This window comes from Vicia villosa, linkage group LG1 (genome assembly GCF_029867415.1).
Source record: "Vicia villosa cultivar HV-30 ecotype Madison, WI linkage group LG1, Vvil1.0, whole genome shotgun sequence".
NCBI classification, from domain to species: domain Eukaryota; kingdom Viridiplantae; phylum Streptophyta; class Magnoliopsida; order Fabales; family Fabaceae; genus Vicia; species Vicia villosa.
The window spans coordinates 172,334,580-172,406,668 of record NC_081180.1 but is presented as its reverse complement, the minus strand read 5'-3'; the positions used below and the strand labels follow the sequence as shown (position 1 = coordinate 172,406,668).

The 72,089-nt window shown below is 35.0% G+C and overlaps 2 protein-coding genes and 2 long non-coding RNA genes across 6 annotated transcripts; 3 read left to right on the top strand and 1 right to left on the bottom strand.

Annotated features, from left to right (window-relative positions):
- The first annotated feature begins 9,904 nt into the window (after positions 1-9,904).
- LOC131659575 (uncharacterized) lies at positions 9,905-11,830 on the top strand. The gene is made up of 2 exons (XM_058928750.1): positions 9,905-11,388; positions 11,782-11,830. Exons 1-2 carry the CDS (start codon positions 9,905-9,907, stop codon positions 11,828-11,830), a joined length of 1,533 nt encoding a protein of 510 aa, XP_058784733.1.
- Positions 11,831-32,457: 20,627 nt separating this feature from the next.
- LOC131620384 (uncharacterized) lies at positions 32,458-34,407 on the bottom strand. Of its 3 annotated transcripts, XR_009289101.1 has the most exons (6): positions 34,108-34,407; positions 33,838-34,003; positions 33,437-33,554; positions 33,306-33,335; positions 32,921-33,172; positions 32,458-32,779 (listed from the first exon to the last, which is right to left on the bottom strand). It is a non-coding gene; the product is annotated as an uncharacterized LOC131620384 (long non-coding RNA). The 3 variants fall into 3 exon arrangements; XR_009289100.1 differs by having other exon boundaries at positions 32,921-33,335; XR_009289099.1 differs by lacking the exons at positions 33,437-33,554; positions 33,838-34,003; positions 34,108-34,407 and having other exon boundaries at positions 32,921-33,430.
- A 17,441-nt stretch (positions 34,408-51,848) lies between these two features.
- Positions 51,849-53,716, top strand: LOC131620377 (purine-uracil permease NCS1-like). Its single transcript, XM_058891436.1, has one exon. It carries the CDS (start codon positions 51,948-51,950, stop codon positions 53,616-53,618), a length of 1,671 nt encoding a protein of 556 aa, XP_058747419.1. The 5' UTR covers positions 51,849-51,947; the 3' UTR covers positions 53,619-53,716.
- A 1,774-nt stretch (positions 53,717-55,490) lies between these two features.
- LOC131644653 (uncharacterized) lies at positions 55,491-58,374 on the top strand. The gene is made up of 2 exons (XR_009296581.1): positions 55,491-56,914; positions 57,682-58,374. It is a non-coding gene; the product is annotated as an uncharacterized LOC131644653 (long non-coding RNA).
- The last annotated feature ends 13,715 nt before the right edge of the window (positions 58,375-72,089 follow it).

The following is a 72,089-nucleotide window of genomic DNA, read 5'->3' as shown; positions in this document are numbered from 1 at the left end:
ACAAGTATGCAAATCCGCATCCACATACGGGGAATCCAGAAGTGTAAATAACCCCGGCTAGGATTATGGAATAAATGCATCCTCGATGAGTAACCTCCTGCCTATTTGTCAAGGGACTTGTACAAGCACACTGCAGGATGGTTAAACGAGTCCACACAAGCCTAAATGGCCGTGCGATGACCTGGCCTAATTGGCGTCATCATCCCGTTAACCTCCTTCACGCTAGTGAGTTACGCCGAGTACAAACCGCCACCTTGACGCCTGAGCCCATCGGGCGAAAGCCTAGTATTAGTCTACGTGACTTTACTAGAGGTGAGTTATCACATTATGCATTAGCCTACATAGCCGCATAACCCCACCATACCGAGCACGCACGTGTGTTAATGCTAGGTGAGTAAAACCCCGTACGGAAACTCACGAGGACACTGCAACGGTAGCTCAGATGCACACCATATCGAACAATACACATGAACGGGTTATTCCATTGGACTACACAGTCCGGGAGGGCTCATAGACTACACGGTCAGAGCAACGTCCCAATCTAGCCTGCCGGCCACTTCGATTCAAGCATACAAAAATATGACATAAAGTCAAGGTCACAAACAAGACAAGCAATCCGATCGTTCAACCAAAACGACGGAGTTTTCATACTTCCAGCATAGCATACAATAATATAGCATAGTATTTGAAGAGAAAAAAATTCATTATAACAAAATATTATCCAAATATTATTCATGTCGCTCTTTACTAAAGGTACGTCTGATATGCCAAAAAATAATATTCAAACACCGAGGCTAATTTTCCTAGATAGTATATTTAATTAGCTTTCTAACGGTATATGGTACGCGTCGATCGGACGCACGAAACGGGAGATATGAATTTCCCAATCTGCTGAATTTTTCATTCTGCGCCCAGTGTAACTGGTTACACCAGGAACCGTAACCGGTTACGGTCACGCAAAATGCCCAGATTCTCAGTTTTTCAACAGCGTAACCGGTTACACTCAAACCCGTAACCGGTTACACTGAACCATAATCATTTTTTCTGCGTTTTTAAGGATTCTAAGACAGTCCAAAAGTGCTTCTAAAATCATCCCCTGCATTACTAACCAGATTCCCACGAATTTAAAACATACATATATACAGAATCACCAACATGCAACATGTACTCATTAATTAAACAAATTGATCACATGCAATTATGGATTATCACTCAAACCCCAATTCCCAACATAAACCCTTGCATACAAATTCCCCAAGGTATCTAACTAAGGACTCACCTTAGAGATGAAGAAGATGATGATGAAGCTGAGAGCAAGATGAAGATTATGGTAGGATCAAAGCTTGGACAGATTCTGTTGCATGCAAGTGTGGAGCTTGGACCAAATTGGGACTCTTATCTTCTCTTCCTCTTCTTTCACGTTTATTCCTCTCTTCTATTCTCCTTCACAAAATTCTGGTTTGAATAAGGAAAGAATGAGGGATCCAAACAAGTCCCAATTCTATATTAAGGGTGAAAGTACTATAATGCCCCCATAGTTACTAATTGGCCTAATTGTTACATTAAGCCTACTAATAAAAGGTGTATTATATTTGTCTCACTAATCATATCACATTATATTAATGATAATAATTCGGACAATATAATACCGGGTATTACATTCTCCCCCCCTTAAATTGAATTCGTCCTCGAATTCTTTCTGATCACCACGGAAACAACGTGTCCAAAAATATACCAACCAGGGAATGAAATGTTCCTTACATTTCTCTTCAGATAATCTCACTAATCTGTCTGAGGGTCATTCCATACGAAGAAACATAATCCGCCAAAACACTTGTGTCCCACTATGCATGGTTAGGACCTTGACTCTCAAGCAACACGTCTATCCAGATACTTCGCCTTGACATATCTGGGGAAAGATCCTTCCAGGGTCCTTGACCTTCACTGCTCTACACTGAATCTCCAAAACTTCAAAAGCACTAATAATCCACTCAGCTCCTTGAATTACTTCCCGTTGAGGATTATTGCCACAACGTCACTTATGCGATAACACTTCAAATTATTCTCCACTCGAGTCCATACATTGTCATTAGGTGATCTCTAAATTCCTCGGTCTTAACCTCTGGTTCCCAAAGTCTTAGGACGATTGTCCCAATTTACCTTTACTTTAACCCTTACTCCAGTTTAGACATAACAACTGTCACTGTAAACTGCGAAGGTGTAATCATCTTGCAACCATAGCCTTGACATTCGACAACTTCGAACAAGATTCTCCTGATAAGATGCGAAATTCAATAACTGACCTGTAACCATTGTACCAGTCTTCCTGTACAATCATAGTACACAAGGCATAACTACAAAGAACTTGCGCCAACTGAATATCCTCTCTAGTCTTCAGCATTTCGACGGTCTGATACTCAGTCCAACTCTTGTGACTTGCAAGCTAAACTGATGACCTACGAACATCGGACCGCATGCCATCCATAAAAATGTATTCCCAAGCTGGTCCATTGTCAACACCTCTCGAGTTATGGTGATCCTTGAGAAACTAGAACGAACAAAACGCTGCTTCGACAATTTCCCTTAGGAAGATACTTTCATCCCAACGTAAAATCCCAAAAATAGTCCGTTCGTTCCTACCTCGGACTTATTTGATTCTTCCTTGATCCGTTGCGCTACTCTGATCCCAACAAGTCATACACCTTGAAATCCTCTGAGTCACATTATATCCGTAATTCACTTAGCTCCCATTAATACACAATAATTCCTTATCTACAGTCGTCCAATTACAACACGTTCCACAACTCTATATACATCCATCATCGACTACTACTCTTTGAAGTTCCGTACCCTCCAGAATCAAGCTTCTACTTACTCTGCCATTCCACATAGTTCATCTACCACAACTTAGGTACACGTTTCATCCTCAGGACATTGAAACCCAACCACTCACTGACTTAGAGGTTCGTCCTTGTCACTGATTTCCACAGTGCACATCTGCTATGTTTTTCATTCCAACAAATCTTTGTTGCTCAACCGGTATGTCGAACCCTTCACGACGTACTGCAGCTCATGATAACTCTAGCAGTTTTACACAACTTCTACCCAACCATACACCTTCATTCTCTTAGCGTAGTATCACCTCTGATAACTCGTGTGACTTACTGATATAACAATCCTCCCATAGCCACACTTTATTCACACAGTCATCTAATGTTTGTTCTACCTCTGACCTAAACTGAACTGACTTCCTCGGCACCTGCATCCTTCATTGTAGTGCTTCCAACGGTCTGAGTGTAGCCACAATGAAAGAAATTGCACCTTGTACTTCGAACGTCTCCTTTATAGGCTCCTCAAAAGTTCTCAAACCAAAAAGCCTATGCTTTACCAAGACTGACATTTCTTTACTCAGAGTATCTACAGACACTCTACCAGACACATCACACATCGAGCTGATCCAAGATACCATTCACATATTCCATCACCGGTCGCCAATGGTACATGATAGCCACTCACCATGCTGACCAGGATATCATGACCGCACATGAGTCCCACCCTAGACACTCATGCAAAATTGCCAACTTAACACTTCACGAAACGAGAACATCCCCAAGGTACAATCTGATACTAACTCACGCGATCACGATCACTCAGAGTCTCCATGAGTATAGTATTGGATCTTGATCCATTTCACCATCGGCTGCCTAGTTATTTCTCTAATATCGAGTGCGACGTCTGGATCCTCATCCCACATACCTTATAAGAGTCTGGATCTGTGTCTCACGAGTGCCAAATCAGAATTCTACCTTGAGCTTCCGATCACCTTTATCCCACACATGTCGGAAAAAGGATTACTCACGCATCTTGTGCACGATAGCGATACTGTGGCATTATACCCGTCTGGTAGTACCAACACGGTGGTCCAACTCCGAGGCCATGTATCTAGGTAACCTACCTCAGTGGCGTATAATGATCTCCACGCGTATCCTAAAGTCACAACCAACAAGTGTCTGAACAGGCCTCCAATAGGTTCATCGTTCCTCAAATCCTTCGAATCACACTACTCAGGATGCTAAAACCTGAGAGTGCTACACTTCAATGTTTACTTACTTGAAAAGCCAAAACGCCAAGCACGAAGATTTGAAGTTCAACTTCGGATTTCCATGCAGTGCGCGTACCCACTCGTCCCACGCATGCATGAGATTCTAAGGATAATTCAGTCCAGATAGGAATACTATGGTTCCTAACAACCAACTCAACTGCGATCATCCTACTGACGTTCCAGATAGATCTTAGTTCTTACTCGCCTGAACGCCCAACGCCAAGCGTAGTTCTATGGCTTCACTCGGGGTCAGACGAACAACAACTAACAAGAACTTAGGTTACTGCATTTCACGCTTCTACATCATTTTATATTCCATCTAGCGTAGTTCTAGAACTTAAATATAAAATGATAAGAACAGAATTACATATCCTCTTCTATCGACCGAATATTCAAACCTTGCCCAATCGTAAGTTACCACACTCACACACTCTACTAACCTTCACTAGGAAACTACTCTCGCTTATGGTACTTCAAGTTGGACCAGGATCTAATACTTCATCCATCCAATTATTGTCCGTACCAGCTGTCATACCCCAAATTTGTCCTACCCCTTTACTGCTAACTGGCTTAAGCTTTGCATTCATATACATACATCACTTAGGTCATAACTCACACTCATGCATTCATATCATTGGCGCTATTCAAAGGCTAGCAAGAAAAGCTCTGTTGCAAAGAATTTTGATCAGAGAATAAGGAGACTGAGGTATAATCACGTGGTTCTATGTTCAGGGAAGTCCTCCTGGATTGGGGTTTCTCTTTGTCTCAAGTCAAGGCATTGATTGAAGGATACGGGCTTGCAAATCATCCGGTTCTTTAAATCAGGGTTTCTTTGACCAAAGTCAACCAGTTGACTTTCTGGTCAACATTTAATCAGGAATGGTTTCTATGTGTGAAAAGCTTCTCACACTGACTAGGTGGATGTGTTTGTTTGACTGGATTTGGCTGGAAGAGATTTAATCGGGAATTTCACCAGTAATCGGAGAAAAATCAGAACAGTTGACTTTTGGGTCGAAATCGGGAAAATTAGTCAAATATTGACTTTTGGTGGAAAATCGGTCAAGAAAAGTCGAGGAACGAATAAAATCAAGAGTGTGACAAAAATTGCCAAAAATAGAAAAAAATCAAAAGTGGAAAGTTCCATACTTAGAAAATTTTTTGGCCCTTAAAAGTTTGATGAACAGCCCACTTCACCATCAGTTTACACGTGGCAAATGACATATTTTGAAGAAATTTCCAACATCAAAGTTGTTCCTCTCATGGAGGAGAGCAACTTTGTAGTTGGACACTTTTTAATTTGAAGCTTGGTTGAAGAGCTATTAAGTTTTGAAGTTGAGGTTTTTCATTCGAATCAAGTCATAAGGCTGGGCAGATTTCTGGGCATACGTGAAGCATTTCACCAAACACGTGATGTGCCACATTTGAAGCCAATCCTAGGGCAATACAGGAACCTCAAAAATACAAGCTTGGTGTCATTCTTTTCTCCTCCATGCCCTCTACACAATGAAGGAAAAATTGAATCAATTGAGCAAATATTGAGTCAGTTACGAGCCTCCAAAGTCACTGCCTCACAAAGCCAATAGTATGCATCTGGCCCAGTCATGACTTGCTGCATGCGCAAGGCATTTGCACAAACACATGGTGTGCCAACTTCAAGTGCATTTTTCTCCCTCCATAGGTCTCTACTTTGGACAAGCTTGATCCTAAAACATTCATTGCCATGATCTATATCCAACAAGATCAAGATCATAAATTTTGGACAAGTATGGGATGAGAAAGAGGACTTTGAAGTCATGCCCTGATCAAGATCACTTCCATGCCATGCACGTAGGACCAAGCCATGCCATGCGCGCGTGGGTTATGCACCAGCCATGCCACCAGGTTCCATGATATTTTGTGAAAGTTCCAAGCCTTATCTCAAGAAGCCTCTAACACAAACATTATTCCATTACATGCCCTCTTTACAATGAGCCCGAAAATGAATCAAATAGTGAACCATAGCTTGAGATATAGATGAGCAAAGTAAGGGACATGGACATTCATGAGACAAAGCTTTGGTCCGAAGCTCTAATGCAAGGATAAGGCTGCAACATGCACTAAAGTGTATTGCCATCATCACTTGCCATTAATGCCCATGCATTCACTGATTTCACAAAGGTGATACAAAGCTTACTACAAATATACAAACTTGCTCACTAAGTTTGAAAAGGTTACACTACATTCATGCCTATCAAAGTACCACATTAAAGAAAACCAAAAGAACTCATGCTGCAAGCTACACTCTAAAGCCCCACACTCAAAAAAACCTCTCTATTCTCCATACACTTGCCCTATATAAACAACCTCCTCTCACTCAAGACTCACGATTGACTCTCCCCACTTTCTTCCTCATCCCATACTCTCTTCTCTCTTCCTCTCTTTTGCATTTTGTTCTCTCCATATTCCCTCCACCACTCAGTTCACTCTCCCCTCCATCAGAGTTAGTTACGAGCTGTAACAAACTCCGGCCACCGCAACTGCCACCTCTAACCAATTCCCTCTACCATCCTCATCTCCAACTTTCTCTATCATCTCCATCTCTCGTCTGCACTCATCATCACTGCCATCAGAAGAAGATGCCTGGTAGTGGAGCATTGTGAAGTGAATCTGTTGAGTCTACCAAGCTTGCATCAGGGAAGCCAAAGATCGAGGAGTGGTTTGCAAGAAGAAGAGCGTCTTCATCATTCTGCTAAAGGTCTCACCAAGTAAGCATCTGAAACTCTTTGAACATTGCATCCAAATGCTTCAAAACCATATGCATCTGTTCATAATCTTGTAATCCATGCTAGATCTTGATTCTGATGATGTGATGCGTTTTATGTTCTATGCCTGTTGTTTGGATGATTGATTCGTATATTTAAGTTCAATGTAGCGTAAGATTCATTTTGATGCCATTAGCATACGTTTTGGTGAAGATGTTAGATGCTAGGGTTTATAAATCTCGCTCGGTTCATGGTTTAGAGAGAATATTAGAAAGAAATAACGGCAGATCCGTGTTCTACGTGCAATTCCGAGTGGAACAGTACTAATTTTGTTAATTTCTGCAAACTACCACTCGTCGCCGCCGCTGGACTCATCGGAGAAGACGACTGGAAAATACTTCCGGCGTCTGTTATCCTCTTTCCCTCTTTTCGTTCCGCCGCTTACGTGGCTATCCTCCACTGGTTCACTTTCCCATCCTCTTGCATTTTGTTTTGTGTTCAATCATTAGGTGATGTGTTGGCGTGTTATTACTGGCTCAGGCATTCTTTTGTCATTTTGTGATTTAAAATTTCAGTTGGCCAATTGACATGATGTTGATGCATACATGCGTTACATGATAATAAAAAAACCATGCAATAAATAATGCTGAGTAAAGATAAAATAAAATGAAAGTAGGAGCGTTGGTTAGGGATTGGGCCTTGCGCTGTGGGCCTTGTCTGTTTTCTGGATTGCACCCTTATTTCGCTAGCACACCACCATGCAATAGGACTGGGCCCTAGCGCCCTTGCTCTTGCCACCCCCTATTTTGAGTCCAGTTCTGCATTCAGCACAATAGTAGTTCATAAAATGCTTCTGCACCCCATGTTGATAATGAAAATAAATAATAAAATTTGGTTTTTCTTTTTGCTTTTAAAGTTTTTGCAACTAATATTTCCTTGTTCTTAAATAAAAGTGACAAAAAATATTTTTCTAACCAATTAGATCTCTAGAAATTTTATTTCCTTTGAGTTGATTTTTTTAATTGTTGTTTCTTTGATTTTTGATTGGTTGGTAAACCATGATAATAAAAATAATAGTTTTCTTTGATAATTCAAAAATAGTTCTAAGCATGAATAAAATACAATTTGCTTGTGGATATTTTCCTTCTTTAGTTTAGATTTTATTTTCTTATATTTTGTGAACTTTTTTTATATTTTGTGAGATGCCTATATTGCCCCTGGTGCTTCAATGATTGTTTCCCTCCCTTAGTATATCTTCTTTAGATTTAGTTTAGATTTTAAGCAAGAATTAGAATAACATTAGATTAGAGAATAGGTTAGTGCCCCTCTTTCATTCTTTTTCTTTTCAACTTTTAAAATACTTAATAAAAATCGATGAAGATCATACTGTTGCTTTATTTCAGGGTAGGAAAGAAATGATTGAGGCGTAGGCCTCGATGTACGTTCTTTCCTACTTAACGGAGAAGAAATGATTGAGGTGTGAAGCCTCGGTGTATTTCTTAACCGTTATTTAGAGAAACGATTGTGGCGTAGGCCTCGATGTGCGTTCTCTAAATATGCAAAACAAAACTCTTTTTGGTATGATCTAAGTCACAAATTAAACCCCCTTAAAAAACACCAACCAAAAACACTTCAAAAAACCTAATAAATGTTCAGACTTAAAACAAAAGTGAGGAAGTGATGCGAGACCTTGTAGTGGGTTCTCGTCATCATGGAATTACCCTAAAAGATACAAACCCATCTCTTTTTTCTTTTCTTAAGGGCAAGTTATCTCCGCTCCATTGCATCCTAGGCTGTCCCCTTGTGCAAGAGCGTGAGCGTTAACGCCGCCCAACTAAAAAACACAAAAACAAACAGAAAATCGTGAGCCGAGCTACGGTAACTCTGATTCCTGAAAAGGATACGTAGGCAGCGGGGTAGGGCCCGTGCGAGTACAATTCTTTATTTTCCCTACCTTTTGCATTCATTTCGCATATAGGCTTAGACATAGATACACACCCTTTAGATAGAAACAAACATAGGTGGATACCATCGAGTACGATGGGCGCGAGGGGTGCTAATACCTTCCCCTTGCGTAACCGACTCCCGTACCTTGATTCTCTAGTCGCGAGACCCTGTTCCTTCCTTTGTTAGGTTTTCTGATATTCCTTTCCCTTATGGGATAAATATATTGGTGGCGACTCTGTTCATTTTTTCGCGAGCGTGCGACAGCTGGCGACTCTGCTGGGGATGTTGCTAGACCTGTTGCTGGTCCATCCATAGCGAGTCGATCCTAGCCTGCGTTTGTTTGTTTATTTACTGGGTGTTTATTTGTTTTCATGTCTATACCTTGTATATATGTTTGCATGTTTATTTTTTCTGCTTGCATATCATGTTTATTTCTGTTTGCACATCATGCATATGGATTATATTCTGTGTTCCTTGGGGTCTTCTGTTCTGTTTTGCAGGTTGGGTGGGATGTTCTATGAGGTAAAAGGCCCAATACCCAGGCCAGAGTGACACATAGGATACCTAGGATAGAGTGGATAGTCATGACGCCGATGAGATGTCAGGTCTTGTCTAGTGCGATCATGAGACCCACGCCCAGTCGAGGTCCAAATGGGGTATCATTGTTGGCATGTAGATGCAACAACATTGGTGCCTCAGGAGGACTGATAACGCTGGTTGCCATTTTGACCTACCCTGACCTAGACTACACCCGTGAGTGGGGAGGGATATACATGACAGGTACCGTTGGTGACTATTTGGTTCTGTTGGTGACTAGTTGGTTCTGGTTGTTGACTATTTGGTTCCGTTGATGATTATGGTTCTTCTGGTTCTCTGATCTATGCCGGACCTTTGATCCTATGATATCTTCTTGCTCAGAACTATTGCCTTGGTCCCTCTATGTCGTGGGGACCCAATCTGCATCATTTTCATCATAGCATGTTTACATTTCAAAAAAAAAAAAGAAAAAAAAAAGAAAAGAAAGAAAAGAAAGAAAAGAAAGAAAAGAAAAACGTTAATTCTCATTTGCATGTCATTTTTCAGGGTATCCAGAAAATATCAATCTCTGTCAAGAATGGATAACAACGTGACCGTCAATCAAGGGGCTACAAGGCGCACACACACCTATACTTTCCATCGCGAGGGTATGGTTCAATTGGGACAATTGGGTGAATTGGTCACTGGTCATAATGAAACAGTGTTCAGTGACAATTATGGCAACATATTATCTCTTCTGTATTCGCGTGTCGACGAATGGGCCTTATCTACTCTTCTTCAGTTCTACGACCCAGATATCCGTTGTTTCACATTTTCGGATTATCAGCTAGCTCCCACTCTTGAAGAGTACTCTTACCTCCTCAACATCAAGATTCAACACAGAGTGCCTTTTGTTTGTGTCCCAGAGAAACCTAGGTTGGATTACATTGCCAACGCTCTTTATTTGAGCTTGGGGGATGTTCATGATAACTGGAAGAAGAATGGTGATACTCATGGCTTCTACATGAGTTTCCTGGTTGAAAAAGCTCAAGAATTTGCTGACAAAGGAATATGGGAGGCTTTCAATGCTATTTTGGCCGCTCTGATCTATGGAATTGTGATGTTTCCCAACATTCACAAGTTCGTTGATTTGGCTGCTATATGTCTTTTTATGGACAAGAATCCAATACCCACCCTATTGGCTGACACATATTATTCCATTCACTCTCGGCATGGTAAAAGAGGGGCTATTCGAGGTTGCTTGCCGCTGTTATATAAATGGTTCAAATCTCACTTACCTGCTAGTGGTCCGTTTGTTACCTCTACTCAGAAATGGTCTCAGAGAATCATGGGACTTACTGCAAACGACATCGTATGGTATCAATTCCGAACAGGCATATCTGAAGTCATTATCAGGTGCGGAAACTTTGGTAACGTCCCGCTCATTGGGACAAGAGGATGTATTAACTACAACCCAGTTCTAGCTCTTCGTCAGTTGGGCTATACCATGAAGAGTGGGCCTTCGGATAGGGAGATTTACCAATCCGTATACTTTGAGAAGAGAGCTGACGCTATAGCGCTTGAGGAAATCAGGAAGGCCTGGAATAACATTCATATAGGTGAGAGATCCACTCTGGGAGCCAAGAATGCCATTGCTATGGAGCCCTATACCGATTGGGTTAAGAAGAGAGTCAAGACACTTTTGTTACCATTCCCGGAAGTTCCTCTCTTGTATGCACAACCTCCGAAGATATCAGAAACTATGGTGTCAAGAGAACGTTTTGACCAGGTCCGCGTCGCCAATTTGAGACTGAAAGAGAAAGATAGGGATATGGATTTGAAGCGCTATTTCCTTAAACAGACAAAGAATGAACTGGCCCGTGAACTTAAAACTCTCAAAGGAGAGTCTTCTCAAGCCAGGAAGAGAGTTAGAACTGAAAAGGACGGGAAAGCTGTTGTTGCTTCTACTGAAGACCCTCAAAAGGTTATAGAAAAGGCTATAAAGGAAGAAAAAGAGAAGCTCAGACGAGAGTATCAAGAAGACCTGAAAGCCCACAAGCTCCGACTGGAGAAAGAAACCAAGTATGAGTTGAGGACCATGAAGAAGAAACTGGAAGAAGAGACCACTCAGAGAATAGCACTTGAGACCCAACTGAAAGGAAGTCACCTCCGCACCGCCCGACTAGCTGAAGAGAATGTCAAGCTCAGAGACCAAATGATGAGTGAAGCAAATGCACTTGAGAAGACCTATATCCCAGAATGCAAAGGGTGTGACGAACTTAGGGATTGCTGCAAGAATCTAGACACACAGTTATTCCGAAAGGATGAAGTGATCCAAAGCCTTGTCAAAGGAAGAGATCGGGAGGCTACTAAGAAGCTATTTGACGAAACAAAGAAGTGGAGTGATGCCCATTTCAGACAAGGATGGCCTTTGTTCTACATTGAGATGAATTGATAATTGAATTTCGTTTGTAGATCACCACCAGATTTGTTGGATGGGGTCTCTATTGCTCTTTGTATTTGAACATTGTTATTTGTGTTTGAACCCACTCGCCTTAGGGGGCTATTATGAATGAAATGAATTGCTGTCAGTTTTCACTAAATATCTCTCTCGTCACGTTGTTATTTGTTCTTGATTATCAATCTTACTTTGGATACCCTGGAAATGACACAACACATCATATGCACACATGCACTCATACATTCACATTATCACATTGCATTTTTCAGGTTATGGCACAAGAAACTAATTGGGGTCCTTTTCAGCAACAGATTTCTTTCCCGACGACGAAGCTGACTTTCTTACATCCTTACCGCACCAGGAGCAACGAGAGAATCATGGAACAATTTGAACAGAATCAAGCTGCCCTCCGTAGGGATATGGATGTTATGGGGGAAAGAATGGCCCAACTTATGGAGACTCTCCATGCCGTTGTTCAAGGACAGGATGAACTCAGAAAGAGTGTCGCTAGTTTGGTCAAAGATACTCCTACCAATTCTGCTGACGGAGGGGTGAAAACTAAAGAAACTCCTGTTAATGAGACACTGAAAGTAGTGGACGACCACCATGAGGTTATTGATCTTGAACATGATCTTACTGCTGAGTTGACTGAGACTGCTAAGATGTACCAAGCTCTCGAAGAACGCCTTAAGGCTGTTGAGGTTGCTAAAACTTCGAGTTTCGACACTGCTGCTATGTGCCTGGTACCTGGGATTGTTATTCCCCCGAAGTTCAAAGTGCCAGATTTTGACAAATACAAGGGAGTCACCTGTCCAGAGACTCACATTCGTTCCTATTGCCGTAAGATGGCTGCTCATGCTGAGAACGAGCCCCTGCTGATGCATTTTTTTCAGGATAGTCTCACTGGAGCCCCGTTGGAATGGTACATGAAACTTGAGAGGTCTAATGTCAGTACTTGGGGACAACTTGTCGACGCCTTCTTGAAACAATACCACTACAATACTGCTATGGCTCCCAGCCGTGCCCAGCTGCAAAATATGTCACAGAAATCTGAGGAGTCTTTTAAAGAATACGCCCAGAGGTGGCGTGAACTTGCGTCCCGTGTCCAACCTCCTCTTTTGGACCGCGAGTTGATTGATCTGTTTATGGGGACTCTGAAAGGGCCGTATCTTCAGCACATGGTTAGTAATACTTCTCCTTCCTTTTCGGATGTGGTCATCATTGGTGAGAGGGTTGAGAACTGTGTCAAAGCTGGTACCATTCAAGGTGTTACTAATCCCAGCAACTCAAGTGGTAATGGTAAGAAGCCGTATTCTGGGTTTGTGAAGAAGAAGGAAGGTGAGACTAGCACCGCTTCTGTTGACCAAAGCCGAACTCCTGCATATTCTGCTGTTCCGCCTCCTTATTATCCGATGCCTTATGCTGTTCCTGGTCCATATGTCCCTCAGGCATATGCTGCTGCTCTTCCACAACCATGGATGGCACCCCAACAGCCTTTCGTACCACAACAACAAGCTGCTGTTTCTCAGAATCGCCAACAGAATCCTAGGCCTCAAGGTCAAAGAGGTCCACAGAGGCAAAGATACCCTGACAGGCGTATAGATCCGGTTCCAATGCCGTATGCTCAGCTTCTTCCCCAATTACTTGCTGGTCAATTAGTGCAACTCCGCGAAATGGGTCCTCCACCCGACCCTCTTCCTCCTGGGTATGATGCGAATGCTCATTGTGAATTTCATTCTGGGGCTCCCGGCCACACAATTGAGAAATGCAGGGCATTCAAGTGGAAAGTCCAGGATCTTCTCGATGGCAAGCTCATCTCGTTCACTCCTACTGGTCCTAATGTGCAGAATAATCCTATGCCTCCCCATGCCGGTGCAACCAATGCTATTGAGTTATGTGATGATCAGATCCTAGTGAGTGATGTTAATGAGGTAAGGATGCCGCTAGCAGTTGTCAGAGAATATCTTATGCAACAAAAGGTTTTGTGTGAACTACATGATTATTGTTTGCAATGTTCTTCTAACCCTGAGGAATGCACTAGGTTGAAAGAAGAAATTCAGAAACTAATGGATGAAGGTGTTCTTAGAGTGGAAAGGGTCGTTCCTGTCGAAGATGTGGCTACTCTAGAGATACCTTACCATCCTGCTGAGGTGTCAAAGAATCAGAGCACTCCCTTGGTCGTTCGTGCTCCGAGTACTCCCTTGGTCATTCAGGCTCCGAGGACTCCTTTGGTTATTCAGGTCCCAAATGTTCCTTCGGCTTCTTCAACCTCGTCTATTATTCCCTCTCCTGTGAATGATTCTAAGGTTGTTCCTTGGAGTTATAATGCCGTGTATATTCGAGGGAAGAAACATGATTGTCCTCCAGTGGGTAATTCGAGCATCACTAATATTACTGGCACTAGTGGCATTACCCGTAGTGGTCGGATCTTTGCTGCCCCTCCTCCGCTTCCTAAAGAGACCAATAAAGAGGCTAGTACACAAGCAAAAGGAAAGCAAGTTGTTGTTGATCCTCCTGTGACACGTAATGCACAAGATGCCGAGCAACTCTTGAAAATCATTAAGAAAAGTGATTACAAAGTGATTGACCAACTTGATCAGACCCAGGCCAAGATCTCCATCTTGTCTCTCTTGGTGCATTCCGAAGCTCATCGTGATGCTCTGATGAAGGTTCTGGCTTCCGCTCATGTAACTCAAGACATTACCGTGCCTCAGTTTGAAGGGGTTGTGACCAACATTGCTGCTGGTAATTGTCTGGGTTTTTCTGATGATGAGCTTCCATCTGAGGGTAGAGCACACAACAAAGCGTTGCATATCTCCGTCAAGTGTCTGGATGCTGTGTTGTCTCGAGTTCTGATTGATACTGGTTCTTCTCTTAATGTGATGCCCAAGACTACTTTGTTTAAGCTGAGTATGGATGGGATTATGATGAGACCATGCACTATGAGTGTCAGAGCGTTTGATGGCTCCAGAAGGTCCGTAGAAGGGGAAATTGATCTGCCTGTTTTGATTGGCCCTCACATGTTCTATATTGCTTTCTATGTCATGGATATAAGTCCTTCATACACTTGCCTCTTGGGTCGTCCTTGGATCCATGCTGCTGGGGCTGTGACATCTACCCTCCATCAGTGTTTGAAATTTGTTGTGAATGACAAGATTGTTGTGATCACTGGTGAAGAGGATTTGATTGTCAATAATCTGGCGTCGTACCGTTATGTTGAAGTGGAGGGAGAGATACAAGAGACACCTTTTCAGGCCTTAGAGATTGTGTCGGTTGATAAACTCCCTGTGATTGAAAATAAGAAGGAACTCGGAGCATCCCTCTCGTCTCTGAATGATGCTAAGGCCTTCTTAGAGGCTGGTACTCCCCATAGTGCCTGGGGCAAGCTGATTGATGTTCATGAGAAGCGAGACAAGTATGGCCTTAGGTATCAACCATCTTCCTCTACTCAACTCAGCACAATTCCTGGAAAGAAGGTGATTCCCCCCATTTCTCAAGTGTTCGTCAGTGCAAGCACCAGTTCTGGAAGTCAAGTTCTCGCCGTGGATGATGGTGATGAAGAAGATCTCTCCAGATTCATTTGCCATGCTGCGCCTGGACAGGAACTCAACAATTGGACTATCTTGGACATCCCCAAAGTCACTTTTATGGAGATGTAATTTTCTTGTTTCAATAAGTCATATGCTTCGCCCTAAGCATTTTTGACCTCTTGTATAAAGAAGGGCCCCCATGTTGTTTCAAGTTGTCTAATATTGAATGAAAATCATATCTTCGCATGCAATTACTGTTCCATTTCTTTCTTTTTGTTTTTACTTTAAAAAACTTTTTCAAAAATGGCAAAGATTTCCCTTTTTTCTTCCTTTTTATGTGTTGCATTCTAAGGCATAAATCATCCATCGTGCAGATCCGGCTCGAACTCCATCAAAAATGATAATGTTACAGTTCCACGTCTTGATATCTTTGAGAATCCAATTGACCAAGCTGATGAGGATAGTGGGGAAGATTGTGAAGTCCCCGAGGAATTGGCAAGACTTTTGAGACAAGAGGAGAAATCTATTCAGCCACATCAAGAAGCCATAGAAATCATCAACCTCGGTACAGAAGAAGCAAAGAGAGAAGTCAAGATAGGTGCCGCTTTGGAAAGTGATGTAAAAAGAAGGTTGATTGAGTTGCTTCGAGAGTATGTTGATATCTTCGCCTGGTCATATGAAGACATGCCTGGTTTAGACACGGATATAGTTATGCACAGGCTACCTCTCAAACCAGAATGTCCGCCGGTAAAACAAAAACCACGAAGAACTCGACCTGATATGGCTTTGAAAATCAAGGAAGAAGTTGAAAAACAGTTGAAGGCTGGTTTCTTATCTGTGTGTGAATATCCCCCTTGGATTGCAAACATAGTACCCGTTCCTAAGAAGGACGGAAAGGTACGCATGTGTGTCGATTACCGAGATTTGAATAGGGCAAGTCCGAAGGATGATTTCCCTCTGCCTCATATTGATGTGCTAGTCGACAACACTGCTCAGTACTCGGTGTTCTCCTTCATGGATGGTTTTTCTGGCTATAATCAAATAAAGATGGCTCCTGAAGATATGACCAAGACTACTTTTACCACTCCGTGGGGTACGTATTGTTATAAGGTGATGCCTTTTGGTCTTAAGAATGCTGGTGCAACATATCAACGAGCTATGGTGACCCTTTTCCATGATATGATCCATAAGGAGATTGAGGTGTACGTCGATGATATGATCGCAAAATCCCAAACTGAGGAGGAACATTTGATGTATCTTGAGAAACTGTTTGCTCGTTTGCGTAAATTCAAGTTGAGGCTTAATCCAAACAAGTGCACTTTCGGAGTGCGATCTGGAAAATTACTTGGATTCATTGTGAGCCAACGAGGAATTGAGGTCGACCCTGACAAAGTAAGAGCAATACAGAATATGCCAGCACCAAAGAATGAAAAAGAGGTCCGAGGGTTCCTTGGGAGACTGAACTACATAGCCAGGTTCATTTCTCATCTCACTGACACCTGTGAACCCATCTTCAAACTGCTGCGCAAGAATCAAGATATCCGTTGGGATGATCATTGTCAAGAAGCTTTTGAGAAGATTAAACAGTATCTCCAAGAGCCGCCAATTCTCATGCCTCCGGTTCCTGGGAGGCCGCTTCTTATGTACTTAACTGTGCTTGAAGGATCTATGGGGTGTGTGTTGGGCCAACATGACGAGTCTGGTCGAAAAGAGTGCGCCATCTATTACCTGAGCAAAAAGTTTACCGATTGTGAATCCCGCTACTCACTACTCGAGAAAACTTGCTGTGCTTTGGTATGGGCTGCTCGCCGACTGAGGCAGTATATGTTGACTCATACCACTCTATTGATCTCCAAAATGGACCCGATAAAGTACATCTTTGAAAAACCGGCTCTTACAGGAAGACTAGCCCGATGGCAAATGCTTTTATCAGAATATGACATCCAGTATGTCACACAGAAGGCCATCAAGGGAAGTGTCCTTGCAGATCATCTTGCTCATCAGCCATTAGAAGAGTATCAGTCGATGAAGTTTGACTTTCCTGATGAAGATATCATGAGGCTGGATGATAACGAAGGACCCGAACCAGGAGAGCGATGGACTCTCACGTTCGATGGCGCATCAAATGCTATGGGCCATGGTATTGGGGCAGTTTTGACTTCTCCTCGTCAAACCCACATCCCTTTCACAGCTAGAATATGCTTTGATTGCACAAACAATGTCACAGAATACGAAGCTTGCATAATGGGTCTCGAAGCAGCCATTGATATGAGGATTAAGATCCTTGAAGTGTATGGGGACTCTGCCTTGGTTATACACCAAGTGAGAGGTGATTGGGAGACACGACACCCCAATTTAGTTCCTTATAAGGACTATATCTTGGAGTTGCTTCCCGCTTTCGAGGAAATCACTTTCAATCACATTCCCCGAGAGGAGAATCAATTGGCAGATGCTTTGGCTACTTTGGCAGCTATGTTCAGAGTTAGCTCCCCTAAAGAAGTGCCAGACATAAGGATCCTCCGTTACAAAGAGCCTGCCCATGTGTTCCCTGCTCATTGTCTCACTACTGAAGAGGTGTATGATGAAAAGCCATGGTATTACGACATCAAGAGGTATGTCGAGAAGCAAGAGTATCCCGAAGATGCTACGATTGGTGATAAGCGAACGCTTCGAAGGTTAGCATCCAAATTCTTCTTGTCAGGAGACGTCCTGTACAAAAGAAACTATGATTCAGTTTTGCTCAGATGCGTGGATAGACACGAAGCAGAATTGATCATGCGGGAAATTCATGAAGGATCTTTTGGAACTCATTCCAACGGACATTCTATGGCCAAAAAGATCCTGCGAGCCGGATATTATTGGATGACGATCGAAAGTGATTGTTATGTGTATGTGAAGAAATGTCACAAATGCCAAGTGTATGCTGACAGAATTCATGTCCCCCCAACTCCTCTGAACGTTCTGACATCACCTTGGCCTTTTGCTATGTGGGGCATAGACATGATTGGGCGCATAGAGCCACAAGCTTCGAATGGGCACAGATTTATTCTTGTTGCTATTGACTACTTCACCAAATGGGTTGAAGCTGCTTCTTACAAGAACGTGACCAAGCAACTCGTCACTCGCTTCATCAAAAAAGAGATCATATGCCGATATGGGGTTCCAAACAAGATCATCACTGATAATGGGTCCAATCTTAATAACAAGATGATGGCAGAGTTGTGCGAAGAGTTCAAGATTGAACACCACAATTCATCACCCTATCGGCCAAAGATGAATGGCGCAGTCGAAGCTGCTAACAAGAATATAAAGAAGATTGTCCAGAAAATGGTTAGAACGTATAAAGATTGGCATGAGATGTTGCCATTTGCTTTACATGGCTATAGGACTTCGGTTCGTACTTCAACTGGGGCAACTCCCTTTTCTCTTGTCTACGGCATGGAGGCCGTATTACCTGTCGAAGTGGAAATTCCTTCGTTGAGAGTCTTGATGGACGCCAAACTCGATGAAACAGAATGGGTTCAAACGAGGCTTGATCATCTCAATCTAATTGAGGAGAAACGCTTATCTGCTATCTTCCATGGCCAGTTGTATCAAAAGAGGATCAAGAAAGCGTATGACAAGAAGATTCGGCCTCGAGAATTCCACACAGGTGACCTAGTCGTCAGGAAGATCTTGCCAATTCACACTGATCCAAGGGGCAAATGGACTCCCAACTATGAGGGACCATACATTGTGAAGAAAGCATTTTCAGGTGGTGCTTTAATCTTGACAAAGATGGATGGGGAAGACGTTCCACTCCCAGTCAATTCAGACTCAGTCAAAAAATACTACGCATAAAAGACCCGCTAGGTCGACGTACCTAGGCAAAAATAAGGGCATCCTGGCAAACCAAAAGGGTTTGGGCAAAAATTAGGGATAAAACAAAAAGAGAAGAATAACCCGCTAAGTTGAAAACCCGAAAGGGCGACTTAGGCAAAAAGGGGTATCCCGCTGGGTTGAAAACCCGAAAGGGCGATCCAGGCAAAAGTTAGGGATCAAAAGCGAGAGGCTGCAGTCTGAATATCTTTCACAAAGGCCCCTATACGCCCTTGGCAGAACGGACAGATCAATCCAACCATTACCCTTCTGAAGCGAAGCATTGAGAGGATCGAAGATATGGGAATTGTAGCAATATCAGTTTTAATGGAAACTCGAGCATTTCTCTTTGCCATTTTGCTTTTTGCATTTTATTTTCCTTTCGCAACTACCTCATTTAGGAGTTGCTTCCTTGTACAGAAGCCTATTCACAGGCATTCCATCAATAAAATGATCTTTTGATAAGAAGTGTTCTTTCCTGCTTTTCATTTTTCGCATGCGAGGTGTGATTTAATTCGTTATTAAACATTGCATTGAAAACATGGGGAATAATAATCACAAAATCAAAACGAAACATGATCTTACATAAACATAAAAGTGCTCTAAGGGGCACCATTTGCGTCCAAACGTTGTTTTCCGTGCAGGTTGCAGGTTCTAGTCGTCATCTTGGCTTACGACATGCCACAAAGGTCGTCATCATCCCGCGTGAAAGTTCCAGAGTATAATTCATCAGTACTGGTAAGCATGAAACACCTGAAAAGGTCCATATCCCTCTTCCATATGACAGACGAAGAGTGGTCTCTCAGAATTCACGATTCCCCAAGCAGTATAAGATGTAAGGAAAGTCGAGCAAAGTCACTTCCTCCCCAACAGAGTTATGTTCTAATCCTCCACACAGTTGCCAATCATCTTTGGCACTGTGAGGTTTTCAACGCCCACCCACAATGGCGTCTCAAGATCGCAAGCAACGGACCCCAATGATCCTACTCTCCGGTTCCCTCACTAATGCCTTTATTTGGCACTCTTTGCATATAGAATCCATTGCATATAGCATTTGCATTCTCAAAAGCGTAGCATATCCATCAAAATGGAACATTACGCCATAGAAAAAGTCAAATATGCATACAAAGCATAAGCCAGATAATACAAATCACCCCTCTATCAGGACAATGATACATCCTCACATAAAATGCCCTTACAAATTCCAATTGATATCTGCTACTACATCACAAATCTCCTCCACCCACGGTGCCGATGCCTGGTGTCCCAATCCCCAATAAGTCCATCTACTAAGCTTTTCAAACACTCGTACGTGTCATTCTTTCGATACTCGTCTGTATCCCCTTTGATGCTCGTAGGTGTCATTCTTTCGATACTCGTCTGTATCTCTTTTGATGCTCGTCCGTGTCATTCTTTCGATACTCGTCTGTATCTCTTTTGATGCTCGTCCGTGTCATTCTTTCGATACTCGTCTGTATCTCTTTTGATGCTCGTATGTGTCATTCTTTCGATATTCGTCTGTATCTCTTTTGATGCTCGTCCGTGTCATTCTTTCGATACTCGTCTGTATCTCTTTTGATGCTCGTCCGTGTCATTCTTTCGATACTCGTCTGTATCTCTTTTGATGCTCGTCCGTGTCATTCTTTCGATACTCGTCTGTATCTCTTTTGATGCTCGTCCGTGTCATTCTTTCGATACTCGTCTGTATCTCTTTTGATGCTCGTCCGTGTCATTCTTTCGATACTCGTCTGTATCTCTTTTGGTGCTCGTCCGTGTCATTCTTTCGATACTCGTCTGTGTATTCTTTTGATGCTCGTATGTGTCATTCTTTCGATACTCGTTTGTATCTCCCTCAAAAACAATTGTCTATGACACTTTATCTTTCTGTCAAACCTACCCCTCCCCCAATCATTTCCATGTAAATATCACCTCCTTTGAGAACCTTGTATTGGCACCATGGCTACGTTACAAGCTATCACCCTTCTTCCAATTACTCACCATAAATTTCCATCGGAAAAAACAAAAATTCTCTTTCCCCAGCAGATATCAAAACAAAAATAAAGAAATAAAGATCACTCCATCTTTTCAGGACAAATTTCAGGTCTTTGATATTTAATCTTCTTCTACCTCGAATGTTCGAAAGGCTAACGCCAATCTCACCTTCAGGTCTAAGATGATTAAATAGGGGCAGCTGTCATACCCCAAATTTGTCCTACCCCTTTACTGCTAACTGGCTTAAGCTTTGCATTCATATACATACATCACTTAGGTCATAACTCACACTCATGCATTCATATCATTGGCGCTATTCAAAGGCTAGCAAGAAAAGCTCTGTTGCAAAGAATTTTGATCAGAGAATAAGGAGACTGAGGTATAATCACGTGGTTCTATGTTCAGGGAAGTCCTCCTGGATTGGGGTTTCTCTTTGTCTCAAGTCAAGGCATTGATTGAAGGATACGGGCTTGCAAATCATCCGGTTCTTTAAATCAGGGTTTCTTTGACCAAAGTCAACCAGTTGACTTTCTGGTCAACATTTAATCAGGAATGGTTTCTATGTGTGAAAAGCTTCTCACACTGACTAGGTGGATGTGTTTGTTTGACTGGATTTGGCTGGAAGAGATTTAATCGGGAATTTCACCAGTAATCGGAGAAAAATCAGAACAGTTGACTTTTGGGTCGAAATCGGGAAAATTAGTCAAATATTGACTTTTGGTGGAAAATCGGTCAAGAAAAGTCGAGGAACGAATAAAATCAAGAGTGTGACAAAAATTGCCAAAAATAGAAAAAAATCAAAAGTGGAAAGTTCCATACTTAGAAAATTTTTTGGCCCTTAAAAGTTTGATGAACAGCCCACTTCACCATCAGTTTACACGTGGCAAATGACATATTTTGAAGAAATTTCCAACATCAAAGTTGTTCCTCTCATGGAGGAGAGCAACTTTGTAGTTGGACACTTTTTAATTTGAAGCTTGGTTGAAGAGCTATTAAGTTTTGAAGTTGAGGTTTTTCATTCGAATCAAGTCATAAGGCTGGGCAGATTTCTGGGCATACGTGAAGCATTTCACCAAACACGTGATGTGCCACATTTGAAGCCAATCCTAGGGCAATACAGGAACCTCAAAAATACAAGCTTGGTGTCATTCTTTTCTCCTCCATGCCCTCTACACAATGAAGGAAAAATTGAATCAATTGAGCAAATATTGAGTCAGTTACGAGCCTCCAAAGTCACTGCCTCACAAAGCCAATAGTATGCATCTGGCCCAGTCATGACTTGCTGCATGCGCAAGGCATTTGCACAAACACATGGTGTGCCAACTTCAAGTGCATTTTTCTCCCTCCATAGGTCTCTACTTTGGACAAGCTTGATCCTAAAACATTCATTGCCATGATCTATATCCAACAAGATCAAGATCATAAATTTTGGACAAGTATGGGATGAGAAAGAGGACTTTGAAGTCATGCCCTGATCAAGATCACTTCCATGCCATGCACGTAGGACCAAGCCATGCCATGCGCGCGTGGGTTATGCACCAGCCATGCCACCAGGTTCCATGATATTTTGTGAAAGTTCCAAGCCTTATCTCAAGAAGCCTCTAACACAAACATTATTCCATTACATGCCCTCTTTACAATGAGCCCGAAAATGAATCAAATAGTGAACCATAGCTTGAGATATAGATGAGCAAAGTAAGGGACATGGACATTCATGAGACAAAGCTTTGGTCCGAAGCTCTAATGCAAGGATAAGGCTGCAACATGCACTAAAGTGTATTGCCATCATCACTTGCCATTAATGCCCATGCATTCACTGATTTCACAAAGGTGATACAAAGCTTACTACAAATATACAAACTTGCTCACTAAGTTTGAAAAGGTTACACTACATTCATGCCTATCAAAGTACCACATTAAAGAAAACCAAAAGAACTCATGCTGCAAGCTACACTCTAAAGCCCCACACTCAAAAAAACCTCTCTATTCTCCATACACTTGCCCTATATAAACAACCTCCTCTCACTCAAGACTCACGATTGACTCTCCCCACTTTCTTCCTCATCCCATACTCTCTTCTCTCTTCCTCTCTTTTGCATTTTGTTCTCTCCATATTCCCTCCACCACTCAGTTCACTCTCCCCTCCATCAGAGTTAGTTACGAGCTGTAACAAACTCCGGCCACCGCAACTGCCACCTCTAACCAATTCCCTCTACCATCCTCATCTCCAACTTTCTCTATCATCTCCATCTCTCGTCTGCACTCATCATCACTGCCATCAGAAGAAGATGCCTGGTAGTGGAGCATTGTGAAGTGAATCTGTTGAGTCTACCAAGCTTGCATCAGGGAAGCCAAAGATCGAGGAGTGGTTTGCAAGAAGAAGAGCGTCTTCATCATTCTGCTAAAGGTCTCACCAAGTAAGCATCTGAAACTCTTTGAACATTGCATCCAAATGCTTCAAAACCATATGCATCTGTTCATAATCTTGTAATCCATGCTAGATCTTGATTCTGATGATGTGATGCGTTTTATGTTCTATGCCTGTTGTTTGGATGATTGATTCGTATATTTAAGTTCAATGTAGCGTAAGATTCATTTTGATGCCATTAGCATACGTTTTGGTGAAGATGTTAGATGCTAGGGTTTATAAATCTCGCTCGGTTCATGGTTTAGAGAGAATATTAGAAAGAAATAACGGCAGATCCGTGTTCTACGTGCAATTCCGAGTGGAACAGTACTAATTTTGTTAATTTCTGCAAACTACCACTCGTCGCCGCCGCTGGACTCATCGGAGAAGACGACTGGAAAATACTTCCGGCGTCTGTTATCCTCTTTCCCTCTTTTCGTTCCGCCGCTTACGTGGCTATCCTCCACTGGTTCACTTTCCCATCCTCTTGCATTTTGTTTTGTGTTCAATCATTAGGTGATGTGTTGGCGTGTTATTACTGGCTCAGGCATTCTTTTGTCATTTTGTGATTTAAAATTTCAGTTGGCCAATTGACATGATGTTGATGCATACATGCGTTACATGATAATAAAAAAACCATGCAATAAATAATGCTGAGTAAAGATAAAATAAAATGAAAGTAGGAGCGTTGGTTAGGGATTGGGCCTTGCGCTGTGGGCCTTGTCTGTTTTCTGGATTGCACCCTTATTTCGCTAGCACACCACCATGCAATAGGACTGGGCCCTAGCGCCCTTGCTCTTGCCACCCCCTATTTTGAGTCCAGTTCTGCATTCAGCACAATAGTAGTTCATAAAATGCTTCTGCACCCCATGTTGATAATGAAAATAAATAATAAAATTTGGTTTTTCTTTTTGCTTTTAAAGTTTTTGCAACTAATATTTCCTTGTTCTTAAATAAAAGTGACAAAAAATATTTTTCTAACCAATTAGATCTCTAGAAATTTTATTTCCTTTGAGTTGATTTTTTTAATTGTTGTTTCTTTGATTTTTGATTGGTTGGTAAACCATGATAATAAAAATAATAGTTTTCTTTGATAATTCAAAAATAGTTCTAAGCATGAATAAAATACAATTTGCTTGTGGATATTTTCCTTCTTTAGTTTAGATTTTATTTTCTTATATTTTGTGAACTTTTTTTATATTTTGTGAGATGCCTATATTGCCCCTGGTGCTTCAATGATTGTTTCCCTCCCTTAGTATATCTTCTTTAGATTTAGTTTAGATTTTAAGCAAGAATTAGAATAACATTAGATTAGAGAATAGGTTAGTGCCCCTCTTTCATTCTTTTTCTTTTCAACTTTTAAAATACTTAATAAAAATCGATGAAGATCATACCGTTGCTTTATTTCAGGGTAGGAAAGAAATGATTGAGGCGTAGGCCTCGATGTACGTTCTTTCCTACTTAACGGAGAAGAAATGATTGAGGTGTGAAGCCTCGATGTATTTCTTAACCGTTATTTAGAGAAACGATTGTGGCGTAGGCCTCGATGTGCGTTCTCTAAATATGCAAAACAAAACTCTTTTTGGTATGATCTAAGTCACAAATTAAACCCCCTTAAAAAACACCAACCAAAAACACTTCAAAAAACCTAATAAATGTTCAGACTTAAAACAAAAGTGAGGAAGTGATGCGAGACCTTGTAGTGGGTTCTCGTCATCATGGAATTACCCTAAAAGATACAAACCCATCTCTTTTTTCTTTTCTTAAGGGCAAGTTATCTCCGCTCCATTGCATCCTAGGCTGTCCCCTTGTGCAAGAGCGTGAGCGTTAACGCCGCCCAACTAAAAAACACAAAAACAAACAGAAAATCGTGAGCCGAGCTACGGTAACTCTGATTCCTGAAAAGGATACGTAGGCAGCGGGGTAGGGCCCGTGCGAGTACAATTCTTTATTTTCCCTACCTTTTGCATTCATTTCGCATATAGGCTTAGACATAGATACACACCCTTTAGATAGAAACAAACATAGGTGGATACCATCGAGTACGATGGGCGCGAGGGGTGCTAATACCTTCCCCTTGCGTAACCGACTCCCGTACCTTGATTCTCTGGTCGCGAGACCCTGTTCCTTCCTTTGTTAGGTTTTCTGATATTCCTTTCCCTTATGGGATAAATATATTGGTGGTGACTCTGTTCATTTTTTCGCGAGCGTGCGACACCAGCGCAATTATAAAGGTCTAACTATTCTGTCCGCATTTCCAGAGGCCATTCTGTCCTATCAGCTCATCAGTCGCACTTAACACCGGCAGCATCATCATTACTGAATCCTACTAATTCACAGCTCAACACCTTCGGAGAATATTACTTTACAAGGCTCCTACTCAATATTATTTGGATTTCCCTTGCTATTACCAAGACTTAGAGAAAGCTTCACTTTGTTCAGTCAAAATCCTGGGGGTTCTAGTTGTCTCGATCCACATCTTGACAGTTCGGGTATCACTACTTCGCGTCAAACGCTCTCCTTAAGCTTGACGACTCCAATATCCCTTCTACTTACATCGTTCAATAAATCCAACTTCCATATACAATTCACCACCCAACCGATCCTTGCTACTTGGGTTCACAACCTTACAGGTATCGAGTCCTCGTGGCGGCTCTACCGTAATCCTACTGTCTCACACTCAGTCGATGAGTTGATCAAGTTCAACAACTGAATGAGATGTCAGTAAAATCAGGCTGGCAACGTACACTTGAGAGGAGGAAAAGAATTGCTAGTGATGTCTCATGGCTCGGCCGAGAATCGACCTGCTCTGATACCAACTATAACACCCTATACATAATTGACTAGTATATCATGCATGATACGTTAATAATTGATATTGAGTACATACAAAAGCTATAGTTATAGAAAGATCCATTTAGAATACAACATGAAATCCTATTAAGAATTACAAAACATGTGTCTTCAATGGGTCTGCACAGCGGAAAAATGAGATCAGACGAGGTCTCCGAGCCGTCACCACTTCCAAGTCTTCAGTCCAAACCTGCTACTGACCAAACACTACTAAACTACACCTGAAAAAAATATAAGTTGATTGGGGTGAGATTACTAAATCTCAGTGAGTCCTCCTATCCTATGGGTCCACTCGGTTCTACAGGGTACATGCATCAACAACCGAATCCACCATTGATTCGGGGTTATCCTCACATCCGGTACAAGTACGGAGAAAACAAGTGACTCGTCCACCATTGGACTTGCCTAAAACAAATACACATTGTATAGCAAACAAGTATGCAAACCCGCATCCACATACGGGGAATCCAGAAGTGTAAATAACCCCGGCTAGGATTATGGAATAAATGCATCCTCGATGAGTAACCTCCTGCCTATTTGTCAAGGGACTTGTACAAGCACACTGCAGGATGGTTAAACGAGTCCACACAAGCCTAAATGGCCGTGCGATGACCTGGCTTAATTGGCGTCATCATCCCGTTAACCTCCTTCACGCTAGTGAGTTACGCCGAGTACAAACCGCCACCTTGACGCCTGAGCTCATCGGGCGAAAGCCTAGTATTAGTCTACGTGACTTTACTAGAGGTGAGTTATCACATTATGCATTAGCCTACATAGCCGCATAACCCCACCATACCGAGCACACACGTGTGTTAATGCCAGGTGAGTAAAACCTCGTACGGAAACTCACGAGCACACTGCAACAAAGCTCAGATGCACACCATATCGAACAATACACATGAACGGGTTATTCCATTGGACTACACGGTCCGGGAGGGCTCATAGACTACACGGTCAGAGCAACGTCCCAATCTAGCCTGCCGGCCACTTCGATTCAAGCATACAAAAATATGACATAAAGTCAAGGTCACAAACAAGACAAGCAATCCGATCGTTCAACCAAAACGACGGAGTTTTCATACTTCCAGCATAGCATACAATAATATAGCATAGTATTTGAAGAGAAAAAAATTCATTATAACAGCATATTATCCAAATATTATTCATGTCGCTCTTTACTAAAGGTACGTCTGATATGCCGAAAAATAATATTCAAACACCGAGGCTAATTTTCCTAGATAGTATATTTAATTAGCTTTCTAACGGTATATGGTACGCGTCGATCGAACGCACGAAACGGGAGATATGAATTTCCCAATCTGCTGAATTTTTCATTCTGCGCCCAGTGTAACCGGTTACACCAGGAACCGTAACCGGTTACGGTCACGCAAAATGCCCAGATTCTCAGTTTTTCAACAGCGTAACCGGTTACACTCAAACCTGTAACCGGTTACACTGAACCAGAATCATTTTTTCTGCGTTTTTAAGGATTCTAAGACAGTCCAAAAGTGCTTCTAAAATCATCCCCTGCATTACTAACCAGATTCCCACGAATTTAAAACATACATATATACAGAATCACCAACATGCAACATGTACTCATTAATTAAACAAATTGATCACATGCAATTATGGATTATCACTCAAACCCCAATTCCCAACATAAACCCTTGCATACAAATTCCCCAAGGTATCTAACTAAGGACTCACCTTAGAGATGAAGAAGATGATGATGAAGCTGAGAGCAAGATGAAGATTATGGTAGGATCAAAGCTTGGACAGATTCTGTTGCATGCAAGTGTGGAGCTTGGACCAAATTGGGACTCTTCTCTTCTCTTCCTCTTCTTTCACGTTTATTCCTCTCTTCTATTCTCCTTCACAAAATTCTGGTTTGAATAAGGAAAGAATGAGGGATCCAAACAAGTCTCAATTCTATATTAAGGGTGAAAGTACTATAATGCCCCCATAGTTACTAATTGGCCTAATTGTTACATTAAGCCTACTAATAAAAGGTGTATTATATTTGTCTCACTAATCATATCACATTATATTAATGATAATAATTCGGACAATATAATACCGGGTATTACAATACGCCTTTAAACCGCAAGCAAAAAGTAAAATATAGGGACTCATACCAACAAAAAAACTTACAGGGACGAAAATCAAAAACTCGCTAACTTACAGGGACCAAAGGTGTATTTAAGCCTTAATCAATTTATATTAACGGGAACATGAACTTAGTGATCAAAATAATTAATACTAACGAGAATATTAAATTACTGATCAAAATATTGAATATTAACGAGAACAAGAAGTTACTGATCAAAATATTGAATAATAACGAAAACATGAATTTACTAATAACGGAAACATGAAGTTACTGATAAAAATATTGAATATTAATAGAAACATGAAGCTTGAGAAAAATATTAACACAAACATTAAGTTACTGATCAAAATATTAATATTAACGGGATCATGAAATTACTGATCAAAATATTGAATAATAACGGGAACATGAAGTTACAGATAAAAAAATATTGAATACTAACGAAAATATGAAGTTACTGATCAAAATATTGTATATTAATGGGAACATAAACTTATTTATCAAAATATTGAATATTAACGAAAACATCAAAGTTATTGATCAAAATATTGTATATTAACGAGAACATGAGATTATTGATCAAACTATTGAATATTACGAATTCGAAAAATTGACCATAACAAAAAAAATGGAAGCTTAAGAGGTATGCATAATACAAATATATTCCAAGAAATATTTATCAAACCCTCAAAAACATTTACAAAAATTTAAGGTATACAGATAACTATTGGTTGACCCAAATGACACGGCACCAACACGTACCCGTGCGCATGCACGGGTATCGCACTAGTTAGTAGAAAAATCACAAAGTAGATCTAAGAATATCGAAAGAGAAAACGAAAGAAAAGAGAGAGTCAAATCGTTTTTATTGATTACTAAGTTTTTATACTTAATAATATTTTTATTATTTCTTATTTATTTAATTTATTTAATTTGACAATTTATTTGTAGTGTAATTTAGAATGGCTCAACTAAATAGTGGCTCAATTTTTTACATTGATTGTAGTGATATTTAGAATGGCTCAATTAAATGGTGGCTAAGAATAATTTAAATTTGAAAAAATAAATTAAATGGTGGCTCAATAAATGTCAATAAATTGTATCAACAATAGACTATTTTTGTTTATAAAAATATTTGTAACTTATTCCCGTTTATTACATCAATTGTATCCATAGTTGACTATTCCCATTTATGCAAATATTTGTAATTTATTCTGGTTTATAAAATCAACTGTATCAACATTATTTTAATTTGTGAATACATTTATCTATTAAAAAATTATGATTAATATCAGAGAATAATTTTAATAATACATTCAGTTTTGCTTTAATATAAATTTATTATAGATAATAAAATATTACATTATTAAATAATAATATAATATTTATTATTGTAGATATCAGTACGAAAAAAAATAAAAAATTAGATATAAGAATGTCAAAAAATAAATTATAATATTAAATAATAATTTTAATAATACATTCAGTTTTGCTTTATTATAAATTTATTATAGATAATAAAAAATTATATTATTAAATAATAGTATAATATTTATTATTGTAGATATCAGTACGAAAAAAAAATTAGATATAAGAATGTCAAAAAAATAAATTATAATATTAAATAATAATTGTAATAATACATTCAGTTTTGCTTTAATATAAATTTATTATAGATAATAAAAAATTACATTATTAAATAATAGTATAATATTTATTATTGTAAATAAATTACAAATAACTTGTTTCCGTTTATAAAAATAATTGTATCACCAATATACTTTTCGCATTTATAAAAATATTTTTAACTTATTCACGTTTATAAATATAATTGTATTAATAGTAGACTTTTCCCGTTTATAAAGTTATTTGCAATTTATTTTCGTTTATAAAAATAATTGTATCAACAATAGTATTTTTTTCGTTTATAAAAAAAATTGTATCAATAATAGACTACTTTTGTTTATAAAAATATTTGTAGCTTATTCCCGTTTATAAAAATATTTGTATCAACAATAGACTTATTTTTGTTTATAAAAATATATGTAACTTATTCCCGTTTATTAAATCAATTGTATCAATAGTTGACTATTGCCGTTTATACAAATATTTGTAATTTATTCCGGTTTATAAAATCAACTGTATCAATATTAGAGTTTACAATGTGCTGCATCTGAAAATGAAATATTATATTAAAATATTTATTTTCAATGATTTTTTATTTTTTATTTATTTCTAAAATAATTCCAAAAATGTCAAAATTAAAATTAAAATTAAAATAAACTCTATTAATTACTATTTATTATAAATAACTATTTACAATTTAAAATGAGAAAAGGGGATGTGCACTGACAGTGTAAATTATTTTTACACTGTCAACCAATGATAACCATATATCTTACCAAGTCATTCTTTAAATTTTAAAATACTGAAATGATTTGCCACTTTAAAATAATCTGATTGGATGTATGTGTAATACTTCTTTACACTGACAGTGCACTACCATTAAACTCATTTAAAATTAGCTTCTAACTAATTTATTTTTATAAGACTAAAATTATCTTGTTAAATTTGTAAGACCAAATTAAAATATAACATGAAATATTAAAAATTAATAGGGGTTAAATAATTTTATATCATATTTATTTATAGACTACAATTTCAAGAATTTAACAATATCTATCTTATTTATTGAATTACCTAATTTATTTAGATAATATATTTCTTTTGGAACCAAGTTGTCAATGTATTTAGGATAATTTATGTATTTATATATATATATTAATTGAATCTAATAAATAATGATTAAATTAATATATTTTATATAGGACTAAACCTAATATTAAAAGAAAATATATCATAAATATTTAATTTACAATTTTAAAAATTTAAAAATTAGATATTAATAATAATAATACTAAAATATTAGTATCATTAATTCATTATTAAATAAGAAAGATTAATAATAATAAATATTTATTATTAACATTGTTTTCATTTAATTATTGTTTAACTAAAATAAAATATCATAAATATTTTATTTATTTAATTATTGTTTATTTAAATTTGAAACCATGACTAACACAAAACACTAAATAATTAAAAAAAAATAGTTATGACATCCTGAATTCAAATTAAAATTCAATTAATAGGAAAACATTTAATAAAAATAAGATGAATGGTGTTGAAATAAAAATCTATTTTTCATTAAAATAATGTCATACCATTTTTTAAATTATTCATATTTTTTTATTAAGTCTTATTAACATAGTTCTTTTCAAAATTACAATAATATATTATATTCATAGATAATTGTGTGTTATGAAAATGGTGCGTCTATATAGACTGAATTTTGGTGGTTGGAGCTCAATGTGAGTTGTATCCGATAAATACAATTGTAAAAAAAATTTGGCTTTTGAGTTTTACGCGTATTGTAATTTGTAGTGACTCAATAAATATTAGAATACGTTGATTGTAGTGTAATTTTTGGTGCTCAATAAATGTCAGAATATATAATTATAATGTAATTTGAATTTGAATTGAATAGTCATAAATGTCAGATTATTTTATGAAAAATGTATTATTAAGGTAAACAATAAATGCAATGAGATAATGATACGAAAATTACTGTTTATGACATAAAATTAGGCTTTAAAATTGATTTGAATTGGTCAGTGAGTCATTCCTCTGAATTTGCTTACAGTATTAAATACAGAGAAAAACCAAGACTGTACTAAAATTAGTAGCTATTTCTATAATTGAATCAGATTAAAATCATTCCATTAATATAAATTATATTCCACGAAATCAACTTTGTCTACTTCAAACATGAAATACACTCATTTATAATATTTAATAATACTATATATAAGACGGTAAAACACAGCCAAATTTAGGTTAGGAATTAGCGCTAAACCTTCAATAAAAAGAGTGTAGATTACATGAATTGCAGACTCATCTATATATCCTTTTCGGCTATCTTTTGATTCGTTTCTTCAAGAACCAATTTTCACAAATCAATGAATTGCAATTTATTCCAAAAGCAAGGACACATAATAATTACATTTCTCAACAATATTCATCCTCCATATTTCATAATCCCTACATAATTTCGTCAACACTTGGTGGACATACTTGAAATAGCTTGTGTGTGTTGTTCCTTCAAAAAGTCGTCTTCTTTCTTTAAAGAGTTCCGAAAATGTGCCGAACACCAACCACCACCAGCAGAATCAAAACAACCATAATCAACACATTTTTTACTGAAATCATACACATAATTTTCATGTAAATTCTTGAGAGTATAACAAAAAATTGTGCAGACATGAAAATAATTTGAGAAGCGGAAACAAATTTACAATTTGAAACAAATCAATTGTAAGAAGAATAAAACAAAATCTTACCTTTTGAACTTTATTTGATCCTCTTCTGACTGAGAAGCAGGGAAATTGGGAGTTAGTAGGGTTCAAGAACACGCTCTTAAGACAATAGTGATGGATTCAAATCCTTTGCGTTAAGGTAAGCTTGTTAGAACGAAATGAAAATGTCATAAGAAACTACACGTCTTGAGCGAACTTGCAGCATAGAAATAACCAAATTTCAATACCTCAAACCATGCAATTCAACATATAAATCAGCTACACGTCTTGAGCGAACTTGCAGCATAGAAAACATATTGATCAGAATGATATAATTGAGCAGCAGGATTATAAGAAAACATAATAATCTGCAGTATGTCCTAATATGATTTGATAAGAAAATGGCGAAAACTGTTTTGAGAAAAACTACCTTCTCACACTCACTGGATCCTTCAACTATCTTCCAACATGCAAAATCAAATCAAACCAAATTCAACCATACTCACATTCAGTTCAATTTATTCAAAACCACGTCGAGTAAAAACAGGGCATACACATTACCTTAAACAATTCAAAGCAAACTTCAGCCCTGCATCGCTGCCTGTAATTGAATCTACACCGAAAAAACGTAGATAGTCCAAGTCGAGCTTATGAGTCCAAATACACATTCAAACCAGACCTGCACCAGTAAAAAAACTAAATCCGTATCAGCTCGAAAAACCTAAATGAAGAGTACTTTGTTGAGAAAATATATGAAAGCGAAAATGCAAAGCCAAATCATGTCATCTCAACTCTTCGATTCCTTGGTGAATTAGGTCTGGTAATCTTCAATCCCTAACTAACAGAAGTTACAACTCAAAAAGAAGAATGAAAGAGTTATGAGTTTACGTCAACATCAAGATATTCGAGAACAATAGCTAAGTAAACAGGAGCATCGATACCAACATATTGAGCATATCTACCTTTCTTAAAGTAACGACCAATTTTTCCAATGGGAATTTGAAGTCCGGATCTGACGGATCTGGTTATAGCTTTATTCGTTGGTCCTCCTCTTTTCCTTCCCATCAGACACGCTTTCTCAAACATCATACTCTTCCTTCTTCATCTTCCTGTTCTCACAAATAGATTCTGTCATTTTATTGAAAACAAATGAGTCAAAGAAAATACTTGAGAAAGAAACATAAAACAAAAATTAAAACCATTATTATTCAGATCTAAAAAATTAAACTAACAATAGTGGTTCCAATCATTAAATAAAATGGGGATTTGAGACCCTTCTTTTCAAGCATATCATTTCTTCTATGGAGGAAACAGTCTGAACAACAAAATCTGTGAAAAAAGGAAAATGATGGAGGAAAACGAAATCTGGAGGGATGAAGAGAGTGAATGAGGAAAAACAGAAAGAGGGAGAAGAAAAAGAGAGACGTGAGAAGTTGAAAGGTTAGTGTGGTAGAAAGTTGTGCCGTGTTGTTGCTTGGATGTTGTTGCATATGGCTGCTAGGGTTTATCATTCCAACACACATCCATAAATACAAAACAAATCACGCTAGAATCTGTAATCATGATATTTTGTAATTCTCAATGCATGAAATGTGGAAAAAAAAAAAAAAAAAAAAGCAAATTTAAATGTGGGAAAAATTAATCGAGCAGTAGTGTTGTAGTGATGCTATGTCAGCAAATTCAAACTTAGAATCAACCATAATGCAGTATTTCACAAAAAGACTAAACTGCCCTTAATTATTAGTTTAGTTTAAGTTAAACACAGTTAGGGTATACGTGGAAATTCCAGGTACTTTAAATTTTATATATTATTAATAGACTCACCTTACTACAACCAAAACTTCTTCTTCTTTTTTCGATTTCCGTGACCAGAACAACCGTGAGCCACCCTTCATGTACATTACAAACTACATAAACCCTCACACTCTTCTCCTTACGATAACCACCATAAACCACACGAACTCTTCTGATCGGAACTGAAACAATAACATATTCCATGACTTCTCCTCCTATTTTTGGCCATGTAAGCCACCAACCATCTCCGATCTCCAACCGCTAACACTCCAAACCACCATAGATCCACACCTCTATACTTCCAAATAACCATAAATAGCCACATCCACTTTCTTCAACCTTGGTTCAACAATAAAGGAACTTTCTCCATTGTTACACAGATCCACCGAACACCATTTCCACCTTCGACTTCACACCATTAAAACACCACCTCCCTTTGCTCTCCACCATCCTCGACTGACCCCCTTACTAGTGTAACACCATGTTTTCAGATCTTTATCTTACATAATTATAATAAAAACTTCATGCATTAACCTGAAATAAGTTCTTAAATTTCTGATCATGGGTATTTTGATTGAAAATGTCAATTCTACGATATGTTAATATAATCAGTAAATTTCTACTTGTTCTAATTAAAATAATTTAATTCATTGTTTATTATATTATCATTTATTTCCCCATAGATGGGGTGTCAAATTGGTGATTCCATTGACAATTATAATAGAATAAAGAAGCCCATAGGAACTAACTTGAGCAATGCATAAATAAGCCCAAAGATACTTTCTATCGCTTTAGGGATTACTATTCCCACCTATATTTTTTTAATATAGTTTCGATAGATGTTTTTGTTACAAAAGTAATTTTGAATCTAAGTAGTTTTTCTTTAAAGTGTCAAATGCTAATATGTTAGTGATTAGTAAAATAAAACTTAGTTTAAAGTTTCATAGAGTTTCAAGTTCCAAGTGTGTGTGTATATATATATATATATATATATATATATATATATATATATATATATATATATATATATATATATATATATATATATATATATATATATATATATATATATATATATATATATATATATATATACATATATATATATATATACATATATATATATATACATATATATATATATATATATATATATATATATATATATATATATATATATATATATATATATATATATATATATATATATATATATATATATATATATATATATATATATATATATATATATTTAGGGTTAAATACCTTTAACCCCCCCGCCAAATAAGTGAGTTTTGATTTTGCCCCCCTTAAAAAAAATTTGTTGCGCAGCCCTTACCAAATGCATATTCCAACCATTTAAACCTTTTACCATGTTTTTACATAGAACACCAGGTTACCATCCTATGTGTAAGTTGCCAATTTTTTTTACTGTTACTAATGTCACGTTGGATCAAATTCATTTTTCCCTTCTTCTTTACAGTCGAGAAAATTCCCAAATCAACAATTGGGAAAACTAGGGTTTGGTAAATCGTGTTCATCATCATCATCTTCCTGTTAGGAAAAGTTGCAGTCTTCTTCTTCTTCTTCTTCATCAGTAAGCGGCATGGATCAAAGCTACAACAATGGAAGCAGCAACTCGTTTGAGATTTCAAGTGTTCCCCAGTGTGGTTGTCGTATGCCAATGAAGATTGTTAGAACAAGATTTGTTCTGATCAATTATCTTAGTTTTGATGATAACAATAATATGAATTTTGCTTAAGATAATATGGTACTATAATCCAATGCAATTTCCTTTTCAGGAAATATATAAAGAGTATGCATAATTCAGCGCTCAGAAGCTTTGACTCAGAAGGTTCAGCATGCAACATCAGAACATGGTATGGCAAGACATCAGAAGATGGTCGAAGCAGAATCAGAACATGGGTCTATGGAAGCATCAGAAGAACATGAGATCAGAAGCACTGAAGTTCTGATGGTATCACGCTCAGAAGCACTTCAAGGTCAGAAGATCAGAAGATGCTTTGCACCAAGCTGTTTGACTCTGATGATATTCAAACGTTGTATTTACAAACATCAGATCAGAAGAAAGTACAAGTGGCAGGCTACGCTGACTGACAAAAGGAACGTTAGAAGCTATTAAAGGCAACGTCAGTAGACACAGCGTGAACAAGGCTCGAGGTAGTTGACAAAAGCGTATAACATTAAATGCAAAGCTGTACGGAACACGCAAAGCATTAAATGCGCTCAACGGTCATCTTCTCAAACGCCTATAAATATGAAGTTCTGATGAGAAGCAAGGTTAACGACTCTGAACCAAATTCTGTGAATATTAACTTGCTGAAACACTGTTCAAATCAAAGCTCAGAATCTTCATCTTCATCAAAGCTCACTACATTGCTGTTGTAATATATTAGTGAGATTAAGCTTAAACGTTAAGAGAAATATCACAGTTTGTGATTATAGCTTTTAAGAAGCATTGTAATACTCTTAGAAAGATTACATTAAGTTGTAAGTAACTAGAGTGATCGTGTTGATCAGAATACTCTAGGAAGTCTTAGCTTGTGTCTAAGCAGTTGTAATTAGAGTGATCACGTGGTGGTCAGGATACTCTAAGAAAGTCTTAGCTTGTGTCTAAGCAGTTGTTCCTGGAGTGATCAGGTTGTGATCAGGATACTCTAGAAGACTTAGTCGTGGACTAAGTGGAAAACCATTGTAATCCGTGCGATTAGTGGATTAAATCCTCAGTTGAGGTAAATCATCTCTGCGGGGGTGGACTGGAGTAGTTTAGTTAACAACGAACCAGGATAAAAATAACTGTGCAATTTATTTTTATCTGTCAAGTTTTTAAAGCTACACTTATTCAAACCCCCCCTTTCTAAGTGTTTTTCTATCCTTCAGTTGGCATCAGAGCGCCGGTTCTAAGGTGCAAGCACTTAACCGTGTTTAGAAAAGATTCAGGAAGAGAAAAACGCTTCAGTTAAAGATGGCTGGTGAATCTCAAGCAAATCCAACTCCATCTACATCTGGCTCTTCTGAGCAACACAACGGAAACAATGGTTATACTAGACCACCAGTATTTGATGGTGAAAACTTTGAATACTGGAAAGATAAACTGGAAAGTTACTTTCTTGGTCTAGATGGTGATCTATGGGATCTTCTGTTGGATGGTTACAAACATCCTGTTAAAGCTACTGGTGTAAGGCTCACGAGAAGCGAAATGAGTGATGATCAAAAGAAAGATTTCAAGAATCATCACAAATGCAGGACTGTTTTGCTGAATGCTATCTCTCATGCTGAGTATGAGAAAATATCTAACAGGGAAACGGCCCATGACATATATGAGTCCTTGAAGATGACTCATGAAGGAAATGCTCAAGTCAAGGAGACCAAAGCTCTTGCACTAATCCAGAAGTATGAAGCCTTCAAGATGGAGGATGATGAAGACATTGAAAAGATGTTTTCAAGATTTCAAACTTTGACTGCTGGATTAAGAGTTCTCGACAAAGGCTACACCAAGGCTGATCATGTAAAGAAGATCATCAGAAGTTTGCCCAGAAGATGGGGTCCAATGGTGACTGCATTCAAGATTGCCAAGAATCTGAATGAAGTCTCTTTGGAAGAGCTTATCAGTGCCTTGAGAAGCCATGAAATTGAGCTGGACGCAAACGAGCCTCAGAAGAAAGGTAAGTCTATTGCATTAAAATCAAATATCAAAAAATGCACTAACGCTTTTCAGGCTAGAGAAGAAGATCCTGAAGAATCAGAATCTGAAGAAGAAGATGAACTGTCCATGATCTCCAGAAGGGTAAACCAACTCTGGAAGAGCAAGTAAAGGAAGTTCAGAGGCTTCAGAAGTTCAAAGAGATTTGAACATGGAGAATCTTCTGATGACAGAAGATCTGACAAAAAGAAGGTCATGTGCTATGAATGCAATGAGCCTGGACACTATAAGAATGAATGTCCAAAACTTCAGAAGGAGAATCCCAAGAAGAAGTTTCATAAGAAGAAAGGTCTTATGGCAACATGGGATGATTCTGAATCAGAAGATGAATCTGACTCTGAAGATGAGCAAGCCAACTTTGCGCCGATGGCTACAGAAGATGATGGATCAGAATCTACATCAGAATCAGATTCTGAAGAGGTATTTTCTGAACTATCTAGAAAAGAGTTAGTTTCCAGTCTAACAGAACTTCTGGAACTCAAAGCTCATCTCAGTATCAAATACAAAAAGCTGAAGAAGCAATTTGAATTTGAAACTAAGAAGCTGGAATTGGAAAATTCTGAACTAAAGGAAAAAGTTTTAAATTTATCCAAAAACAGTGGATCTCCTTCTGAAACAGAAAAAGCCATTCCTAGCATGAATCATATTCTGAAAGAATATGACTTGAGCTTCAGAAAATTTTTATCTAGAAGCATAGGCAGAAGTCAACTTGCTTCTATGATATATGCTGTGTCTGGAAACAAAAGAGTTGGCATTGGTTATGAGGGTGAAATCCCATACAAGCTTGAATCTGTGGATGATATGAAAATATCATACAAGCCTCTGTATAACCAATTTAAATTTGGCCACTCCCATGATATTAGGCACACATCACATGCACAGAGCTTTCACATTACACACACCAAAAAGCATGTGACACAACCTAGGAGATATCATGAAACTCAGAATAAGAAGTATCATTCTGTTCCTCCTGTTAAATATTTTTCTAAACCCAAGTTCCACCAGAACTTGAAGAGAACTAACAAGAAAGGACCCAAGAAGATGTGGGTACCAAAGAAAAAGACTATTTCTTTTGCAGATTCTCTTGGTGACAAAGAAGATAACATACAACATGTCATGTCACCTGGACTCAAGATGTTCTCAACACTTGAAGAGAAGAAGGACTGTTTTCCAAGTCCTGATACTTAAATCTGCTGGAGAAGTTAAGTGTGAAGGAGATCAGAAGAGCAAGTTTATTAGATCTGGAACCATCTGTTTAAGTTTGTTTCTAAAGCAATGGTGTTTCGTTCTTGAGTATTCTGAATGCTCTAAAAGCTACAGAATATACAATAATTGAAACATTGATTGTAGAAGAATCAATCAATATCTGGTTTGATGATAAACTTGGTTTTGAAGAATCAAAGCAGCTTAAGAATTTTGCAGATATAGTTTTGTCTTATCAGAAGCTGCAGAACAAAGAAGTAAATCTCCAGAAGCTATGTGTATCAGAAGAAATGGATCAGAAGATCATTCAGACTTACATTAGCACACTTCAGAAGGAGCGTTTTCAGAAGAGAAACTTGATCAATCAGAAGCAGTGATCAGAATCAAAAGGCGTAAAGTCTATTCATATTCTACAACTGACATCCATTATCTGATGATGAACACGTGTCTGTGCGGTTAGTACAAAGCGTGCAGTTGAAAAGACGCCGACCTAGGTAACTGCTTTAAATCATTTCATTTACCACGATCTCTCTCCTCACGTCACTCGTCATTTAATGAAAATGATTTCTTTTGATTTTGAAACTATTCATTCTGTCTATTTATTCTTTTTTATATTCGTCTCCTTATATTCTTTTCAAATCATATCATATATCTTTTTCGCTCTCTTGTTTCTCTTTCTTCTTGCATTCTCTCATTTGAAAAGTTCTTAGTCGCTTCTAAAACCCTAACCGAAAACCCAGAATTTTGTTCTTCCTAGCTGTCCATTCTATTTCAATGGCTGCCTCTTCATCTCAAAATGTTGATTCATCTACCCTTCTCCATATTCAAGATGAAGTTAATCAGGAACTCACTCCAGTTGTTGCGTGCTCCATTCCTAAGGAAAAATTAGATGTCTTATGTGAACTTATGGTTGATTTTGATAACATTGAAGAACATGATTTTCATCTCAAAGAAGATATAATTTTTCAAGGATGGACTTCTTTGTTTGCTGAGTTCTGTGGACCAGTCTACCCAGATCTTGTCAAGGAATTCTGGGTACATGCAGTTGTCGCTCCAAAATCCATATTGTCTTTCGTCCATGGAAAGTTTGTGGTAGTAACTGAGAACATCTTAAGGGTGATGTTTGATTTGAGAAACGCTGAAGGAGCTTTTGAAATCGATAAAAGGGAAAATTGGGAAGATGTTTTATCTACTCTCTACCCAGACATAAATGAAACAAAGAATGTCAAGGATTTGAAAGATCTCTACAAAATCTGGACCAAAATTCTCCTTGGGTGTTTCTATCACAGGAAAGGGACACATGCTTCTGACTTCATCAACAATGAGCAAAAATACATTCTGTACTGCATTGCCACTAAGAAGAAGGTTGATGCTATCTACATTATCTTCAACCATATGTGGAAGGCTGTGAAGGAGTCCAGAAATGATTTCAGAGAAAAAGGTGGAACAATCATTCCTTTTGGAAGGATTATTTCAAATCTTTTGGTTCATTCCAAGATTGTTGAGAACCTGGAATCTGAAGGTATTATCAAAGATCTTGCTGTCACAACTGGGGCCTGTCTGAATGCCTTCACTTTAAAGAAGATGAAAGTGATTAAGGCTATCACTAAGACTCCTCAACCTCTTGCTGCAACAAGAATCAGAAGAGAACCAGTTCTAGCTGAATTTAAAACCTTCTTCAATAGTGAGGTACCAAAAGTCAGAACTAGGTATCTGAAGTCTCAAAAAGAGGACAAAAGTCTTAAAGATCAAGAGAAAGGTGCTCCAATTATAGTGAATCGCAAGAAGGAAGAAAGGACCAAAAGAAAGCTTGATCATCCTGCTGCTACCACCAAGAAAGAAGTGGTCCCAGAAGAAGTCATTGCAAAAGTTGTTAAGGCTGTTTCTGATGATTTTGTGAAGAAAAAGAAGGAAGCTGAGAAAAAGAAGAAGAAGTCAAATAACAATGCTGAGATTGTTGAAGTTGTTGAGAAGAAGAAGACCAGAAAAAGGAAGATGATTCTTCAAGAAACTGATGAAGAAAATGTCTCTCAAAAGGCTGTGAATCAATCAGAAGTTCTGGCATATGTCAGAAGGAAAGAAATCTCTAGCGGCAAAGCAAAGATCATTGAAGAGCCGAAGAGTAAGAAGCAAAAGAAGACTGAGGATGTAGCCAAAGCTTTTCTGAGAGGTTCCAAAGGTATATGCATTTCTGAACCTGTTTCTGCTCCTGCTGTCCGTTCAGAAGTTGCACCAATAGAGGTTGTCCCTACACCTGAACCAGAAAAAGCCACATCAGAATCACCTGTTTTTGTCCATGTTCTTACACCTCCATCTTCTCCTATAACCATTCCTTCCTCTCCACCTACCGTCAATCCTGTTCTGGATATACCACCCCTTCGAACTCTCTTTCCATCTCAATTTTCTCCCAATGCCACCCTTGAACATACTCCCTCCACCTCTCAAAACAACCCTTGTGATTCTCCTCTCCCAACCTCTGCATCACATGAGCAGCTGCTCCGTGATTGCAACTACACTCCCAAGCCTCGTCCTGAAGCTGAAATGGTAGTGTTAGATTCTGATACTGAAGCAGAATCTTCTTATAGGTTGGATAGAGAACCTCATCCGTACTTCACTTCCAACCCTGCCTTTTCAAAAACCCAAATAAAATTCCGCCCTGTATACCCTATTAGTGTAGTTTTTGAAAACATAAAGAGGAATCTCAGAAGTATCTTTGATACTCTCAGAATTGCTGAAAGTTCTGGATTGAATGATGTTGCTATGCGGAACTTCTGGAGGATCTTTCGCAGAGAATCAGATGCTCTGTTTTTAGAACTTCAGGAAGCCTGTGTAGCTGCTGCCCCACGGCCTCGTGGAATTCTGAGGAATTATGAAGACTTCTGGTTTGCTAGTCTCAAAGGAAGACATCTGTTGGAAGAGAAGCCCTTTGTGGATGAGCTGGAACAATTAAGACTGGATGCTGCAATGGAAGCAAATCCATGCAGGGATATTGTTATCTTTATTCCTGATCATCCTGTTCTGCTCGGAGACTTCAAGACTCTCTTTAACTATCTGAGGGAAAACCCTTCTAAGAAAGACCCAAGCTTGGTCATTCCGGAAGTTGTTGACCCACCAGAAGTTGAAGGTCCTTCTGCTCCCAGGAATTTAGCTGCCATTCTTCAGGCACTTGAGAATGGAGACTCGGAAATTCCTGCTGCAGAATATGGAGATGCTTCTATGCAAGAAGCAGATGTTGAAGATCATGTTGCTGAATCAGATCCTGTTGAGGAAATCCCTGCAAATGATCTATCCATGGAAGCTACAGATCAAGTTGCTCTTCCTGTAGTTGAAAGCGGTGAAACTTCTTCTGATCAATCTTCTCGTCTTGCAAGGACTTTGGAAGAAATTCAGAAGAGACAGGATGAGCAAAGCTCACTCAATGCTGAGTTTAGAACTTTCATGGTAAGGCAAGATGGACACAACAATGAAATTCAAGAGATGCTGGCCAAGATCCTGTCAAAGCTAGGGTCATCTTAGATTGAGTCTGTGTTGTTTCTTTCTTTTTGCTGCATCTGTTTTTTGTGCATCTTGTCTTTCTTCTCTGCGTGTACTTCTGTACCTGTTGTTTGAACTTCAATGAAATCATCCCTTTTTCCTCCGTGTGTTTCTTTTTGTTTGTCTCTGAATCTTTTCTGTTTTTTGATGATATGACAAAAAGGGGGAGAAATATGTGATAAATGATTTGATTTAATCAGTTGCTTTTACTAACAAGAACTGCAAGTTCTATATGGTTTAAGTGTTTTGCAGGTATAAAGAAGTGAAGAAAATCTTCAAAGCAAACACAAGAAGCAAAACCATCAGAAGCGTTATTCTGTAAAAAGAATAAGCTTATGGAAACTGAAGCAAGCTGAGTGTTGTCAAGCTTCAGAATCAGAAGCACTAATAATAGAATTTGATCCAAAATTTGTCTATTTGCTTTGACAAAATTCTATTTGCTCTGATACATTATTTTAGCCTATATGGCTCTGATACATATCATGTGTTCTAATATACATTTTATGTTCTGACTCGTTCATGCTGACTTTTATCGTTTAGTTTTTGTTCTGTAACATTTCAGGATGTAGAGATGCTCTGATGATGCTCTGGTACATTCAACAATGTTCTGATACAAATCTAGCATGAAGTGATGTTGGTAGAAATTCAAAGCTCTGAAGCTATCCGAGGAAAGCAGAAATCAGAAGCTGTGAATGTTCTAAAGATCCAGAAAACTCAAGTTCTGAAGCTGTCCTAAATGGAAGCAGAAATCAGAAGCTGTGAATGTTCTGAAGATCAAATAAATTCAAGTTCTGAAGCTGTCCTAGATGGAAGCAGGAATCAGAAGTTGTGAATGTTCTGAAGATCAAAGAAATTCAAGTTCTGAAGCTGTCCTAGATGGAAGCAGGAATCAGAAGCTGGGAATGTTCTGAAGATCAAAGAAATTCAAGTTCTGAAGCTGTCCTAGATGGAAGCAGGAATCAGAAGCTATGAGTGTTCTAGGGATCTAAAGAAATTCAAGTTCTGAAGCTGTCCAATGGAAGCAGAAGTCAGAAGCTATGAATTCTCTGAAGACAGAAGCTTATGTGATCGTCTCTACCGAAATAATCAGGGAAGTCTTTTATTAAAGTTCTTCGAGTATTTATTTCAGGGGGAGATTATTTATCTCAGGGGGAGATTGTTAATCTCAGGGGGAGACATATTCACATGCTTATGCTATAGCTGTGTAATTTGTCTTTTGCCGTCTGCTCTTTCTGATCGCAAATTCATATCATTTATATATGTTTTTGTCATCATCAAAAAGGGGGAGATTGTTAGAACAAGATTTGTTCTGATCAATTATCTTAGTTTTGATGATAACAATAATATGAATTTTGCTTAAGATAATATGGTACTTTAATCCAATGCAATTTCCTTTTCAGGAAATATATAAAGAGTATGCATAATTCAGCGCTCAGAAGCTTTGACTCAGAAGGTTCAGCATGCAACATCAGAACATGGTCTGGCAAGACATCAGAAGATGGTCGAAGCAGAATCAGAACATGGGTCTATGGAAGCATCAGAAGAACATGAGATCAGAAGCACTGAAGTTCTGATGGTATCACGCTCAGAAGCACTTCAAGGTCAGAAGATCAGAAGATGCTTTGCACCAAGCTGTTTGACTCTGATGATATTCAAACGTTGTATTTACAAACATCAGATCAGAAGAAAGTACAAGTGGCAGGCTACGCTGACTGACAAAAGGAACGTTAGAAGCTATTAAAGGCAACGTCAGTAGACACAGCGTGAACAAGGCTCGAGGTAGTTGACAAAAGCGTATAACATTAAATGCAAAGCTGTACGGAACACGCAAAGCATTAAATGCGCTCAACGGTCATCTTCTCAAACGCCTATAAATATGAAGTTCTGATGAGAAGCAAGGTTAACGACTCTGAACCAAATTCTGTGAATATTAACTTGCTGAAACACTGTTCAAATCAAAGCTCAGAATCTTCATCTTCATCAAAGCTCACTACATTGCTGTTGTAATATATTAGTGAGATTAAGCTTAAACGTTAAGAGAAATATCACAGTTTGTGATTATAGCTTTTAAGAAGCATTGTAATACTCTTAGAAAGATTACATTAAGTTGTAAGTAACTAGAGTGATCGTGTTGATCAGAATACTCTAGGAAGTCTTAGCTTGTATCTAAGCAGTTGTAATTAGAGTGATCACGTGGTGGTCAGGATACTCTAAGAAAGTCTTAGCTTGTGTCTAAGCAGTTGTTCCTGGAGTGATCAGGTTGTGATCAGGATACTCTAGAAGACTTAGTCGTGGACTAAGTGGAAAACCATTGTAATCCGTGCGATTAGTGGATTAAATCCTCAGTTGAGGTAAATCATCTCTGCGGGGGTGGACTGGAGTAGTTTAGTTAACAACGAACCAGGATAAAAATAACTGTGCAATTTATTTTTATCTGTCAAGTTTTTAAAGCTACACTTATTCAAACCCCCCCTTTCTAAGTGTTTTTCTATCCTTCAAAGATGTGGGTAGCAAATACAGTGCAAAATAAAAACCGGAAGTTTTGGAAGTGTCGTTTGGCTGGGGTAATCTGTCTCATGATTTATATGTCGTTTGGATGGGGTAATTTGTCTCATGATTTATATGCGTTTTATGCCAATTTCGGTTGATGTTTGCAGAGTCTTAATTCTTGTGACTTGTTTTTATGGGACGATGAATTTGCCACAGCCATGAGTGAAAGTACAAAGAGTGAAAATCGTAACTGCAAGAAATGTAATGTTGCATTGGTGAAGTTGGAAATAACAGTGAAAAAGCTTGAAAAAACCAAGTTGAAGGTTTCCATCATGCAGAGGAAGATTTATCAAATGAAACTGGCCTTCATGTTGTGTTTGATTATGTTTGCAGTGGTTTTGAAGTTCAAGAATTAGGCATTATAGTACTATTGTAACAAGAATGTTGTAGTAGGATTGTGTTAAGTTGTTGTAGTATGCTTGTGTTAAGTTGTTGTAGTATGCTTGTGATGGGTTTGGTTAAAAACAGTCATGCAGAAAATTATGTAAACTTCAAATGACTTAATCATTTATTTTTGTTTACAATTTATGGCATTAGATGTATTAAATTGTCTCATTGTTTTGTTTATAAGGTGTAATGAATTACATATGAAACAGAAAATATAATGTAAACAGAATTTTGGCACAAAATGTAGTTCATATTAATTAAGATCTTAAGTCTTATATTGTCATGAACATTAACTTACACAAAACATTAATCAACTTACAAAGTCACTAGATCAAAACATCCAAAAGAACATAAAACAACATAACATTGTCATAAAGATTACACAAAACATGAGACAACTCATAAAGAGACAAGATTCTATTTCTTGGCTTTCTTGTTTGATCTTTGTGATCCTCTTCCCTCCTCTTCATCTGTCAAAGACATTGGTTGATCACTATTGGATCTAGGCCCTGTAAATGGTTTTGGTTTTTTAAACCAATTTATCTTGATTCTTTCACTTGACCTCCTTCTCATTGGCTTGATCTCTTTCACTCCTTACCTTGTCTTGGTGGCCTCTTTGTAATTCTAAGTAGTGGTGATGTCTGGTAGGCTTGTTATAATATCATCAGAAATTCCATCAAAATAGTCAGTCTGAGATGCATCATTTGGGATGACATCAGTTTCTGCAGCACCTACATCTTGTTTTGCATCAGTAGGCATAACTTCACTTGCTTGTGTTTCTACAACATTTTCATCATGATTTACAACATTTTGAGTAGTGTCTTCTCCATCTGCATGCTAAGTTGTTTGAGTTGTTTGAATTGTATTCACTTTTTTCTATCAAACAACAACATAAAATTTAGTTAGATGCTATGTCACACAAAATTATCAGTATCATATGTCACACATAAACAACTTAAAACATTGTACATCATACCTTTCTCTTGAGAGCATTTTGATCCTGACTTGAGCTTTTACAAGTATGTGCATTATGTCCATATTTATCACATGTTGTACATCTATAAGAGACTCCAGGCAACCTTCTTCTAGCCCCATCTTCACCAGTCTCTCTAATCCTGAGTTTTCTAGGCCTCCCTGGACCCTTTTTAAACATTGGTGACAACAATTCCTCCGATTCTACCTCAGGCCACATATCATGTCCATTAATGGGACTAACAGCAAAACTATAACACAATTTATACTTCTCTCTAGAATAACACTCATCCACAAAACCCTCAGGGTTTTGTTGTCTAAAACCTAATGCTGCTACAACATGCCTACAGGGAATGCCCACCAGTTCCCAAGAGTTACAACTGCATGACCTATTTGAAATATCCACTATAAACTCTTGAGTATTGAAAGAATGTGTGACCTGAAACTGTTCATTCATTGCCCAAGTAGGCAACAATGAGCACTCAAGGCAACCTCCTTGTCTAATCTTTTCCTAGGTATGGGCATAACCTTATGTGTCCATTTTTCTAGCTTCAAAGCAGATGTTGAGCACCTATTCATTAAATACTTTCTGATCCATTCTGACATGGTCAGAATTGGCTTATCCTTAGCAGCTAATATTGTTGCATTGAAAGACTCAGAAATGTTGTTCATTAGAACATCACATTTTGGAAAAAAATTGAAAGCATGCTTACACCAGCTTTTTGTTGGAACTCCCATAAGCCAACTCCATGCCTTTGGATCAACTCCCTTTAGCTCATTCATCTTGGTCATCCATCCTTGGTAGTATGTTGCTTTTGCTGCCCCCATCATAAAGTCCCTTATCAATGCTCCTCCACCAAATTTGTTTTTGAAATTAGCATATAGATGTCTCAAACACAGCCTGTGTTCAACCCTTTCAGTCATGTCTTCAAATACTGAAACTAGTCCCTGCAATCACAAACTCAAATAAGCCGAATATATTACACAAATAACAACAAATATTCACAAAGACATATAATTAATAGCACTAACCTTTTGTTGGTCATATATAAATACATATCTTTTGTCCTGCCCAATGTCACCCATCAACAAATCAATAAACCATTTCCAAGTTTCCTTTGTCTCTGTTTCAACTACTCCAAATGCTAAAGGGAAATACTGGTCATTGGGGTCCCTACCCACAACAATTAGCAACTGAACCACATATTTGGTTTTCAAGTGACATACATCTACCCCAACAAAGGGTCTGCAGCCATTAGTGAACCCCTTTTTGCAACCATCAAAACAAAAGTAAAAGGACCCAAATCTTGGTTGTATGGATGGGCTAGGTCTATTGACAGTGATACTCACAGTATTACCAGGGTTAACTCTATGTAACTCAGCTGCATACCTCCTCAAATTAGCATATTGCCTATCTGCATCTCCCTCAAGAATCCTCAAGGCTATGAGCTTTGCCTTCCATGCCCTTGCAACAGTGATGCCCACAGAAAAATTCTGCCTCAAGTCTTGAATTATGTCAGTAATCCTAACACTTTGTGATGTTTGCATCTTTTTTACGACAGCCTTAGCCACCCACCTTGAGCTTGTAGATCTGTTGTCTAGAACCCTAGCACATGTGTGCTTATCAAATATTGTTTTTATAGCAAAAGTATGTTTGTGGCCCACCTTTAAACAAAGTATTAAAAACCCACACTTGGCCCTACATTCCACCCTAACCCTATAGCTCTCGTTTTTCACAAACTTTATTTCCCTACCATTTAATACTGACCACTCACGTATAGCTTCTCTAAGCTCATCAAGAGAATTAAATTCCATACCCCACTCAAATTTAAAATTCTTGTTGAAATGCTCCTTTTTTAACTTTTCAAACTTGTGAACTTTGTCCTCATCTGATAAATCAGGGTCTGAGCTGTCCAACTCGTCAGTTACATACTCATCTTCATCTTCCATTTCTATCTTTTTTGAGCCCCTCATAACATCTGATAGGGAAGGAGCTTCCTTCATATGTACAAAAACATATATGTCCTCAAACCCATCCTCCAAACCAGTGGCACGTTCATCCTCACTATCTCCCAATCCTTCCACTCCATCTTCATCACTTTGATCCATCACATCTGTTTCATTAACACATCTAGGACTAACAACTGAAAATGAAATATCTACTACATCATGCTCTACATAGATGACACCTTCAACTTCATTGGCATAAGAAAATGCAGCTACATCATAACAGTCATCATCTTTCTTAATTTGGAAAAAGTTGGGATCAATTTCAACAACCTTTGTCCATACCCTAAATGTGCCTTCATTGTAACCCCACTCATTCAACAGCTTCTTAATGCAAACCATAGTAAAGTTGTCAATATGAATGTCATTAACATGTGTCGTTACCCCTCCCCTGTATATCATAACCCTATCACTCATGCTCACAAATTCCCCTCCAAGATGGAAAACAACACTGATTAAATGCATATTCTGAAATTTTTAAAGGAAATGAAAATTTGTTAAACCCTAAAATGATGACAAACCCTAGAATTTGTTAAACCCTAAAATTCATACCTTTCCATCTTCAATAACTTCTTCTTCTACACGTTCGTCCCGGTTCACGACCTTGGTTTTCTTGGATGACTGGCTTGACTGCATCGTCTTCTTACTTTGGCTTGACTGCGTCGTGTTGCTTGACCGCCTCGTCTTCTTTGACTGGCTCGACTGCTGCGTCGTCTTCTCCGTCTTGCTTGTCTACGACACCTTCTTCGTCTTCTCCGAAATCTTCGCCATTGTCACCTTGCTTTTTTCAGAAATGTTTACCCTAATTTTCAGGGGGTAAAATGACAACAGTAAAACAATGCGTTATATACTCTGGCTTACGTGGCATTAGTAACAGTAAAAAAATTGGCAACTCACACGTAGGATGGTAACTTGGTGTTCTAGGTAAAAACATGGTAAAAGGTTTAAATGGTTGGAATATGCATTTGGTAAGGGCCGCGCAACAATTTTTTTTTTAAGGGGGGCAAAATCAAAACTCGCTTATTTGGCAGGGGGTTAAAGGTATTTAACCCTATAATTTATCATATTCTTTATTCATTTATAAATATTATATATATATATATATATATATATATATATATATATATATATATATATATATATATATAATTTATCATATTTATTTTAATTTATATATTATCAATAACTAAAATATTATTCATTTATAAATACTATTTTGACAAAATATATTTTATTGTATTCTTTGTATAATATTTATACAACGAATGCAATTTCATGCATGTCATTCTTTTGACCTAAGATAAAATTGTAAGACGCATTTCTATGTATTAAATTATAAACTTATTTTGACAATTATAAACTTTTTAATGGTAATGTATGAACGATTGAACACAAAATTATATTTTCTCTATATGTGTATGTATGGGTTAATATTTTTTTTGTAAAATACCGAACCAACCCAAACCGCATTAGTTTGGTTTGGTTTAGTTATATTTTTGAAAGTCAACCGAACCAAACTAAACCGCACATTTTTTCCTCTTGCAGTTCATATGATATTTAGCATCAAAACCGCCCAAACCGCACATCGACCATCCCTATCTAACACCGTCGTTGGATCTGTTGTCTTGTGATTGGTGTGGTGAGTTTATCCAGGAAACATAAATTAAAACCGTCACAATTTTTAAATACTGCGCAGGAGTTTGTCCATATAATTTATGATGATTCAAATTAGAGTTCTAGAAACAAAATAGAGAAACTTTAGACAGTCTTGTGATTCGAATCAAAGTGTTCATGTAATCCTAATTCGAGTCATGTGAGTAGTGTGATTCGATTCACACTTCGAGAATCACATTTTTGTAAATCCTAAAGTATTTTTAAAATTTTAATATTGTCACAACTTGAACCATTTTTGAGATTAGTTCTTGATCCAAAAATTTAGTAGATTAACTTGAAGTTTAAACCATAACCAAATATTTTGGTTTATGCATGCCTAAAAATGGATTTAAAAATCAATTTTGAGATGCGCAATCAGTGGAGAGATTCAATAATAATATAGACAAAATCAAAAGCTTGAAAGATAAACATTCTAAACACTTAATCATGATGAGATAGAGACATATAACATACAACTTCATAAGATATGGTGTGATTAGTTTTTCAAATTTCATTGAAAATTAAAAATTTAGATGACGAAGATAAAGTTTTCTAGGGAAGATGAAGATGAGTTTTAATCACCATACATTTAACATTATTTCATTAAAAATTTGTCACATAGCATACCAAAATAGTTTTCGTTAAGAAAAATTTATATCATTGGAATAAAATTGAAGACGAAAAAATTATCAAAACCATTATTAAAAAATTTTAAAAAATTGAAATTAAATTATGAGATATTTATGCAGACCGCAAATATATTTAATATTACTTTTTAAGAAGTAAACATAACTATTTGACAAGAAAGAGAAGAAATATGCCATTAATCCTAATCATTTTATCTATTTAATTTAGAGTTAAAATGTAGTGCACTAACGGTGTAAAATAATTTTACACTGTCATTCAATAGGGAGTCATGAATGTGTCTTGTCATTAAATTTTTTTTAAATAAAAAAATGTTTTAATTAGATGCATGGTGGTGATTGATTGACAATGTAAAAATATTTTACACTGTTCGGTGCACGACCCATTTTCTCTTTAATTTATGAAATCACCAAATGAAGGACTAAAATAGAGAAACTAAACTTAATATGATACTAATTAGTTTTAATTTTTTGTTTTTTCTCATTTGGTTCACATAAAATAAAACATAAATTGAGGTTATAACAATGTCCAACACAACCCTCATCATCTATCTCCATCACCCACCTTTTCATTCTACAGCAACCTGAAAATTCACAATCCACAATGAACAACATGCTACTCAAATCTCCATCTCTAACTCTCCATCACCACTCCACCATTCCTATCCAAAGACCCTCTTATCCTCCCCTCATTCTTCCATTCCCATCAAACCTCACAAACCCCTTGCATGTCCCAATCTCTTTATCAATGAAATGTTCCATCTCTCCCAACATGCAACCCTTCAAAACCATTGAATTCGAACCCGACCCATCACTCACAAACGAAGATCTAAAACCAACATCACCCTCCCAAAGAACATTCTCAGGTCTAGAAATATCCTCCCTTTGGGTAGGCCTAGTTGTCGGTGTCCCATCATACTACCTAGCCGGTTCCTTAGTCGATCTCGGCATGTCATGGTGGCAAGGAATCTCAACCGTCGTTCTTGCCAACATCATCCTTCTCTTCCCTCTCATCTTAACTGGCCATGCAGGAACAAAATACGGCATATCATTCCCAGTTCTTGCCAGATCCTCTTTCGGTATCCATGGTGCTCACATTCCAACTCTTCTTAGAGCTTTCATTGGTTGCGGTTGGTATGGAATTGAATCATGGATTGGTGGTGAAGCAATCTTTATCCTACTACCAAACTCCTTAAAAAAAATCACTTTTTTATCAAATAATCTACCTTGGCTTGGTACTTCACCTCTTGAATTTTCATGCTTTATGGTCTTTTGGGTGGCCCAGTTGGCTATAGTTTGGAGGGGTGTTGATGGAATTCGACAGCTTGAGAAGTTCTCAGCTCCAATTCTCATTTTTCTCACTTCATGTCTTTTGATTTGGTCTTATGTTAAAGCTGGTGGATTTAATCACTTATTTTCTTTATCTTCTAGGCTCACAAACTCCGAGTTTTTCGCGGTTTTTTTCCCTTCGCTTACTGCTAATATAAGTTTCTGGGCTACTGTGGCACTAAACATACCTGATTTTACTAGATATGCAAAATCTCAGAAGGATCAGGTTATAGGTCAAATTGGGCTACCAATTTTCATGGGATTGTTCACATTTGTTGGTTTGGTAGTTACTTCATCAACAAAAGTGATTTTTGGTGAAGTGATTTCAAGTCCAATTCAGCTTCTTGGTAGAATTGGTGGCTTTTCAACTAGTGTACTAGCAATAGTTGGTATAAGTCTTGCAACAATTACAACCAACATTGCTGCGAATGTCGTTGCACCTGCAAATGCTCTTGTTAATCTCAACCCTTCATGGTTCACTTTTAGAAGAGGTGCTTTTTTGACTGCAGTACTTGGAATTGCTTTTCAGCCTTGGAGGCTTTTGAAGTCTAGTGAGAGTTTTGTGTATACTTGGTTGGTTGGTTATTCTGCTTTGATGGGTCCAATTGGAGGGATAGTTTTGGTTGATTATTATGTTGTGAGGAAAATGAAGTTGAGGATAAGTGATTTGTACACAAGAAGTGCTTTTGGGGAGTACTATTATTGGAAGGGGTTTAATGTGGATGCTATTGTGGCTTTGGTTGTTGGAATTTTACCTGTTGTGCCTGGCTTTTTGGAGAAAGTGGGGATTGTGAGATCAGTTCATGATGGTTTTGTTGTGGTTTATAATAATGCTTGGTTTATAAGTTTCTTTTTGGGAGGGTTTTTGTATTGGGTTCTAGTGAGTTTGAGAAGGAAACTAGGTGAATCTGATGCTATAGACACTCTTTTGCCAGAAGCAAAGTAAATAGAAAAAGTTGTTTATAGATTCTCATTTCAAACAATTTTGGTATGAACATTGTAGATTGGAGTATGCACAATAAACAAACTTTTCAAGAAGATGCATGATGATGTATGTGATACTAGAATTTTAAGATTTCTTATCATTTACAGAATTAAAAAAGTATAAAAATATGCAGGGAACTATTAACAAAAAAAGCAAGAGTCATCATAATACTGTCTCTCTCTTTGTTCTAAAATATAATTTAATTTGACAATTTCATATAAAATTAATTTATATTTTTTTGTTTGTAAGAAATTATGAATCATTTTATAAAAGAAACTAATAAACTCTTCATTACCATTTTTTAAAAATATTTTATATCTTTTCATTTCCTTTTAAATATTTTATACCTCTTTTTTCTTTTTCTTTTTTTACTATTTTTCACTCATCGATCATTCTTCTCAAACTTCTTAAACCAAAATCTCTCTCCTATTTGAATAACTCAAAATGTCTTTCCGGTTTCTTAAAACAATTGTTCATTGAATTTTCAAGTTAACCATTGAATTGTTCGCATTTATTCTCAACATTCACCTACAAATACAAGAAATTTTCAGTCATTATTTTGGCTCAGCAAGTCCCGTCTCTATTGTCCTGTTCGACAAACTCTTATGTTTCTCCATTACCTTTGCCGCCACCACCATCAAATACACTCAATATATCAAATAATCTAAACAATCCTCTTGAGTAGTATTCATACGGAATTATAAACAGCGATGATTGCAAAAACTATGGTGGAGCTAGCCAAGTTTTGATGCACTACGTCGAAGGGACACCACGGATTGAAGGTTGCAATCATGATGTTTCTTGAACCAGTTGTATCAGTCTTGATGCAGCGTGGTTAATTAGAGTAGCGTTATTAATCTGAGTTTGTTATCTTCGATATGGTGGACCTACGAGAGAGTACCTGCATGATTATCACTCCAACGTCCAAGTCAGTTTAAGATTCAAGATAGTGGTAATGAAATTGGAGATTAGAGATTGTGTATCTGGAAACCCTTTATGAATGTATTTTATACCTTACATAATAGGCTAGATAATGGGCCTCGTGCTATTGGGCCTTTGACCGTCGCTGAGCAATGGGGCCCGGGTCTTTGGCCAACACAAAACAGTTGCCCTCAAGACTTGTCGATCATGTTTAATGTCGAGGAAGTCTTTCAATAATAGTGTCCGACCTCAAAGAAATTTCATCCAAGCATCGGTTTGCATGCGCCGCTTTGGTTTTGCCAAAGCATGATGTGAATGCGACCATTAAATGCAATCCTATAATTAAAACACTTCGCCGTTTTTCTTTAGCGTGTGACCTGAAAAGATATGGGGTGACGCGACACAGCTTTCTATGTACTCGAGTACACTCGAGTGTGGTGGTCTTCTCCAGCTGAAATATTACTGTCGATTTGTCCTCATTTCAAGCTTTCGATTCGATCCGTTCGATTGCCTTCACATATATAATAAAAATGGAGAGGTCGTGGATAAACTTTTTAGCCCTCTTGTAAACTGAGTTTTCCTTTTCACTTTAAGTTCTTTTTTTATTTATTTAAGAGCACCTCTCTTCTATAATAACTATCATCGAACGTTCATAATCTTAATTTTTGACAAAGAGTATTTTAGATATAAAAAAATACGAGGAATATCAGATTTAATTTTAGAGATGATAAGTTAAATTCTCATTATTTACTCATCTATTCAATCGCAAAAATTAAATAAGAAGGTAAATTTTTGTCTAACTATTTTAAAAAGTTAGATAAAATTATTTTGATTAAAATGTTTCAAAAATTCTTTACAAATAAATAATTAAATATAATAAAATTAAATAATATTAACCGATTATTATTGTAAAATAGGTAAAATTCCAACAACTAAAGCCACAATAGCATCAGATTAGGGTTTCTGCAGCCACACTCCATTTACAGAATGAGATTCATTTCTCAGTGATGCTTCCGCAGATTTCCCAATCTCATTCGTCCCGAACAAAAAAAAAACCCACAATGGCATTCAAACTAAAAACCCCTTACAATAATAGTGCAAGATAGGAAAATTGACAGTGTGCAAGATCCAAAAAATCAACCTTTCTCCCATTGCTTCTTCATATGCAAGACACTCACACCCACACTAGCATCCAAATTCTTGTCCCTGATTCAAGAAAAGAATAACCTAAATTCTCGCAAGCTTCCGCCAAAAAAGCCCCACCTTTCGAATCGCGTCTCGTCGAGTATTCACCATAGAAATTAGCTTCTCTATAACTCTCTCAGTCCCATCCAAAAGGGATTTCTCAATCTCACTTTTCCATTCCTTCAATTCATCTGATAACATAAAACTACTCCCCTCACTCTGCATATCATGAACCCTACCCTTCCATATCGTCTTGACCACGCCGTAACTAGGGTTTGATGTTTCTGCTTCGAAATACTTGAGAGTAGATTCAACTGCAAATAAGCTGCTTTAATGGCGGCACTGATTGAATTTGAAGTTGAGGGGTCGCGATAAAGTAACAGTTTTTCTAGTACCTCAAGGGAGCATAGATTCTGAGGATAAATGCTTCGACAGGGCGTCTTGGAGGGTTCTGAGGATGATGATTTTATTGGTGCGGTCATCAGTGTGGGAGTGTGAGATTCTGGAAACGAGTTTGTTGATGATGTTGATCTTTATTGTTTAGTTTCTAACGAGGTATTCCAAACACCATTCCCTCGCTTCGTCTTACATTTTATTCTCTTCCAATATTTTTTAGATTTTTCCTTTTTTTTTTCTCTATTTGTTAAACAAAAATGAATCTACTCTCAAATATCTAGAAGCAGGAACGTCAAACCCTAGCTACGGCGAAACAATCAAGAGTATATGGAAGCATGGTTGTCAAACTCGCGGGTAGACTCGTAAACTCGTACGAGTTTACGAGTCTAAGAAGAATAAACGAGTAGACTCGCACATAGAATCATTTTTTGACAGACTCGAGTAAACTGGGGTAGACTCGCACAAACTCGTATAGACTCGCGAGTCTATCATGAGTTTACGAGTCTATAAGTTTCTTTTTAATTTTGTTTTTAAACCAATAAAGGTCCAAATTCCCCCAAAAAAATTATTTTTTATTTTTTAAAATCCTGATTTTGTTTTGGTTGTACAAGAATTAGAAAGCCTCTCTCTCTCTCTCTCTCTCTCCTAGTCTCTAGTATGAGATTTCTATGGAGATATGACTCCAGAATTAAAGAGGTTTGCAATTCATGTCCAAAGCTTAACTTGTAGCTCCTCTGGTTGTGAATGGAATTGGGGTAATTGTTATTTGTCTGTTCATAAACTTTATTTTTTTTAGAAACATTGAGTTGACTTAATATTTACTTTGCAAGTTCATTCAAAGAGAAGAAATATGTTGCATGAAAAAGATAATAATTTGGTTTATGCCATATGCAATTTGAAGTTGAAAAGTAGAAAAGGAAAATTAAAGAGTGTTGTTCTTTCATATTAAGATATTCATTCAGATGATGAATGGATAACTGAATATCCTGATGAAGAGAACGTGCAAACTGCAGTTATTATTGAGCAAGATGATGTTATTGTTAATAATGTTGTGTAAGCTGGTGTTGTTGTTATTAATGTTATGCAGTGGTGGGATGACAATGTTGAGTTAGGTGGAAGTGGAACTTGAAGCAATCTAACAATGGTTAATGATGAAGTTGATTAATCTGGGATATAGTTTGACGATGATACTCAAGATACCGATGAAGAAGATGGTGATGATATTGGTGGTGATGATTTCACGGGAACTTTTGATGATTGAAATCATTAGCATATTTGTTTTATAATTTTTTTTTTTGCTTTATGTAGTAGCCAATTAAGATGTTAGTACTTTAAGTCTTTAACTACACACTGTGCTATTTTATTTGTTTTATTTTTGAGTTTTTTTGCTAAGAAATTTGTTATAGAGTATGAAATTTAAATTTTAATGTTAATTGGTGTTCTATTATATATATTTGTGCCATATATGAGGTATTTACAAGTGTAAAAATTTAAGAGTGTGTCATATATGTGTCACTTACAGGTTTTGGAAGTCATTTTTGATTTTCCATAGACTCGTACGAGTTTGCGAGTCGAGTCTACGAGTCGAGTCTATGGACCCTTTACGAGTCTGAGTAGACTCGCGAGTTTGACAACCTTGTATGGAAGGGTAGGGTTCATGATATGCAGAGTGAGAGAAGTAGTTTTCTGTTATTAGATGAATTGAAGCAATGGAAAACTGAGATTGACAATTCGCTTTTGGATGGGAGAGTTATGGAAAAGCTTGCTTGTATAGTAAATTCTCGAAGAGACGCCATTCGAAGGCTTTTTTTTGGCTGAAACTCGGGAGAATTTAAGTCCTTTTCTTGAATCGGGGGCGAATAATCAATTAGATGCGAGTGTGGCTGTCTTGAAGATGAAGAAGCAACAGGAGTAAGGTTGATTTTTTTTCTATCTTGCACCTTGTGAATTTTTTCTATCTTGCCTTATTATTGTAAGGGGTTTAGTGTGGATGCTATTGTGGCTTTAGTTGGAATTTTACCTGTTTTTTTGGAGAAAGTTGGAATTGTGAGTTCAGTTCATGATGGTTTTGTTGTGAATTTGTGATTTATTACAATGCTTAGTTTATTAGTTTTTGTATTGGATTCTGTTGAGTTTGAGAAGGAAACTAGTTGAATATGATGCAAACTCAATTGCCAGAAGCAAAGTGAATACAAAATTGTTTTTTGGATTCTCATTTCAAACAATTTTGGTATGAACATTGTAGATTGGCATATGCACAATAAACAAACTTTTCAAGACAATTTTCTTTTGATGAAAGAAGCTGCATGATGATATATGTATGAGTTTATTAATTTACAGAATCCTAAGAAAAGTAAAATAAGATGCAGGAACTATTAACAAAAAGGAAGAGATATTTACATGATAAACATCATAAAAGCAGGTTACTTATCATTTCCTCACTGAGAATAATAAACACTCTGAAAAGTAAAATTTGAACTTAACATGAACAAGATCATGAATCTGTCGAAGTGTCCGAGATGTCCGAGATGATGTTTATTCTGCCTCCGGATAACTTGCAAACCTTTAAGACAAGATAACTGATTTTTTAACTCATTAATAGTTGTAAAATTAATTGATCTATGTATTTTTTTCTATAAGCAATTTTGATTCAGGGAGCACAAGGGTGCTCAAACCCACAACAAAACAATTACAAAGATTGCAAAATGCAGGAAATTGAATTGAAGCCCAAATTCTAAAAGTTACAACAAATTATAGGTCAAATGGGGTTACAAAATTTCATGGGATTATTCCCATTTGTTGGTTTGGTAGTTACTTCATCAACAAAAGTGATTTTTGGTGAAGTGATTTCAAGTCCATTTCAACTTGGTAGAATTGGTGGCTTTTCAACTAGTGTACTAACAATAGTTGGTATAAGAGTGCGTTTGATTTGCTAAAAAACGAGGTACTGGACAAGACAATTTTTTTGTACTCTGTTTGATGCAGAAACTAATTATGGCATTGGACAAAAAATATGACAAGGTACTGGACAAAACTATAATTTTTTGTTCCCCACTAAACCATAAGACAACTTTTTGTCCCAAACACTAATTATTAAAAAAATATCAAAAAATTATTTTTTTACTCTCTTTCTTATTATTTAATATTTTAATTCATAAATATAATATTAATATTTTATATATAAAAAAAATGTTATAATAAAAATTATAATATTTTTATTCAGCTCATTGACATATCAAATAAAGTAGAGAAAAAATCTCAATTTATTATTTTTCTTCTCTTCTCATTATTTAATATTTTGATTCAAAAATATTATATAAGAAATTATATTATTTTGTCTGTTGCATAAACATATTAAACAAAGTAGAGTAGAAAAACTATTTCTTCTTCTTTTTTCCTCCTTATTATTTAATATTTTGATTCATAAATATTATATTAGAAATTATATTATTTTGTCTGGTGCATAGACATATAAAGAAAAATAAAAAAAACAGTTGTCCAGTCCAGTAACCATCAAACACAGTACAATATAAAAAGTTGTTTTGTACTGTTCTGTATTATCTGGTACTGTTCTGTCCAGTACTTCATATTTTGCAAATCAAACGCACCCTAAGTCTTGCAAAAATTACAACAAACATTGCTGTGAATGTCGTTGCACCTGCAAATGCTCTTGTTAATCTCAAGTCTCAACCCTTCATGGTTCACTTTTAGAAGAGGTGCTTTTTTGACTGCATTGCTTGGAATTGCTTTTCAGCCTTGGAGGCTTTTGAAGTCAAGTGAGAGTTTTGTTTATACTTGATTGGTTGGTTGGTTATTCTGTTTTGATGGGTCCAATTGGAGGGATAGTTTTGGTCGATTATTATGTTGTGAACAAAATGAAGTTGAGGATAAGTGATTTATACACAAGTGCTTTTGGGGAGTAATATTATTGTAAGAGGTTTAATGTGGATGCTATTGTGGCTTTAATTATTGGGATTTTACCTGTTGTTCCTGGTTTTTTTGGAGAAAGTTGGAGTTGTCAGTTCAATTCATGATGGTTTTGTTGTGGTTTATAATAATGCTTGGTTTATTAGTTTCTTTCTAGGAGGGTTTTTGTATTGGATTCTAGTGAGTTTGGGAAGGAAACTAGGTGAATCTGATGCTATAGACACTCTTTTGCCAGAAGCAAAGTGAATAGAAAAAGTTGTTTATAGACTTCTCATTTCAAACAATTTTGGTATGAACATTGTAGATTGGCATATGCAGAATAAACAAACTTTTCTAGAAGCTGCATGATGGTGTGTGTGTGATACTTGAATTATAACCAAAAAGGAAGAGCCACCATAATACGTCTCGGTTCTAAAATATAATATAACTAGACGTCCCGATGCGCGGATAAGTTTTGTTAAATCTATACCTATCTATACCTATATATAATGAGGATAGGAGAAAATGGACTGACTCTTTTTTTTCATTCCACCTTTGCCCTTCTTTAACTGCCCGTTTTTCTTCTTTTATTTATCCACCAATATTTTCCTTTATTTATTTATTTTTTAAAATAAAGAAGTTACTGAAAAGTGTATCATGGATGAGAAGTTACTGAAAATGGAGTGGCTATTACATCTAATTGTTCAAATAAATAGTTAACATAATTGATAGAGGTTAAGTTTAAAAGTGCCATATGAGTGGTTCAAGATAACTACAAAATAAATCTATCTATAGGGCATTTAAATTTGACACCTCTCTTTCATTCAGATAAACTACTACTTTTGAATAGAACAATGGCGAGAGTGAAATTTTTACAGCGGTAGTATTATTCTTACCTAGGGGTGATCAAAATCAAACCAACCCAATAGAAAACCGCAAACCAAACCAAACCAAATCGAAACCGCAAAAAATCGCATTTAGTTCGGATTAGTTTGGGTCAGTTTTTACAAAACCGCACGGTTCGGTTCGGTTCGGTTTGCGGTTTGTATTTTGTAAACCGAACCAAACCGAATCAAACCGCACTATGTTACAACCTAAATTTTACTAACTCACATCCAACCCAAACTTAAACTTATTATACATTAGCATTATGATTACGAACAATTTTCTCATCCTTACACATATAATTTCAGTCCCGATCTTCTAAAATCTCTAATAACATTATCGCACATTCTTTGCCACATACATCTTCCCTCTTCTTCTATAATCTCCACTCTCTTATATTCTTTCTTTTTCACCTTCTCATTTTTATGTAAATGTTCCGTATTTCAGTTTCGTTTTTATCGCATATCTTCTTCTCTAATCTCTCAACACTTTTTTTCTTTTTCACTTTCACTAATCTTTCGTCTCTTCTATTTTTTTGTTTCGTTATAATAATTTTTATATTGTTTTATGCTATTATTTTATGTTTAATATTTCACTTTTGTCTAATTTAATTTTTACATATTAAATGGAAAATTGTTGTCAAAATATGACGAGTTTTGTTGTTATTTGATAGTGTATGAATGTATAAATACAAAATTATGTTATCATCTATATGTGTATGTATGGCTCAATAAAATATTTGTAAAAAACCGAACCGAACCAAACCGCATTAGTTTGGTTTGGTTTGGTTCGGATTTTTTTTAAAAGCCAACCGAACCAAACCAAACCGCACTATTTTTTCTCTTGCGGTTCGGATGATTTTTTTCGTCAAAACCACCCAAACCGCACCGCGAGCACCCCTATAATCTTACCCCTTCTGCTTTTTTTTTCAACATTTCATCTATCATTATTATTTATGTTATTTCTTTTTTTTTTTTTTACCTAATGTTATTTCTTTTTTAAAAGTTTTTCTTTGTGTTATTTGTTGTCCCATATATTTTCGGTAGCAATTTTCAATTTCTCTGTACCATACCCAATTCTGCTATCTATGTTAGAAGTTTATGTACCAGATTATTGAAACACCCATTTTATAATGTTAGAAGTTCTCTTTTATTCTAATTTATTTCATTTTATGATTAAAGCTTTTTTTTATAATTTTTTTATTAAATAGATAACGAGCAAAGATTGTTAAAGAAATATTGATTGAAACAAAGGAAAAGAGGATATGTAACAAACATATGCTATAGCAAATTTTAATTTTAAATTGTGTGGCGTTTTTTTAATTTATTTTTTAATATTCATTTCATATGATTTCTTTTTGGATTGATAAGAACAAATGATTTTCTTTTCATCTCCTAAAATTTTGTTTATTATACTCTTACACTCCTTTATATGCGGATTTTATTTTATTTTTGAGTTTTATTTGCAAACTTATGTCTCTAATTTTATTTATGTTTTTTTTCTCTAAAAGTTGTCTTTCTTTTTATAATTTTATTGTGGTTTTTCTAAGTTCATTTTAAAAGTTTTGATAAAATAAAAACCAACCCATTACTAGAGAATTCTCTTCTTTTTAATATAGTGTGTATTTTTTGCTTCAATAATTCTTTTGTAGGAAAATAAAATATGATTATGATTCTAATTCTTTTGTTAATCTGTACATAAAATATAAGACACCAGTGTAATGACAAAAAAGTGTAAATTTATAAAATAGACTTAAGCAGTACATCAATAATTTTTATAAAATACAATAAAAAAAATAAATTAAAATATAAATACAAAAAATGATAAAACCATATACAAAAAAATAAAATAAGATCCAAATCATAGTTTTTTAATGAAAAAAATCAAATAAAAATATATAAATATGATATATCTATAGTTTTGTTGTAGTGTTTTGAAAAATTTAGACATAACATTGTTTATATGTTTTCTTTATTGTTACTTAATTTCCTTTTACTTATATAGAAATGAGAATGATGAAAAGAAGAAAAAGAGACAACTCTGGAGGAGAATTTTTCTACTCAAAATTAATATAGAAAAAGCTTATCAAGTATGATACTGCTAGGTGAAGTAGTAATTGTTTGTAATGATACATGTATATTAATTTATGAGTTTATTAATTATGTATTGATAGTGTAAAATAGTTTTATATTATCGTTCAATAGAAATTCATCACTCACCTGTATCATGTCATTAACTTCTAAAATACAGTCTGATTTAGTGAAATACATGATGGTGATTGATTGACTATGTAAATTTAATTTACACTAGATGTTGACCCGCGCGATGCGCGGAAGACTCTTAAAAAGATAGTGAAAACTATTATCATATATTTTTAAAATATTGTTATCTTAAATATCTTGAAATTAAAATTTATTAAAATTATAATGTTTATAAATTTAAAAATCTTAAATGCATGCTCTTTTTTTATTTCTTTTGTCTTTTGCTCATGATATTTAAAATTTTCTCGAATTTAAAATAATACAATCTAAAATAAAGATGTTGTCATTAATATTATGCGGGTATAGAATTTCCTCTTTAATAGAAATATATATTTCATAATAGAAAATTTTAATTGTGGATTAAAAATGCTGGATACAATACTTATTAATCAAATTTTTTATTGATGTGATTTTATATAGTTCACTAATGTATATATATGATCAATATTAGCTATGTGTTCAACATGTGTTATAGTAATAAAAAATATGATCATTAATTTTATTAAAATTGAAAAGATAAAGAGAATTGCAAAGATAAGACATGTTTATAATGAATTCTAAAAATAGTTTTAGATTATTGTTGAAATTAACACCATAAGAATAATTTTGAAATAAATCAATAATACAAAATAAAAAAAATGTGACATTTAATTCAGATGTGCGATATTTAATTACTATAAATAAATTGATTGATATTATCTTTAAAATAATAATAATAATAATAATAATATAATTGCATTTAATAATAATTTGAATAGAAAATTTAAAAAAGTCTAAAATGTGAGAATTCATGTGAATTTAAATTATAAATTTGATAAATATTTTATAGATAATTAATATATTTTTTATCAATTTTAAAATATCCAATAAACTTTTAATTTTTTATCATAAAATTTTGTTAACTACTATTTTTTTATTTCCTAACTATTTAATATTAAACTTTAATTAATAATTTGAATAATTTTTTTTATCAAAGATGGTTCTGTAAATGAATACCAATAAGATTAAAATATTTTAAAATATTTTCTTCGGTTAACATCATATTTATGTTAAATTATTTTTGAATCTACAAAACAAAATTATTTTCACTTATTTAAACTAAATACAAAAACTCAAATATTATAGGATAAATTAATTATTTGAATAAATTTTGTAACGGTCAAATTAAATAGCCTAATTAAATTTATTTTATTACTAATAAAACAATACATAAAAGTCATTAAGGTATTAATGACCTATTTAAATAAAAATTAAAAGTGAAAATTAGAGAAAAATGAAAGTATAAAATGTGAGAATTTAAAGGATAAGATTAAATTATAAAATAAAGTAAATAAATGGAGGCCCTAATTTTTATTTATTTTAAAATAAGAGCTATTAAGGTTAGAATTAAAGATTTCATAAAAAAAAATAGAATTAAAAGTTATAAAAGTTCATGAAAAACAAATTTTAAGATTTGATATTTTTTATAGGGATACTCTTTTTAGATAAGATTTTATATTATTATTTTATTCATTTTTATTATAAATATAAATTTATTATTTGAGAAAATTTATAAGTGTTAAGTTAAATTAAATAATTAATTATTATATTATTACTAATAAAAATACATAAAATACATTAAAATTAATCATAATGTACTCCTTAATAATATTGTATTTTGGAAGAAAAATATAAAAACTTACACATTGATCTTGCTATAAGAAAAACTGAACTATTATTGATTATGTCCGAAAAAAATTAAGGAGTTAAAAAAGTTAAAATATAAAACATTTATTTTAAATGTGTATAAAATATTATTAATATGTATGTGAAATCTTTTTTTGTTTAGTAGCATGCTCTAAAAAAATTAGGGTAAGAGATTATCAAAATGTTTTTTAAATACCAAAGTAATTAGAGAATATAGAATACATTTTCTTTGAGTATATCATATTTGTAGTGAACTCCCCGTTATATAACTTTAGTACAAATAAATATAATAGTAACAATAGTAATATCATAGAAATGGGAAAATATTAGAACTAAAAATAGATTTATTTATGTCAACAACAATTTCATAGACCTCCAAATCAAATCAATATTGATGCAACAATTTAAAATATAAAAGTCTCGTATATCTTGTTCTCCTGAATCACCTGAAAAAATAGTCATATTTATGTTAACCAATACAAAACTGAGAAAGAAAGGTAGAATAACAAACTAACAAAACAAATATATCAATAAAAAAAGAATTTTTAATCATGCAAATAATAAGGCTATAGACATGTACTTGTCTGAATAAATATTAGACTTCTCAAGCAACAATAACGTAATACAATTTTATCATCATCTTCATCTAATTCACATGAAAAAAAAGTCATATTCACACCCGTTAATACAAAATTATAAAAATAGTTAAAATAAGAGATTACAAAAAATTATATCAATATAAACGAAAATTTAAATATTTGAAATCGAATAAGTCGAGTTTCTATCATGCCTCAAAACAAATGGCAAGACACAGATATAAAGTTAAACTAAAACAATTATAAAAATGCGAAGAGCATACTACCATAGCACCACAAATGATTTTTTTTTTTGTAGAAAACAATGATGACTCAATATCACATATATATATACACATGAATATGAATAGAACAATAATAAATAACAAAAATAATAACCAATCAAATTAGTAATTAAAAATTATAATAAATACAATAAATGAGTGAATTATTATAATTAAACAATAGGAGTTATACAATTTAAAAAGAGTGAATTATTATAATTAAACAATAGGATTATAGAATTTAAAAAGAGTGAATTATTATAATTAAACAATAGGAGTTATAGAATTTAAATGAGTGAATTATGATAATAAATTAATATCACATGTAACGTGATTATGCATAGAGCAATAACAAAAAATAAAAAATAAAAACTAATTAAATTATTTATAAATAATTATATTAATATAATAAGTGAGTCATTATTAAACAATAAGAGTTACAAAATACTAAAACAATTCATTTTGATTATGTAATATGAGTTACAAACTAAAAAAAATACGTAGTTCAAATATATATTTGAAATATTAATATATATTTCATCAATTATCTTTCTAAATTATTATTTTTGTGATATTTAATATACTACTATTTTTTTAATTTTTCACTATTTTTACTATTTATTTTCCATGAATTTAAATTAATTTGGTAAATTCAATTAATTTTTATTTTATTCATTATTATTACTATAAAATCTTAAAAAATTTAAATTAAATGATTATAAATCAGCATAACATATTTATATACATGTGATTATGCATAGAACAAAATTAAAAATTAAATATAATAACAAATTAAATTATTACTCAAAATTTATATATATATATATATATATATATATATATATATATATATTCTTCTTATTATTATTATTATTAATATTATTATTATTATAATTATTTATTATTATAGCAACGATGGTTATTTTGATATTACATTTCTTTCATTATATTTATTATTCATTTTTTTCACATTATTATGGGGTTTCAAGTTATTTATTAATATTAGTTCATAGTTGTTCTATTCATTATTGCTAAGCTAAAATTTTATTATTATTATTATTATTATTATTATTATTATATTATACTTACTTTAATTCTTTAACCTTATTATATTTATTATTTAATTTTTTATATTTTTCATGGAGTTTCAAGTTATTCATTAGTTTAAATTTATTACTATATAATAATATACAATAGGAGTTACAAAATAAGTTCAAATATTTATTCTATTAATTATTATTATATAGAGGAGTTACAAATAGAGAAAAATATAGTTTATTTAAAATTTAAAAAAAAAAAGATAAAATGAATTTAGGGTTGGTCAAGAATTGCTCTCAACATGACACGTCAGCATATAGCTAGGGTTGAGGCTAGGGTTGTCATCATGACAACCTTACATTTATAGTAAGTAGATTGTTCATTAACATATATCCTATTTTATCTTAATTTATTTATGAGAGAGAGTATAATTCCTCTACATAAATCTATAACTATCTATAAAGGTGATACAAGAATTCGGGTTGACTTATTTTTGTTCTATTATTAACTCTAAAATATCATCACGTGGCATAATGATTATGATTGAATTTGAAATTATTTGTTTTGTAACGGTTCCATAACTTCTCCTTCTAGCAACCGCTAAACCATTAATTACGCATAGTAGTTTTTATTTTAGTTGATACAGTACGCATATCAGTTTTATTCTCACGTAAATTATGAAAATTCATTAGTGAACTCAAATATATCTAGAATAGATATGAAAGAAAACAATGATAGGATAAGAGAAAGATATGGAGAGAGAGAGATATATGAAGTGGGACGGGAGAGAGGGAGGGAGGGGGAGAGAGGGAGGGAGGGGGAGAGATGAGGGTGAAGAGAGAGAGGGAATAATATTATGGGGAGAGAGAGGGGAGAGGGAAAGGGAGAGAGATCATGTTTAAATAATATTATTTTAATGAGATGTCTAACAAAAATATCATAAAAGAGGCGTTCTCTCAAATGAACTCTATAAATTTAATATCAGCAAATAATAAAACTTTGATATAAGTAAACTTACTTCGAAAATTTTAAAATATATATTTATCATCTTGATTTTAATTTTATTAATTGTGTCTAAATAATATTAATTTTAAAATGTGTCATACAATAAAAACCTCATTAAAAGATATATACACATTTATTTTTCTCTGCTGTGCGCATTAAAAAAGCGGACAGACGGGCACGGGAGTGCCCGTCTGAACGCTAGTTATATATAAAAAGGATATACTCTCTACATTTTATTATTAAATTGGTCTAGAATTGGTTTCTAGACCAATTTAAATTTATTATTAAATTGCATAGACCAATTTATAATAAAACACATTTTAATAATAATTTATTTATAAAAATTTATTATTAAAAACTGCCTCTTAATTTATCCACCATTTACTACAGGATATAATTCTGCTTCTATAAACCGCTTCTTAACTTACAGTCCAATTTTTGTTTGGGAGAAATCTTTTTTGCAATTAAGATGTACTACGTATTATCCAATGCCAAAATTCACCATTGCATTGTTTCAGTCGCACTTCATCTTTCTCAACCCCACAAAATTAAAATTGCACTAATTTACCATTGCATTATTGCACGTTATAACTTCTCCATGATTGCAGTTTCTATAATAGTAGTTTTAAAACTTCTCCACAATAAAAAAAATTATGACTTACTATAACTTGCATGATAGTTTTATATATATTTTTTTATTGAGGGGAGGGCCAAAGCCCAAAGAAAACAAACAACTAACCAAGAAAAGGAGAAGAAAAAAGTGCAAAATAAATATGATTGTGGTTACCGTCAACACTTGGATTGATAGAGACAATATTACTTTATTGAACGGTTGAATAGAAAGTTAAGCCGATTACTATTTAAACTGTTTAATAATCTCTATAGAAGACTTTATTTTTCTTATTCTTTTTATGTATTCTTCTAGGCCTGTTTCTCCTATATTGATTTCTCATTTCAATATTGTTTTTTCTGTTCCTCTCTATTGGTTTCATTTTATTATTGTTTTGTCTTGAGTAGTATAAAACCATGAAATGAAAAATGGAATAATATGTGTAAGTTATGAATTCGGGAGAGAAAAAGTGATGAGTAAACAAAAATAGAAGGGTGGATGGATAAAAAAAAAAAAGAGCGACATAGCAATGCTCACTTTTTTTGTGGTGGTTTGATATCGTTTTCATCGTAGACATAAAAGTGTTGATGGTATGAATCATATTTAACCTCTCCCACCATATTTTATCTCCTTTCTTCATTTCTGTAATTTTATTTTATTTTTTGTTATCACTTTCAAAGTTTCTTTTATAACAACTCTGTTATCATGTTGTTTCTTAACACGATGGCATGACACAACCACTCTTTGGCTCTAGAAAATGTAAGATTTTATTTATTTTATTAATATTTTTTTTTTTATGTTTGCAATTGAATGGTAACACATATTAGTTTTAATTTTAATTGATTGTTTTTAGTATATTTGATAATTTTTAGTGTAGTGTGCAATATTTTATATGTTTTTTTTTTAGTTTAACTTTGAAGCATAAGAAACCGATACTAAGGTGAATCAATGAAAATGTGTGGCAATTAATTGAAATTAAGACACACTTAATTAGAACTTTAGCTTTCATTTTTTTTCAATTCTAACTCATAAATCCTTCTTTGAAATTAGTTAATAATTATGTAATAGTTTTTTATTGAAAAGTTCAATAAGAAAAATTGAATTTCATCTTACTATTAAGAATATTTATATGGCTTTAATAAAACATATTTTTCTATCCTTTGAAAAGAATTCATCTATAACTTTATCAGTGTCACTCGCAAGAATTTGGGGTCTGTGTAGTGTACAACATTTCTAAAATTTTATATTACTATATATTTTTAAAATAAACTAAAATCATAATTAATTTAAATTTAAATCAAAATCAAGTAAAAACAACTACTGTGTATAACTTCACGAGTTTTGTGCAATTAAAAAAGCGGGAGATTGATAGGGAGAAAAAACTCTATTGAATAATATTATTTATTTTGATTATATGTACTTAATTTTAATTTTTTTACCACGATTATTAAATATCTTAGAAAAATTTAATAAATGTTACACAAATAAATTAAATTAAATTAATAATTTAGTAAAAAAATACTGATCAAATTATACCTTTTTATTCTTTCACATTCAATAAATTTTTTATTAAATCAAATTATATATTACAAAATAACTTTACTCAAAATTTTATAGATATTGTTGTTTATATAAATATTAATTTTGTATCATATTTTTATGAGTGGGTATGCCCATTAAAATTAACCGGACATACGTGATAGTTAAAGAAGCTGATACGACATGGTAGACAAAGAAACAGATAAAAGCATCATATTACACTAATTAGTCATAATTTCACTATCTTTTTCTTTAAGATAATTCTAATGTGAGAGTTTTACATTTTTGCATTACTACGAAAAAAATTGCAAGAAAAAGAAAAGTCTTCGAATAAAGATTTTATGTTCATCTTTCCTATGATTACAGTATAATGCTAAAACATATTGAAACTAAACATTTATTATTTTGAATTTAGTTAAACTAATCATATTTAAATAATATTATTTTTAGAGAGAGATAGAGAGAGAAGTTAAGATAAAAAAAAAATGAGAAATTAGAAGTTTATTAAAAAACATGAAACACTTTGTTTAGCATTCAAGTTCTTAGAAGTATAATATATTTGATAAAGTTTAATTATCTCAATTACCCTTTGCTATATTAAATTGGTCTCGAGAGCCTTTTTTTTATAATATTAATTACTTAGACTTTGTTATTAAATTACTTAAATATGTTGAAAGTAAACATTATTATTTTATTTGCGAAAAATATATTATAATACATACACTCATTTGTGATATAAAAAAAAAATAGATAAACGAGCACGAGAGTTAAGTGCGTTTATACAAATATATCTTAGTTTAAACACATTTGATAGTTAAAAATAAATGTGTGTAATTAACTTCACTTTAGTACCTATTTATTTGGTTTATTTTCAATTGATTCGTCTATTTTATTTTTAATTTCTATCACAAATTTTATTTAATAAATATTTTAAATTAAGATCAAAATAAAATAAAAAATACATTTGTTTTTTGACGCTGTGCACATTAAAAAAGCGGACAAACGGGCACGGGAGTGCCCGTTTGAACGCTAGTACTAATATATTAGAATATGCAATTTAACAATTTTCCATCCATGAAATCTTTATATCTCTGCAAAAACTAAAAAGAGAAGAAATATTTAATTAAAAATAAAATGTAAATAAAACAGTTAATGAAAATGGAAGTTAATTTTTTTAAGAGGTGTATTGAAAGTTAATGGAGTGAGTGGGGATATTGTTTCAAGGTAGTTGGTTAATTGTAATCACTTTTTAATTGAAAGTGGTATTTAGTTTTTATTATTTAATGAATTAATTATTAATTATAAGAATTTAATTATTAACTAGCCGTCTACCCGTGCGATGCACGGAAAATCTTATTAAATTTGTAATAAAAAATATATAATTTAAAAAATACTTTAAGTATTTCTTAATGAGTATATATTTTTTTTAAAAATATCATCGATTTAATAGTTTGAATTAAATTAAAAAATAAAATATATATTTATAAGATAATTGAAAAATGCAAATTGTATATAAACCGAAATTCATATACAAATCAATTTTTAGAAATTAACTAATTATCTTACATATGTAAATAATAAAATTTAAAATTAAGTACAATAATTAGAAAAACCATGATAAGCAAAATAAGAAAAGAATAGTAAAAAATGAAAATAAAACATAAGTAATAGCCAAAAATTAAAAAAAAAAAGAACGATAAAATAAATTAAAATTAATAAACATCAATAAAATTAAAAGAACTTCAAAATTAATACCTACCAAAAAAAATCAAAATTTAAAAAAAAAAGTCAATAAAATTAGAATAACATAACATACTATAATATCGACTTATAAAAAATTAAAAAATAATTTGCTAACATTCATCTTCTAATTCTCAATCTTACATAATTCAACATATTCAACAAAATGTTTACAAAAAGAACATATTTTCTTATACTTCAAAGATATATCTACCTACAAATAAAATAAAAAATTAGAAATAACATCCATACAAATGAAAGAGGGAAATAGACATTTTTAAACAACTTGAGAATATAGAGAAGATTAGCGGTATAGGAAAATGTGCATCAATATAAAGCATTGTATGAGATATTTGTGTGTGGTTTTGTGAAATGTAGTGGGATGACTAAAAACATTACAT

Bases quoted from the DNA above. Each gene is read 5' to 3' on its own strand.
- LOC131659575 (XM_058928750.1), top strand. From the start codon at position 9,905: ATGGATAACAACGTGACCGTCAATCAAGGGGCTACAAGGCGCACACAC. The intron at 11,389-11,781 runs GTATGAGTTGAG...TTTCGTTTGTAG, and splicing joins CGACTGGAGAAAGAAACCAA to ATCACCACCAGATTTGTTGG.
- LOC131620377 (XM_058891436.1), top strand. From the start codon at position 51,948: ATGAACAACATGCTACTCAAATCTCCATCTCTAACTCTCCATCACCAC.